At 37.5% G+C, this 72,089-nt stretch overlaps 3 protein-coding genes across 3 annotated transcripts; all 3 read left to right on the top strand.

Moving 5' to 3' along the window:
- Positions 1 to 9,026: 9,026 nt before the first annotated feature.
- LOC142163959 (uncharacterized) lies at positions 9,027 to 9,816 on the top strand. The gene is made up of 2 exons (XM_075221116.1): positions 9,027 to 9,580; positions 9,687 to 9,816. Exons 1-2 carry the CDS (start codon positions 9,027 to 9,029, stop codon positions 9,814 to 9,816), a joined length of 684 nt encoding a protein of 227 aa, XP_075077217.1.
- Positions 9,817 to 52,933: 43,117 nt separating this feature from the next.
- LOC107775393 (pectin acetylesterase 12) lies at positions 52,934 to 57,884 on the top strand. Its single transcript, XM_016595117.2, has 12 exons — positions 52,934 to 53,487; positions 54,094 to 54,176; positions 54,706 to 54,835; positions 54,921 to 54,994; positions 55,784 to 55,870; positions 55,946 to 56,070; positions 56,190 to 56,250; positions 56,843 to 56,896; positions 56,981 to 57,058; positions 57,162 to 57,267; positions 57,355 to 57,500; positions 57,625 to 57,884. Exons 1-12 carry the CDS (start codon positions 53,256 to 53,258, stop codon positions 57,730 to 57,732), a joined length of 1,284 nt encoding a protein of 427 aa, XP_016450603.1. The 5' UTR covers positions 52,934 to 53,255; the 3' UTR covers positions 57,733 to 57,884.
- An 8,439-nt stretch (positions 57,885 to 66,323) lies between these two features.
- On the top strand, positions 66,324 to 66,875 carry LOC142163958 (secreted RxLR effector protein 161-like). The gene has a single exon (XM_075221115.1). The coding sequence runs from the start codon at positions 66,324 to 66,326 to the stop codon at positions 66,873 to 66,875; it is 552 nt and encodes a 183-aa protein (XP_075077216.1).
- The last annotated feature ends 5,214 nt before the right edge of the window (positions 66,876 to 72,089 follow it).

Genomic DNA, 72,089 nt, shown 5'->3' with positions numbered 1-72,089 from the left:
GCCTTCTTCGCTTTCGCGAAGGGCCTGTCGCATTTGCGATGAGTAGCAGCCCGTGGCTTTCGCATTCGCGAGTCCTCCTTCGCGTTCGCGAAGGTTTCCCCCTGGCCTTCGCGTTCGCAAGGCATTGCTCGCGTTCGCGATGAAGGAATGATCGACCCTCCCCCAGGTGTGCCTAACACTACGCGTTCGCGAGGAGCTCGTCGCGTTCGCGAGAGTACCTTCGCGAACGCGAAGAAGAACATGCTAGAACACCTGCTGCAGTAAAATACCAGATTTTTCAAAGTCCAAAACATCCCGTAACCTATCCGAAACCCACCCGAGTCCTTGGGGCTCCAAACAAAACATGCACACAAGTCCTAATCACTTTAAAACTTATATTTTTTTTTACAACCGGACGTCCGAATCACGTCAAATCAACTTCGATTCTCACCAAATTTGGCAGATACGTCATAAATGTTATAGTGGATCTATACCGGGTTCCGGAACCAAAATACGGACCCGAAGTCAATAAATCCAACATCAGTTATTTCTTAGAAATTATTAAGCTTTCAAGCTTTTAATTTTTCATCAAAATTCCATAACTTGGGCTAGGGACCTCGGAATTCGATTTCGGGTATATGCCCAAGTCCCAAATCACAATACGGACCTACCGGAATTTTCAAAACACTGATCCGAGTCCGTTTGTTCAAAATGTTGACCAAAGACAACTTAGTTGAGTTTTAAAGCTCTATTTCCTATTTTAATCTATTTTTCACATAAAAACTTTCCGAAAAATTGTACGAACTGTGCACGCAAGTCGAGGAATGATAAATGGTGCTTTTTGAGGTCTTAGAACACAGAATTACTTATTAAATTAAAAGATGATATTTTGGGTCATCACATTCTCCACCTCTAAAACAAACGTTCGTCCTCGAACGGAGTTAGAAAAAGTACCTGAGCTGGAGAAAAGGTGTGGATATTTACTCCGCATGTCCGGCTTGGACTCCCATGTAGATGCCTCTACTGCTGACCTCTCTATTACACCCAAACTGAAGGATAATTCTTAGACCTCAACTGTCGGACCTGCAGGGCTAGAATAGCCATCGGCTCTTCCTCGTAAGTAAAATCTTTGTCCAATTGGACTGAGCTGAAATCTAACACATGGGACGGATCACCATGATATTTCCGGAGCATAGACACATGGAACACCGGATGAACCGCTGATAAACTAGGTGGTAATGCAAGCCTGTAGGCTACTTCACCCACCCTTTCAAGAATTTCAAAAGGTCTGATATACCTAGGGCTCAACTTGCCCTTCTTTCCAAAACTCATTACACCTTTCATAGGTGAAAACCAGGGCAATATTCGTTCTCCAACCATGAATGCAATATCACGAACTTTACGGTCGGCATAACTCTTTTGCCTAGATTGAGCTGTGCGAAGTCGATCCTGAATAATATTGATCTTATCCAAGGCATCCTATACCAAATCGGTACCCAACAATCGAGCCTTTCCCAGTTCAAACCAACCAACTGGCGATCGGCATCGCCTTCCGTATAATGCCTCATATGGAGCCATCTGAATGCTCGATTGGTAGCTATTATTATAAGCAAACTCTGCAAGTGGTAAGAAATGATCCCAAGAACCTCCAAAGTCTATAACACAAGCGCGAAGCATATCTTCCAATATCTGAATAGTGCGCTCTGACTGTTCGTCTGTCTGTGGATGAAATGCTGTACTCAAGTCCACCCGCGTGCCTAACTCACTCTGTACAGCCCTCCAGAAATGTGAGATATACTGCGTACCTCGATCTGAAATAATAGACACGGGCACACCGTGAAGGCGGACAATCTCATGAATGTAAATTTCAGCTAACCACTCTGAAGAATAGGTAACTGCCACTGGAATGAAATGGGCTGACTTGGTCAACCCATCCACAATGACCCAAACTGCGTCAAATTTTCTCTGTGTATGTGGGAGCCCAACAACAAAATCCATAGTGATACGCTCCCACTTCCACTCAGGAATTTCTAACTTCTGAAGCAAACCACCAGGTCTTTGATGCTCGTACTTAACTTGCTGACAATTCAGACACCGAGCTACATGTATAACTATATCCTTTTTCATTCTCCTCCACCAATAATATTGCCGCAAATCTTGATACATTTTAGCGGTACCTGGATGAATAGAATACCTGGAACTGTGTGCTTCTTCAAGAATTAATTCACGAAGCCCATCCACATTAGGCACACAAATAAGGCCCTGCATTCGCAGAACTCCATCTTCCCCCACAGCAACCTGTTTGGCATCACTGTGCCGCACCGTGTCCTTAAGGACAAGTAAATGAGGATCATCATACTGCCTCTCTCTGATGCGCTCATATAAAGAAGACCGAGCGACTGTACAAGCTAGAACCCGACTAGGTTCTGAAATATCTAACCTCACGAACTGATTATCCAAAGTCTAAACATCTACAGCTAATGGCCTCTCACCAACCAGAATATACGCAAGACTGCCCATACTCACAGTCTTTCTACTCAAAGCATCGGCCACCACATTGGCCTTTTCGGGGTGATACAAAATGTTGATATTATAGTCTTTCAACAACTCCAACCATCTTCTCTGCCTCAAATTAAGATCCTTTTGTTTGAACAGATACTGGAGGCTACGATGATCAGTAAATACCTCACACGAGACACCGTAGAGGTAATGCCTCCAAATCTTCAGCGCATGAACAATGGCTGCCAATTCTAAGTCATGAACAGGATAATTCTTCTCGTGAACTTTCAACTGCCGCGATGCATATGCAATTACCTTGCCATCTTGCATTAATACTGCACCAAGCCCAATGTAAGATGCATCATAATATACCGTATATGATCCTGAACCTGTGGGTAATACCAATACTGGCGCCGTAGTCAAAGTGGTCTTGAGCTTCTGAAAGCTCAACTCACACTCATCTAACCATCTGAATGGAACACACTTCTGAGTTAGTCTGATCAATATTCTTGCTATAGATGAAAACCCTTCCACGAACCGACGATAATAACCTGCCAAACCCAGAAAACTCTGGATCTCTATAACCGAAGTAGGTCTAGGCCAATTCTGAACAGCCTCAATCTTCTTAGCATCCACCTTTATGCCTTCTTCCTATACAACATGTCCCCAAAAGGCAACTGAGTCTAACCAAAACTCATATTTTGAAAATTTGGCATATAACTAATTATTCTTCAAGGTGTGAGGCACACTTCGAAGATGCTGCTCATGCTCCTCTCGACTGCTGGAGTAAATCAAGATATCATCAATGAATACAACCACAAAATAATCCAAATAAGGCTTGAACGCTCAATTCATCAAATCCATAAATGTTGGTGGAGCATTTGTCAACCCAAATAACATCACTAGGAACTCGTAATGCCCATACCGAGTCCGAAAAGCTGTCTTAGGGACATCAGATGCCCTAATCTTCAACTGATGGTAATCAGATCTCAAATAAATTTTTGAAAATACCTTGGCACCCTGAAGCTGATCAAATAAGTTATCAATTCTTGGCAACAGATATTTGTTTTTGATAGTGGAGCAGGATTATTTCTTATATGAAAGCTCGGCGTATGGTAGAGAAAGGGTGTCTAGCCTATTTGGCTTATATTCGCGATCCCAGTGCGGATGTCCCTTCTATGGACTCAGTACTAGTTGTTCGTGAATTTTCGAAAGTATTTCCTGTAGATCTACCGAGGGATGCCACCCGACAGAGATATTGACTTCTGTATTGATTTGGTTCCGGGAACTCAGCCCATTTCTATTCCATCATACCGTATGGCCCTGCCAGAGTTGAAAGAATTGAAAGAGCAGTTACAAGACTTGCTTGATCAGGGATTCATTAGACCCAGTATCTCACCCTGGGGTGCACCAGTATTATTTGTAAAGAAGAAAGATGGCTCAATGCGGATGTGTATAGACTATCGGCAGTGAATGGCCAGGAGTTCCTTTCCACTCTAACCGAGGTTACCCCGGCATAGCTAGGGTCACTATCTTGGCATGGCATTCCAATATAGCATGATAAGGAGACAGCTAATCTATACCCAAGATGACATCAAAATCTACCATATCAAGAAGTAGAAGATCCACACTAGTTTCAAGATTACCAATAGTAACCACACACGAACGGTAGACATGATCTACTATAACAGAGTCTCCCACCGGTGTAGATACACACACAGAAGCACTTAGAGAATCACAAGGCACAACCAAATATGAAGCAAAATAGGAGGACACATAGGAATAAGTAGATCCTGGATCAAATAGAACTGAAGCATCTCTATGGCAAACTGGAATAATACCTGTGATCACAGCATCAGATGACTCGGCCTCAGGCCTAGCTGGAAAAGCATAAAATCGGGGCTGGGCCCTACCACTCTGAACTGCATCTCTGGGATGTCCTCTAACTGGCTGGCCTCCACCTCTAATGGTCTGACCTCCACCTCTAATGGCCTGACCTCCACCTCTAGCTGCCTGACCCCTACCTCTAGCTGGTTGAATAGCCGGTGAAGCAACCAGTGCCGGTATGATGGCACGAGAATCTTGCCGAGATCTGTTACTCGCCAATCTAGGGCAATACCTCCTGATGTGACCAATGTTCCCACACTCATAACACCCATCCTGATGTCATGGCTGCTGGAGCTGAAGCTGACCCAGATGGGCCGGATAACCACTGTAGTAACTCTGGAGTGGTGGTACACTGAGAGGAGCTAAATGTGCACTGAATAATGGCTGCCAAGAGTAAGGCATAATAGGACCGTGACTCCCTGAAGCACCGGGAGATACATGAAGTGCTGAATGAAACAGTCTGGGAGGATGACCCCTACCAAAATTACCCCTGCCTCCAGACGAGGCACCACTGTAACCCCCGAACTGACGAGGCCTCTTATTGGACCTCTGCCTTCTTTCCTGTGCAAGAACCATCTCGATCCTCTTTTCGACATTAGCAGCCGCCTGAAAAGAAATCTCACTTCCGATCTCCTTGGCCATCTGAAGTTTGATAGGGTGAGTGAGTCCCTCAATGAACCTCCTCACTCTCTCTCCCTCCGTAGGTAGTAAAAGGAGAGCATGACGGGCCAAATCCACAAAACGGGACTCATACTGAGTAACAGTCATACTGCCCTGCTGTAAATGCTCAAATTGCTTGCGGAATTCCTCTCTCAGTGTGTTAGGGAGGAACTTTTCCAGAACTAGCTGAGAGAACTGCTCTCATGTAAGTGCAGGCAATCCGACTGGTCTGGTCAATGTGTAATCTCTCCACCACCTCTTGGCGGAACCCGTCATCTGGAATACAGCAAAATCAACCCCATTGGTCTCAACTATACCCATGTTCCGCAGCACCTCATGGCAGCGTTCAAGATAATCATGTGGGTCCTCAGAAAGTATACCACTGAAGTGAACTAGAAAGAGCTTAGTGAACTTATCCAATCTCAATAAGGCCTCAAAAGACATGGCGGGCCTATCACCGGTCTGTGCCGCAACAACTGGCTAAACTACCCCAATTGGCGGGGCTGCTGGAGCCTGATTCTGGGGAGCCATCTGCTCCGAAGCGGGAGTAGTGGGAGTTTGTGCTCCTCCCCCAGCCTGTGAGACGGTTGGTGCCACTGAAAATGTACCATTCTGGGCCACACCCTCCATAAGACTCACCAATCGGACTAGAGCATTCTGAAGCACTAGAGTGGCTATGAATCCTTTCGGGACCTGAACTGGTCCAACTGGTACATTTTAAACCGGAACCTCCTCCTGAAGGTCCACCTGAGGTTCTACAACAGGTGCAGCTGCTCGAGCTCTGGACTGAGCTTACCTCGGCCTCTGCCTCGGCCTCTAGCACGACCTCGGCCTCGACCTCTACCTCTGGCTATAGTTGCCACCGGGGGTTCTGGTCCATGTCCATCGGTAGAGGTATTACGTATTCTTACCATCTGCAAGAGAATAAGAGTAGAATGGTTCAATCATCGATGATAGAATAGAATCGCACGACAGAATAAGAAAGAAGTGATATTGTTCCTAAACTTCATAGCCTCTGAGAGATAAGTACAGACGTCTCCGTACCGATCCTTCAGACTCTACTAAGTTTGCTCGTGACTCGTGAGACCTATGTAACCTAGTGCTCTGATACCAACTATCACGATCCGAACTTCCCACCTTTGGACCGTGATGGCGCCTAACATTTCACTTGCTAGGCAAGCCAATGTTAGAATAACATTATCCATTTTTAAAATAATTTTTAAATTTATTAATAACAAGGAAGCAAATGCGGAAGCAATTTTGAAATAATCCATAATAATAACGGTGTCTAAATACCATCACAGAATTGTTGTCATAAGTGCACAAGCTTCTAGAATAAATACAAATACAGGTCTGAATAAAATAAAGCTGTCTGAAAATAAACACACAGCTAAAGTACAATAGACGGGGACTTCAGAACTGCGGACGCCATGCAGTTATACCTCAAGTCTCCTCTGAAAGCTGAAATCCGAGCAAGTCTACGGTACGCTGCTGGGACCAACTCCAAAATCTTCACAAGAAGTGCAGAGTGTAGTATCAGTATAACTGACCCCATGTACTGTAAGTGTTGAGCCTAACCTCGACAAAGTAGTGACGAGGCTAAGGCGGTTCACTTACATTATCATGTACGCAGTATTAGTAACAACAACAATAATAAAAATAAATAAGGTAATTCATTTATAATAATTGAAGGCAACTCAGCAGTCATAACCAATTATCATTTCCATTAATTCTATTGCAGCGTGCAACCCGCTCTCACAATATATTCACATTCAATTCTATTGCATCGTGCAATCCGCTCTCACAATATATTCACATTCAGTTCTGATCTATTATATATTTATTTCAATCAAGTATATATATAGACTTTTAAATAAGTCTGTTGCGGCGTACAACCCGATCCTCCAATATTGACTTTTTAACAAGTCTGTTGCGGCGTGCAACCCGATCCTCCAATATTTTTATTTCAATCAATTCTTATAGAAGAAATTCCCCAATAAACTCAACAATTAATATAAAATTATAAGACAACAAGCATACAACAATTATAATTAAATTATGAAACAAACAACGACAATTAACAATTTATTATAAAAATCAGGGAGAAAATAGGCAGTTTAATATTTGATATGCTAAATGTCAAATAACAATTAAAACACATAATTCAAATAGCATGTAACAATTAATGCAGGAATTCAAGAATTAATATTTTGACAAAGAATAAGAGAGAAACAATTATTATAGTAATTAATTTATGACTAAAGACAATTTATGATTTTTCAAGTCAGCAGACAAATAATTAATTTGACGACGTATAGACACTCGTCACCTCACCTATACGTCATTTACATGCAATTCACATAACAAACAATTTAAGGGTTCTATTCCCTCAAGTTAAGGTTAACCTCGACACTTACCTCGCTTTGCAAATTTTAATCAATTATTCAACCACAACTTTTCCTTTTAAATTTGCCTCCGAAAGCTTCAAATCTATTCACAAACAATTCAATATATTAAATACTAATCATAGGAATTAATTCCATATGAATTTACAAATTTTCCGGATAAAATCCAAAATTTATTAAAATATTCGGCAGTGGGACCCACATCTCAAATCCCAGAAAAACATGCGAAATCCGAACACCCGTTCCGATACGAGTTCAACCATACCAAATTTGCGGATTTTCGATATCGAATGGACCTTCAAATCTTAATTTTTTATTTTTGGAAAGTTTTACAAAAATCCCAATTTCTTCCATCTAAATTAGAAATAAATGATGAATATAGACATGGATTTGTGAAATACAATCATTATATGATAAAGAACACTTACCCAGTTCGAAATCGTGAAAAATACCTTTGAAATCGCCCCTTAGCCGAGTTATAATTGAGGGTTTGTGAAAAATGGGAAAAAACCCTTTTTTGTTCTGTTTTAATTCACAGGAGTCAGGCCTTCTTCGCGATGGAAAAAATCCCGTTTTTGGTTCTGATTTAAGTCACAGGGGTCAGGCCTTCTTCGCGTTCGCGAAGGTTTCCCCCCCGGCCTTCGCGTTCGCGAGGCATAGCTCGCGTTTGCGCTGAAGGAATGATCGACCCTCCCCAGGTGTGCCTAACACTACGCGTTCGCGAAGGGTAATGCCCCTATCGCTTCGCGTTCGCGACCAAGCCTTCGTGTTCGCAAAGAAGAAAACTTCAGCTGCTCAGTTTATGCTTCGCGTTCGCAAGAGTACCTTCGCGAACGCGAAGAAGAACATGCCAGAACACCTGCTGCAGCAAAATACCAGATTTTTCAAAGTCCAAAACATCCCGTAGCCTATCCGAAACCCACCCGAGCCTTCGGGGCTCCAAACCAAACATGCACACAAGTCCTAAAATATCATACGAACTTGCTCGCGCGATCAAATTGCCAAAATAACACTTAGAACTACGAATGAGATATTAAATCAAAGGAAGTTTTCAAGAAACTTTAAAACTTATATTTGTTTTTACAACTGGACATCTGAATCACGTCAAATCAACTCCGATTCTCACCAAATTCGGCAGACACATCATAAATGTTACAGTGGACCTATATCGGGTTCCAAAACCAAAATACAGACCCGAGGTCAATAAATCCAACATCAGTAATTTTTTAGAAATTATTAAGCTTTCAAGCTTTTATTTTTTCATCAAAATTCCATAACTCGGGTTAGGGACCTCGGAATTCAATGTCGGACATATGCCCAAGTCCCAAATCACGATACGGACCTAACAAAATTTTCAAAATACTGATCTGGGTTCATTTGCTAAGAATGTTGACCAAAGTCAACTTAGGTGAGTTTTAAAGCTCTATTTCCCATTTTAATCCATTTTTCACATAAAAGCTTTTCGAAAAATTGTACGGACTACGCACGCAAGTCAAGAAATGATAAATGGTACTTTTGGAGGTCTTAGAATATAGAATTACTTATTAAATTAAAAGATGATATTTTGCGTCACAATTTCATGCATTGAATGGATCTATGGGGTTCAAATGCTTGAGGGTTACTGCCTATAATGCCAAGAAACCTCTACACATTCTCATAGATACTAGGAGTACTCACAACTTCATCAATTCAGAATTGGTGCAACAACTAAGGTGTCCTGTGACAACTACCTGCTCTCAGGTAGTGGCTGCTGCAAATGGTACTGGCATAAAGATGGATAGGGCTTGCAGATTGTCTTGGCTATTGCAGGGTGCTGAGTTTGAAGCCAATTTTATATTATTACCTATGGCAAACTATGATGTGGTATTAGGTGTGAAATGGCTAGTTACTCTTGGAGATATCAAGATAAATTTCAAGAAGCTTACTATGGAATTCTTCTACAAGGGAAGAAAGCATGTGCTCAGAGGTGCTGGAAATCAAATCAAATCTGCCAATGCTGGGAAGATAGCTAAGTTGTCAGGTAATCAATCTCAACTTACAATGATTCAGGTTATTCCATGTGTTGAAGATAGGAGTATGCAGTGGTATTCTTTAGAGACTAATAGTGAAAATAGTAGCAGTAATCCTGATCTGACAGTATTGTTAGAAAAGTATAAGAATTTATTTGATGAACCTACTGCATTCACCAAATTATCCTTCAAAATGGAACAGAAGCGGTTGGCTGAGATTTACATCTGAGAGATCGTTCCCTTACAGATATCCTGCAGTAAAAAAGGATATTATTGAAGGTCTGGTGAAACAAATGTTGGACCAAGGCATAATTCAGCCTAGTAGCAGTCCATTTGCTTCTCCTGTAGTTTTGGTAGGCAAGAAGGATGATACTTGAAGGTTGTGTGTAGACTACATAGATCTCAACAAGCAGACTATCAAGAATAAATTTTCAATTCCTATTGTGGAAGATTTGTTGGATGAATTGGGAGGTTCAATCGTTTTTTCTAAAATAGATCTCAGATCAGGTTATCATCAGCTAAGAATGGCTATTGATGACATTCCTAAAATAGCTTTTAGGACTCATTCATGGCATTATGAGTACCTTGTTATGCCCTTTAGCTTGTCTAATGCACCAGCTACCTTCCAAGGTCTTATGAACTCTGTATTCCATCAGTTCTTGAGGAAGTTTGTTCTGGTTTTATTTGATGATATCTTGATATACAACAAGTGTATACAAGATCATCTACAACATTTACAGTTGGTATTTGAAGAAATGAGGAAGCATCAGTTATTTGCTAAGAGAAGCAAGTGTTCTTTTGGAGTTCAAAGGATTGAATACCTGGGGCATTTCATTACTGCTGAGGGTATCTCTACAGACCCTTAAAAGATCATAGCTATACAGAATTGGCCCATTCCAACTACCCTTAAACATTTGAGAGGGTTCTTGGGATTAGCAGGCTATTACAAAAGGTTCATTAAGAGTTTTTGCATTATCAACCGACCATTGACTGATCTCTTAAAGAAAGAAGGCTTCAAATGGTCACCAGAAGCTACTGAATCTTTTAATGAGCTTAAAAAAGCATTAACTCAAGATCCTATTTTAGCTCTACCTGACTTCACTAAAACTTTTGTGGTTGAGATTGATGCTAGTGGGTATGGCATTGGGGCAGTACTGATGCAGTAGGGTCATCCCATTGCTTCCATTAGCAAGGCTTTATCTCACAAGAAAACTCTTATGTCTGTCTATGACAGAGAACTCCTTGCCATTGGGCATGTAGTAATGAAGTGGTCTCAATACTTATTGGGCCAAAGATTCATTATTAGGACTGATCAAAGAGCCTTGAAGTTTCTGATGGAGCAGAAAATTCACACTAATACTCAATTAAGGTGGCTAACTAAACTCATGCCTTTTGATTACATCATAGAATACAAGAAAGGAGCTGAAAACAAGGTGACTGGTGCACTTTCCAGAATCACTAGTGTTGAATTATTAGCCATGGTAGTCTTTTCTCATACTTCCAAAATGCTGTAGTCCAATATTGATAGCTGGAATCAGGACCTAAAGGTGAAGAAGCTAATTAAGGAATTGCAGGCAAACTCCAACAAACACCCTTAGTACACTTGGTCTCATTTGCAACTGAGAGGGAAAGGTAAACTTGTGGTAGGTAAATGATCCATTAGGTAGACCATCATTTCTTACTGGCACAACACCTTACATGGAGGTCACTCAGGAGTGGAAGCCACTCTCAAAAGACTGCAGACACTATTTTATTGGAAGGACCTCAGAAAGGATGTCAAAATTTATGTACTAGGTTGTGATGTGTGTCAGAAGAACATGGCTGATCTAACAGCTTCTCCTGGTCTATTATCACCATTACCTATAACTGACACTGTTTGGTCTCAATTAGCATGGATTTTATTGATGGATTACCAAAGGTTAAAGGGTATGAAGATATCATAGTGGTGGTAGACAGATTGAGCAAGTATTCCCATTTCCTTGCTCTTAAAAACCCTTATACTGCACAAACAGTGGTCTAGGATTTCTTAGACAACATTGTGAAGTTACATGGTTTCCCTGAGGCCATAACCAGTGATAGAGATACAATATTCTTGAGCAATTTTTGGCAGGAGATCTTTGCTCTACAAGGAGTGCAACTCAATGTGTCCTCAGCTTACCATCCACAATCTGATGGCCAAACAGAAGTGGTGAACAAATGTCTTGAAACTTATCTGAGATGCTTTTGTGTAGAAGATCTTACTGGTTAGTTAGCTTGTCTTCCTATGACTGAATATTGGTACAATACCAATTATCATTCAGCCATACATACCACTCCATTTGAAGCTTTATATGGCAGGCCTCCTCCTATTCACCTACCATACATTCCTGGTGAATCACCTGCAAGTGAAGTGGACAACATTCTCACTACTAGAGAATTCAAACTTTAACTTCTCAAGCATCATTTGTCTAGAGCCCAGCTAAGGATGAAGAATCAGGCTGACAAATACAGGAGTGACAGATCCTTCCAAGTTGGAGATTTGGTGTATTTGAAAGTGCAGCCTTATAAACAGATAATCATATCTTCTCAGCCATATCACAAGCTAGCTTCTAAGTTCTATGGACCTTTTCAAGTGACCAAGAGGATAGGTTTTGTAGCCTACAACTCTTGCTTCCAGCATCAGTCAAAATTCACCCAATAGTCCATGTCTCCTTATTGAAAAAGTGTCATGTTATTCCTGATCATATTTCTTGTCCACCAGTAGTCGACATTGCTGACCCCCAATGCCCAGAACCAGAGTTGATCTTGCAAAGAGGAAAGGTGAAAAAAGAGAAATAAGGCAATGGCTCAAGTGCTTGTTAAATGGCAAGGAATACCAGCTGATGATGCTATGTGGGAATATTACAATGAGCTTAAAATTCGATTTTCTCACTTTGATCATTGAGGACAAGTATCTCTTTTGGGGGATGTACTGTTATACAAATTGTAATTAGTGATACAATTAGTATAAGTGGACTGATTTTAATAAAGAATGTGATAGTTAGGGTGGTTAGGGGTTATTTTCGGAAGTTAGTTAGTAGGAGCCAAAAGTTAGTTAGAAGTTAGTTGAGAAGTTGTTAAGAGAATATCATTACATCTCAACTATTACTTATAAGGATTGTATCACATTCTTTGTATGAATAACAATTACAGTTCTTTCAATAACAATCTTTTTCTTCCTCTCTCCTCTCTTCTCTCTTTCTCTATTCTTCTTCACCATAGTCGACCTTCGAGCTGTCTCTGTTTCAGCTCCCAGAGACTATATTCGAACCTCAAATTTCTCTAATCCCTGCATTAGAATATCAGATTCTAATATATTATTTTATTTATAATTGGTAAATTGTATATCAACTTGAAATTAAGTTTAAACTTCAATATTGAGGGTAAATAAGGCCTCATTTGTTTTTTTAAGATTAAGACGTCTGAATCTGAATACACATCTAAATATCAAGATGTGTATCAAGATTAAGACATATGAATCTGAATACACATATTAATATTAAGATGTGTATTAAGATCTGAATACAAAATGATTAATACTGTTTGATTTTTAACATCTGAATGTATAAAATTTATCTTTATTTGAAAATTAATAAACATAAAATTCAAATGAAGTACTAATTAATCTAATATTCTATGGTACTTGTTGATGGTGATGGCTAACAATGGTGCTTGTGAATGCCAACTAAAGACGGCGGTCGGTGGTAGTTTTGGTTGATGGTGGTGATTCAGGGTAGTAGCTAGTGGTAATTGGTAGTGGTGGTTATTATGATTGAGGATGTTGGTGGTGGGTTGGTGATAGTTAGTAATGGCGGGTGGTGGTGGTAGTTTATAATGATGAGCAGTGCCGCAATAATTGTTAATGGTGATGGGGTGGTTAGTTGTGGTAGTTGAGGTGGATGAGTGTTGGTTGTGGTTGAAAATGATGGTGGTGGGGATAGTGGGTACTGGTAGTCGATAATGGCGGCTATGATTGAGGATGATAATGGTGGTGGTGGTGGTTCAGTATGGTTGTGGTGGGTGGCAATGTGGTAGTTGATAATAATGAATGTGGATGATAGCATCTTAATGAAATTAAATCTCTATTATAGATCTTAATCATACAGACCCATTAAGTGGTTGTGAAGTAAAAAAAATAAACAAACTTAATGATTAAGATCTGAGTAATTATGATTTAGACTTTAAAAATAAACACACATAATGTCTGAAATCTGAATGATTAAGATTAAGACCTCCATTAAGAAAATCTCTTTTAAAAAAGAGCATACTACTCAATTTAGTCTTTTAGAGCAAAAATACTACCAATATTAGTCAATTCATAAAATACAATTAATATTAGCCATTACTCATAAAATACTATCATCAAATTTGGCCTTAAATCTTATTTTTATTACAACGTGGCTAAAGAGCATCCCTGCTCCTTGTGAGCTTTGTTCTCTGCTTCTCTATGCCTCTTGATGCCTTTTAATACGATCAAATTGACAGAATTTGTAAGTATATCAATAGAGCTTATTTATTCTTTCATTTGAATTAATTAAATCTAGCTTTGGAGACTGACCGGTCTAGATAATAAGCAAATTAAAGTGCTTTCATGTCGATCGAAGTTATAACACCAAAGTAAATTTACTTTTTTTAGTTTGAATTGCTTCTTTCTCACGCTAAGACGTTGCTGACTTTTTTTATTCTATTAACTTCATAGCCGCCTAGATCCTAAAGCAAGTAAAACACTTGCTTTAGGCCTCAAGAATTTAAAAGCCTCAAAATTATTACTATTATTTTTCTAATATATAGTATATAATTCATATAATTATTTCTTGTCATTGATAAAATTAATTTTCTTATTTGTATATTTTAATGTTTAATAACTTATTTTCTTCTTCTCACATATTAGTATAACCTAATTATTAATTTTCTGCTAATCTTATTTTAGCTTTTTACTGAATTCCTTTTCTCCATTTATTAGTTAGTCACTTATGTATATCTAATAATCCAACTTATCATTTGTTTTCGCTCTAAAGTTAAATAATTTTTGAGTTCTCTCATTTCAGTTGTGATGTAATGAATCACAAAAGTATTGCGACAAATAAAGTTTGCAACGTTTAATTCATTTAATTTTTTATACTTTATAAAACCAAGTTCTCATTTTTTTCATTCCTCATACTCAATTGCCTATTTTGACAAACAAAAATGCTCATTAAATATTTTATATATATAAGGGCTTAGCCTAATTAAGGTTTTACTTTAAGCCTTCGATGTTATTGAGCCGCCTCTGCTACAACTCCATTAAAAGCATTTGTAGAAACTTGGAGCTAGGGTTAAAAAAATTGAATTTATTTAATTGTGCTTTATTTTGATTGGTGTTATTGGATTGTGTTGGATACATCTTAAGGAGTTTGAATCTCAAATTTGTGACGATTTGATAGAAATTTGAATTGAAAATTCGAATTAGAAAAAAAACATGTGTTGAGTTATGTGTTTTGGTGATTAACAAGTGTGTGCAAGAAAATTTCTGAATGCATGATGTATTAAGTACATTTTATGGATATATAGAAATCTTGGAATGGTTTAGGTTTGTTATTCGTGATGGATGTAATGTGCTAAGAAAAGGGAGTCACTCGGTTGCGTTAAGGTGGGGTTACTTCTTTGGGTGTTGGTGTGCTAATGGGGCACAAGTCGTTCGGCTTGTTTGGGCAATGCATTTGAGATTAGGATAGGGTGGATGACTCTTGAGAAAGTTCTAGTGAGTTCTAGATTTATATGTGGTATTTGAGGATTTTTTCCGGATTTCTGTATATGACTAAGATCAGAGATTTGTATTGGGTGGTGTCGAAACTTGCGGTATTTCTGTATCGTTATGGATTCTAAATTTCAGTATTAAATAGGTTAAGAAAATAGCTTCAGATTCACAGAAGGTCTCTTTAGAGTCGGCATTTTGGTTGCGGTACTTTTGGGGTGCTTAAGAGGGAATGCAGTGGCTTATGGGCTTTAGGACGACGTGGTTTCATGCTAGGACCTCTTTTGGTGAGCTTTGGGTTAAAGATCGTAGTGTACTGGCAAAGAGAAGTGTTAACTTGAAGGCAATTTGGAAGGAACTCGAAGAAATAAGACAGCTTGGTAGTAGGATGGATCAACATGGTAATGGATATGATCAGTTCTTTTGGTTCTTTTGATGTGGTGAGGCCTTACATGTATTTTATGGCAATACTCTTGGGCTTGGCGACCTGTGTGACTTAGTTGAGTTTGAGGAATTCAGTTATGATGGCTTGGTTATGTGCAAATGGATTTCGAATGGTTCTCGATGATTTCTACCATGGTTTGGGATGGATGTCTTCTATAGGTATGATGAGTATGTTGCGTGTTGTGATCTTCTCCTGGATGGGGTCAAATGGAAGGCTTCAGGCTGATGGAGTGTCTATTTTAATTGTGAATTGGAGTGATAATGGGGTTCTCGTATTTTCGTATGATGGCATGATAGATGCGGTGCAACATGTAGGAATGAGATTTCTATGTACGGGTTCATGATTCGGTTTTGAAGGGAAACGTCATGAGTTCTAGACAGCATGGACGGGTTCATATGTTTAGAAGAATACCAGTACTATCTGGTATTACCTAAGAAGGGTGCGCATTTCTGTTACGACCCGAAATTTCTACCTTCTGGGCCGTGATAGCGCATAATATTTCACTTGCTAGGCAAGCCAACGTTAGAGGATCTTTAAGACAATTTTCAATCAATTCAATTAAGTAAAACCAATTAAGCCAAAAAGAAACTAAAACGGAATACAAATGACATAAAACCAATAATATCTAAGTACAACCCGGATTTGGAGTCACAAGTTCACGAGCTTCTAGAATCTCTACAAATTAGGGTTTGAAAAAAATATAGCTGTCTCGAATGAAAAGAACAGTAAATAGGAAAAATGGAAGGGGATTTTGAGGTCTGCAGACACCAACAGATCTATCTCGAGTCTCTAAATGCCAATCCGAGCTGGTACGTCTCACGGACAGCTGGGACCAGTACCAAAATTTGCACAAGAAGTGCAGAGTGTAGTATGAGTACAACCGACCCAATGTACTCCATAAGTATCGAGCCAAACCTCGACGAGGTAGTGACGAGGTTATGACATGACACCCACGTAAATAAACCTGTACAGACGGAAATATATGTACAACATAATAACAAATAAAGAATTAACAAGTACTAGTGGGAGGGGACATGCGAAAGGGGTACAGGATACGATAACTATAACAGGGAATAATAATAAGAAACAGTCAATAAATCTTCAATCAACAAAATGAACAAACATAATGAATAAAACTGCACGGCATCACCCTTCGTGCTTTTACTCTCAGTCTCACCATGAAACAGTAATAATCGCACGGCATCACCCTTCGTGCTTTTACTCTCAATCTCACCATAAGATGATAAATACGGCACGACATCACCCTTCATGATTTTACTCTCAATTTCATCATGAACAATAGATACGGCACAACATCACCCTTCATGCATTAACTCTCAAATATGGCATGACATCACCCTTTGTGCATTAACACTCAAATACGGCACGACATCACCCTTCGTGCATTAACACTCTCCCTTACCATGTAATAATGAACATATAACAACAGGGAGATAGAATAAGTAAGATCAAGCCTTATGTCAACAATGGTTCCGCAACACCAATCTCTTCTTCAGAAACAATATTCAATTATCACAGATAGCCTATAAATGAGGAAAGAATGATCAATTTAGTAATTAACTAGTCTAAACATAGATATCATGATCAAAGAAATAAATAAATGACAAGAAACAAGTCCTACCCGCATGCTTTATCCCAATAACAATGCATAAGTACTCGTCACCTCACATATACGTTATATCCAACATTTAAACAAGTAGCAAATATGGAAACAAATCCTAATCCCTCGAGTCAAGGTTAACCACGACACTTACCTGGCACCAAAAGTCAACTCAAAGCTCTACCGAAGCCTTTCCCCTAGGATTCGTCTCCAAACCCCTCGTATCTAACCACAATTGACTCAATAAAGTCAAATATTGCTAAAGGAATCAATTACAATGCATAAATTTAGAATTTTCCCACTTTTCCCCAAAAAGTCAAAAATCGACCTAGGGCTCGCTTGGTCAAAACCTGAGGTTCGGACCAAAATCCATTTTTTCATTCACCCCCGAGCCCGATTATGTAATTAATTTCGGAATCCGACCTCAATTTGAGGTTTAAATCCCTAATTTGCAAAAACCCTCAATTCTTCATAAATCCCTAGTTTTCTACCATGGAAGAACAACGATTAGGGCTAGAAATTAATGGGTGATGTTAGAAATAGAAGAAAATGAGTTAAAGTGTACAAACCTATGAATTGGTGTTGAGTTTTCCCTTCAAAATCGCCTCTAGGACGAGCTCTAATGAAGAGTTTATGAAAAATAGAAGAAATCCGTTTTGGGACTATTTTAAATCACTGGCGTCAGGTGTTCATCGCGTTCGCGTGAAACCTGATGCGTTCGCGAAGAGCATGGCCTAACTGGCTTACACGATCACGAGTAACTCCATGCGTTTGCGAAGGTCTAGCCCGCCTCACCTCCGCATTCGCAAGAGTAGGCTCGCGTTCGCGTTGAGTTACCTCAACTCCCCTGCCCAGCCTATCTAACGCTACGCGTTCGCGTGTGATTGGTCACGTTCGCGTAGAGCATGCCCCCAATGCTCCGCGTTCGTGACCAAGGTTTCGCGTTCGCGTAGAACAAAATCTCCCCCATCCCATTTTACCCTTCGCGATCACGGGAGTATATTTGCGACCGCGAAGAAGGAAACACTGAAAGCAACAGAAGTGAAAAACCAGCAAACTTTCTAAGTTCAAAAGGTCCGTAGGCTATCCAAAACTCACCCGAGCCTTCGGGGATCCAAACCAAATATGCACACAAGTCCAAAAACCTGATACGAATTCGCTCGCGCGATAGAAATACCAAAATAACGCCTAGAATTACGAATCGGGCACCAAATCAAATGAGAATTTCAATAAAATTTTAGAATTTCTATTTTAACAATCGGACGTACGAATCACGTCAAATCACTTCCGTTTTGCACCAAATTTTGCAGACAAGTCATAAATATCGTAATGGACCTATACCAAGTTCCGGAACCAAAATCTGGATCCGGTATCAACAAAGTCAAATATTAGTCCAATTTATAAGTTCTTTAAACCTTTAAACTTTAAATTTTTAATAAATTGCGATAACTCAAGCTAGGGACCTTCGAATTCGATTCCAGGCATACGCCCAAGTTTCAAATCACGATACGGACCCACTGGGACCGTCAAAACACAGATCCGGGTCTGTTTGCTCAAAATGATGATTGAAATCAACTCCAATGGATTTCTAAGGTAAAATTTCATATTTTATCAATTTTTAACATAAAAGCCTTTCGGAAAATCACCCGGACTGTGCACGCAAATTGAGAAATGCTTAATGGAGCTATCAGAGGCTTTGAAACATAGATTTAAGGTTTAAAACTCTAGATGGCCTATCGGTCATCACAATTTCAGAAGGCGCACCATGTTTTGACTTGCGAATGCTTGACTGGTATTACGGTAATCACCTGGTTGGTCGACTGTTGATGTTCAAATTTTGCTATGTAGCACGGAATAATTAAGGAAGTATTTCTCGTGAGATGATTGTGCTTAGGAGATGTGTCGGTTATTTGGGTGGTCGAGTCGGGATCGGATATGGATATTTTTGTATTCTTGTGATATGGAGACTAGGTGTCACGACCCAAAATTCTCACCTTAGGATGTCGTGATGGAACCTAGTCTCTAAGACTAGGTAAGCCTAACACACATTGAGAATTTGGCAGAAATAACAACTAAGATATTAAATTAAACTAATAAAATGTCATAATAATCCAAAATGGAACAACAATCAAATAATTTCCAAAATCGGTAGAATTGAGTCATAAGCTCTGCTGAAATATACTAAGAATCTCTAATACAATATTATTCGAAAACAAAAGATACAGTAGCATAAAATCTCTAGAAGGTGGCTCTGAGGCTTGCGAGCGTCAAACAGGAATACCTTGAAGTCTCCACAAAATCTAAGTCAACTAATTGACATCCGACACGAGTAGAAATACCTAGATCTGCACAACAATGTGCAGAAGCATAGCATAACTATACCACAACGGTATCCAGTAAGTATCAAGCCTAGCCTCGGTAGAGCAGTGACGAGGGAAGGTCAAGACACCTACTAGATATAGAAATCTGTGCAGATTATTAATATAATCTAGCAACGAAAAAGTAAAGGCAATAAATGATAATAAGGCAACAACGAAAATAAAAGCAACAAATGTCAACAAAGAGAGTACATGTGATAAATACAACAAGTAACCAGTTACAATCAAAATATGAATGGAATGAGGTAAGGAAAACAAACCAATAACCCTTCAAATCAACAAGCCTTTCCAACATATAATGTACAACAAGAATCACACCGAGGTACCACACCTCATATCCATGTTTCACAAGTCATAATCACAATCTTCCTTATATCGTCCCGTGAGCCTTGCATTTATTTATAAAAATATTTTTCCCGAAATAGCTTCACGCGCTTTAGCTCCCTTATCTCACCGCATGGTTTCGAGTAATTCCCTTACTAGCAACACACATATAAATCCCACCTTATCACGCCGCATGCGTATCAATACCCAGATCTTATACCACCAAATGTGTATCAATATCACAACACAATAATTAATTCGCACCACATGTGCTTATATGCCACAACATTACCAAATATCAATATCACCAATGTCACCACAACACATAGCCCACGGCTCAACCACAATATGTACAAGAATCTCAATAATAACAAATGAACGAGAAATAACTCAACAAGAAAAGGTATTCCAATAACCAACAATTTCAACCACAAACGTGTTAATAGCTCTCAACAACTACAACTTCAATAACTCAACAATGAAGGTATTTCCATGAAATGAAAACTTCTAATTTTTAATGCATAGCATAAGCTTAACAATGAAAGAGATAACATGAAATAGATACTATGACTAAAACAATGAAAGAGATAACATGAAATAGCTACTATGACTAAATGCATGAGAATAACTCAACAATGGAAAGAATAGCATATAAAAAAAAACTACTAATAAATACATAATAGAGTGATCTCGACAATGAAAATTAGATCATGTAATAACAACTTCAATTAAAGCTTGTAAGAATAAACTTGACAAGGAAAGATAGGACAATTAATAACAACTTCAATGAAATGCTTATAAGTAACCTAAGAGTCTAAACCGATCAATTTTTATATATAAGCCCGTATACACACTTGTCACCTCATGTACATGTCTTCCACATAGTTCGAATACTAGAATCAACCCAAATCATAAGGGATAGTTCCCCCTCCCCCCCCATAAAGTTAGGCAAGATACTTACCTCAAACAAATCAATTAACTAATAAGCCCTTCCTAGGAAAATCCAACTTCGAACGGTTCGAATCTAGCCAAAATAACTTAATATCATAAATAAAATCATAAGAAGCAATTTCGGATAATAAAGATTCAATCTTTAATGAAAATCAAAAAGTCAACTCAAAAAGTCAACCCTGGGTTCGTACCTCGGAACCCAACAAAACTCATAAATTCCGAACACCCATTCCGATACAAGTCCAACCATACCAAAATCATCCAATCTCGACCTCAAATCGACATTCAAATCCAATATTTATGTTTTAAAATGTTTTTATAAAAATCCCCAATTTCTCCAATTCAAATCACCAATTAAATAATAAAAACAAGATGGAATCATGAATAATGGATAAATCCGAGTCAAAAGCACTTACCCCGATCCAAATCATGAAAATTCCCTCCTAAATTGCCCAAAACTAAGCTCTCTTACTCAAAACGTGATATAATAACTCAAACTCTCGAAACAGAGTACTATATAGTCTTCCCATATGTTGTACATTGAGATCGCAGAAATAGAATTGCGATCGCGAAGAACAAAATGCCCAGCTGCCAACTGATCAACTGATCAAAGCTACGAAATCGCAGTCCAGCCCTCGCGATTGCGATGAACAAATGCGTCCCAGCCCTCAGCCTTAACTTCCTTCTACGCGAACGCAACTCCCCGCTCGCGTTCGCGATGCACAACCTCCCTAAATCTTGGCCAACTCATCCCTCTATTTGCGAACACTATGAACAAATCCCACCTGCCACCAAATTGCGATCGCGGCTTCCTCTTCATGATCGCGAAGAAGGAAAATAGACATCAGCTGACAACAATCCAAAACTTAGAGAAATGGTCTAAAACCCATCCGAAACACACCCGAGGCCCCCGGGACCCCGTCCAATTACACCAACAAATCTCAAAACATAACACGAACCTACTCGAGGCCTTAAATCAAATTAACAATATCAAAACTATGAATTACACCCCAATTCAAGCATAATAAACTAATGAACATTTTCAAATTCAAAACTTGCACCGAACAAGCCTAAACAACTCTGAATGACCTCAAATTTAGAATGCAAATTCCAAATGATACACTGGACCTATACCAACTTCTGGAATCACAATCGGATCCCGATATCAATAAAGTCAACTCTTGGTCAAACTTTTCAACCTTCCAAATCTTCAACTTTTCAACTTTTGCCAAAAAGCACCAAATCAACGTACGGACCTCCGAATCAACATCCAGACATATGCCTTAGTCCAAAATTACTATACGAAGCTATTGGAACCATCAAACCTCTATTCCAGAGTCATCTACACATAATTCAAACTCCAATCAACTTTTTCAACTTAAGCTTCCAACCTTGGGACTAAGTATCCCAATTCAATCTGAAACCTTGACGACACTAATACAACCGCCCCAGGAAGTGACATAACTATAAATGAACATAGAAAATGCAATAAATAGGGGAAGTGGGCTGCAATATACAAAATGGCCGGATGGGTTATTACACTAGGAGTCTCAAAGGTGGACTATGAAGATATGGTTAGAGTTAGGAAGTTGAAGGTATGTGTTATGGATAAGTTTCAATGGATCTATGGGAAGGTTATCTACCTATTTCAGAAGGATCAGAATTGATTTGGAGGCCATTGGTAGGCCTAATGAGAATGTGTATTCTACATCGGGTTGGATTTGTTTACTCAGCATAACTATTATTGAGGTGTGTGTCATCGGTTAGAGTTGATCTTATTCATGTCTATTATGTTCAGTGTGTTATTCTTCTATGCTATGATGGGTTGGGATACTATTGACTGTTTACGCACATGGTGCACATTTGTTTTGGCCTAGTGATAGAATTCGAGCAAGATGGCTCTTGGGGTGTTGAATAGTTGGTGGCGCTTTGGTTATGGTCTTCCTGTTGGTAGTATATTATGCTATCTGTTTCTCCATGGTTATGGTCATACCCTTCTCGTGTTTGTTTTTGATATGCATATGGTTGTTGATTAAGGTATGTTTAGAAGAATAACATTTCTAGTCAGCTTAGAATTTGGCTATGGTTTTTGTCGGATTAGAGAGCTCTACGACTTGTTGATCTGACGAATGGTTATGAGTTTATGCGTGTTTCTTTCATCTTTGGCAAAATATTAAGGGTTAGAACAATGTTTTATTCGATGTGAGGTTTATTACTAGTACCAAATTTGTTATTGAGCAACTATTATAGTCGGAGGCTATTGCCAAGAGTATTTGAGTTATGTGGTATATCATGTGATTATGTTTTTGAATGTGGTTATGTATTGTTACATTTTGTTTAGATTTATACAGAGTCTAGATACGAGATTCGAGCCTTGTAATGAATTCTGGATGATGGAAATCGGGTTCTAAGGTTTATAGACTAAGTTTGAAGTAAGGATCTTCTGTTATGTTGTGTTGTCAGGCTTTTGTAGTTTGGGGTGACGCGGTATCACCCATGGGTAAGTACATGGTGAGTTTATACAATGATTTGACGGCTTTAGAACGACTCTTGGTACGTTTTTAAGTGGGGGAGAATGTAACAACCCGATCGATCATTTTGAGAATTTGCATTCCATTCGATTGTTCAAGGGCATGAGTAATTTTGTATGATGTATTATGACTTGTGTATATCATCGGTTTTGATTTTCGGGTGATTCGGGATTGATTTGGAAGAGTGATACTCAACTAGAAAACTTTAAGTTGGAAGAAATGACAAAGTATGACTTTTGTGTATTTGATCTTGGATCAGAGTTTTGATGATTACGTTAAGTCCGGATGGTGATTTTAGACTTGGACGTATGCCCGAATTCGCATTTGGATATTTCCAGAAGGTTTTTGCTCTAACTAGGAAAAATTAGCAATTTAAAGGTTTAAAAAATTCATAGGTTTGATCGGGAGTTGACGTCGATGTTATCGGGTTCACATTATTGTTTCGAAAGTTAAAATAGGTAAGTGGCCCTCTGAGAGTGTTGAAAGAAGAAGATCAACTGGTGTTTACCAAGTTGATGCTAACACATATGTACGGGTACAACTCGATACTATAGCTAAAGAAATACAAAATCTCACCTTAGCCTCGATACAAAATGAGCCTCATGCAGCTTGTAGAATATGCGGAAGAGGACACCCTACTCATGAGTGTCAAATCTCAACTGAGGAAGTGAATGATGTGGAAATTATAATTTTAATGCAATGGGTCACAAGTACCCCGATATTTCATGGAGTTCACCTGGGGGTACCGCTAATGCATGGCAACAAACCAACCCCAAATTTCAGGGACAATGAGGTCATGGTTTTATGAATCAACCGAGCCAGCAGTTTCAACCTCAATAGTTCAATCAACCTGGTCTAGAAGATCTCACGAAGGCCTTCATTGTAAAAACTGATGAAAGATTTGAAGTAGAAGCGGCATCAATTTGAAATTTAGAGAAGCAAGTGGGATAGATTGCACCAATATTATCTGAGAGGGTTCCAGGCACTTTCCCTGCTGATACCGAAAGAAATTCCAAAGAAACAGTGAATGTTGTAACCTTGAGAAATGGGAAAGTGTTGAAAGATCCCACCCCGATCCAAAAAGATGCGATACTTAAAAAAAAAATTGGGGAGCAGCTGAAAAGTGATGATGACTAGAAGAAGAAAGGCCAGATGAAAGCTGAGAAAAAGAAGAAGGAAGAAAAATCGAGAAAGTAGGAACATGAGGAGAGCAAGCATATGCCTGCGCTACCTTTCCCTCAAAGGCTATGTAGATAAAAGATGGACAAGCAATTTGAGAGATTTCTGGATGTTCTGAAACAGGTTCATGCAAACTTACCATTCATAGAAGTACTCTCAGAAATGCCTTCTTATGCTAAATTCTTGAAAGAGATCCTTACGAATAAGAGAAAAGCAAAGGAGACCTCAGTGGTCAAGCTCACAGAGCATTGCAGTGCGATATTGCAAAATAAAATCCCACAAAAGTGTGGAGATCCAAGGAGTTTTACTATACCTTGCTCATTAGGAACTATCAATTTTTATAAGTCTTTATGTGATTCTAGTGCCTCAATTAATTTAATGCCTCTATCTATTTATAGAAAACTGGCGGAAGAGATTGGAGAGATAAGATATGCACCAATATCTTTGTAGCTGGCAGACCAAATGACTTTAATACCCAAGGGGATAGTGGAAGATGTATTAGTTTGGGTGGATAAGTTCGTATTTCCTGTGGATATTATAGTGTTGAATATGGAGGAAAACAAGGAGGTCCCCCCATCTTAGGAAGACCATTATTAGCGATGGGCAGAGCGATATTAGATATACATGAGAGAAAACTCATGCTTAGAGTGGGTGAGTAGACTGTGACTTTCAAAATGAATGTAGAAAAGGGGGTTGAAAAAGAAGAAAAACCAGCTGCGAGTGTTAAGTGGAAAGTGAAGGGGTCAAAAGAGAAAGTTGCAGTGAGCAAGAAAGATAAGCGTGGGGTGTATCCTAAAAAGGCTGAGAAGAAGTTGTCTGCATGGATGTGTGCATTAGTTCGGGCGCGAGGAATAGAACCCGACTTCGACTCAGACCCCAACTAGATATTCAGGGAAGTTTCCTTTGCCTTATACTTTTTAATTATGTGTCATGGGGACATGCCATAACTTAAAGTGTGGGGTGGGGAATATTTGTATGTATGTATATTAGTTTTCTTTTTGTTAGTTGTAGTAGTTGGAGATAGAAAAAATTGAAAAAAACATAAAGTTTTTAAAATATTCGATTTTCCCAATGATTGATATCATCGACAAGTTTCTTGAGGGATTAAAGTCGAAAGGAAAAGAACAAAAAGATTTTCATTTGTAGGTAGTGTTATAATTCTCCCTTGGTTTTCCTTTGTGCCGCGGTTCTTTTCCGAGGGTTTTGTTTGAACCGTGTGTAGTAAGTAGTAGTTTTTATTTTTTTAAGAGTACGAAACCTTGTGCTGTGATTTGAAATGGAAGCAATATCGCTTAACTTTATTATGCCTTGAGAATAGTGATTACTTTAGTTGTGACGTTTAGGTTCAGTTTTTGACTCTTGTATAAGTATCTTAAAGTGTATGATCTTAACTTTATTTAACTACTTTGACTAGAATGTCTTGATGAGTCTGATCCGGAGTGAGTTAGGGGCCATGTGCGTGTGAGTTTTTGTGTTATTCTATGCATTGCATTTGATGTATATAACTTGCCCCGTGTATTTGCAAAGCGAAATAGTAGTTTTATTCAGTCTTGGAAGTGATATAGGCATTTATTTGTTGAGCCAGATATGCGCTATTACCCACCTAGTTGTTATGTATCTTAGTTAACCCCTTTGAGCCTGTAGTCCTATTTCTTTGGCAACTACATTACAAGCCTTACCCATTTGGTTGAATTAACCATCTATTTTACCTCTCGTGAGCACTTGAATTTGTTATAAACTTTGTAAAAGTTAAAGTGTGGGGTGTTGGTTTGTCTTTTGAGTGGAACTTTTGAAATAAGGAGAAAGGTGCATTGTTTTGAAAATGTAAGAGCTACTTAAAGTGAAAAAGAAAATAAAAGAAAAAAATAGTTGTATGATCGTGAAAAACATTCCTTGATAGTGGTAACTCTTGATGTAATTGTGCGTAAAGAAGTAGGGAGTTGACGTATATTGATGTGAAGGTGGAGTTATGGTTTGACATAAGCGTGGGGTTTTAAAATGGTTAATTGTATGTATTAAAAATGCTTAGGGAGGTGTAGTCACTCTTATATCCAAATGTATCCTACCCATCCAGCAACCTACATTACAACCAATTAAAGTCCTACTTGATCCTTGACTGAATGAGCTCAATTAGTAAAGTAGTACACTATGGGCAAGACTATGGTACGTCTTTTGTGGCATATGAATGTTACTTTTGAGAGTGAGTGAATTCTTTCTATCTTGAGTTCCTGATTGTTCTTAAATTTCATTGTGTGTGGAACTACTCTCTATTGTTATGTAAGGGCACTTGATTCATGAAGGAAAGGTAATGTCATCGACCTCTATGTTAGAGTAAGTGAGCGGATTGTGAAAAATGTGTGGTGCTTTTGAGTCAAATCTTGAGGCGAGGATGTTACGGTATTGTGCTTAATCCTTTTTAATTATTCTTGGTGTGATGAGTTAGTAGAGTTGTTTAAAAAGGTCGTGTCTATATGAAGTGTAGTTTGATTGCTTGAGGACAAGTAATGGTTTAAGTGTGGATGGTAGGTTATAATCTCGTGTTTTAGTTTCTTATTGCACTCTAATTCACTGCACTTCGCTTGTGTTAAGCTTTAATTGGTAGTGTTTTGCACTTATTATGTGTTTTATACCTTGTAGGAGTGATTCCGACTTATGTATATGTTGTGGAGCTAATTCGAGTTGTTTGGAGCTTTGAAGTCTGAGTAAAAGCCCAAGGGATTAAGCCGGGATCATGTTCGGGGGTCGAGGACCAAGTCTGGATATCAAAAATCAAGTTTGAAGCCGTACTCTGAGAAAACTACCTTGCCGCGGCGTGTGGGGGCCCACGGCTGTGCAAAAGCTTGCTGACTGCAAATTGTTAGCTCTCTGTATTTACGCACTAATGCCTCGCATGGCGCGTCATCCCATGCAGTGCCTGTGTATTTTTTACATAGTGAATATCCTACTTCGGCTAGGAAAGGGTGATTTCATCTGGGCTCGACCCTACTTGGTATAAATACATGGAAAAATGTTATTTTCAGAACTTTTGACATACTTTCGGCCTAAGGAGGCTAAGGAGGACTTGGAAGAACACAAACATAAGGATTTCATCGTTCCTTCCTCACTCAAGACTCGAGTTTGGATCGAATCTATATTTTTCTATACTTTAATTTTAATTGTGATGAATTTCTCCATATCTATGGAGTACTTCCATTTAGGGTTTGATAGATTTTGTGTATTGATGATTTTTTGTGGATTATAACTCTAGTTTTATGTATTGAATAGTTTTGGATGATTTAATGGTTGCATCTATATTCACTCATTCATATAATTGAGATAGGCATAACTTGTGATATCTTTGCATTATATTGTTGGTTGAGTTCATTAATTCTTCTTAGTAATCGAAAGAGGCTAGTTGAATCATTGATTAAACCTAGTTAGGAGAATAATCGAAAGAGGTTTTCCTAAAGACCAATCCACTACGCATTCTGGCATATCTTCACGTGTTGAAATTGGTTCATCTGGTGAGGTTAAGACTTAATCGAGAGAGAAATTTTTACTGAAAATATGAACTAATAATTAAGTGAATTCTAGAGACTCACTTGAACATTAGAAGTGAAGATCTAGAGTTATATCCCGAACAATTATCTTGCACTTATCCTATCAAAACCCTATCTTCTCCTAGTGATAACCTTATTTGCTTATTCCTTGTCTCGATAGTCACTAGTCAATAGCTTTAGATTCTGAGTTAATTTTAAGTAGTAATCATATAAATCTCAACTGTTGATCCTCCCAGATAACAATCAAGCTAGAAACTATAAGAATACTGTTTAAATCCAATCGATGTGGATATGAAATTATACTATACTATCTTTGATTAGCGAGCATAATTTAAGTGTGTGTTTTATGCTAGTCAGGATTGCACGCCACAACGGTTATATTGATATTGAGGTGGCGCATATGTCTGGCCCCACATTGGGCTAAGTGTTACTAATTTTGAGGCTACGCGTGCACCATGCCCCACTATTGGGCTATGTGATTATGATTAGCATTTGAGCAGGATCTGCCCCTCCGGAGTTTGACATACCAGTAGTGGGCATATGAGCAATGTTTTATATACGTGCTTTAGTAATGGGCATTTATGCTAGACACCCGTAAAGTGCTAAGTGTTACTGTGTGTGATGGTGAGGGCCTTGTGCCAGGCACCATGAGCGTGCTAAGTGTGGTTATTTTTTATGGTTTCAGTGTGATGATATTGAGTTGGCATGAATATTTGGCATGTAGGCATAGAGATACACTTTTTCACATGCTAGACGGCAATATGACATTTGAATATTTGAAATGTATATTCCTCATGCTAGACAGTATATGGTAATTGATGACTTGACATATATATTGACATGTAGGCATACAAATGTACTTTCCTCATGCTAATTGGTAAACGGAAATTCTTATTTGGTATTGTGAATTAGATAATACAGTTATATTGATAAACTCATATTTAGTTGATTTCGGTGGTGAGATTTAGACTTTTATTATCATACTTGAAACGCAGTCTATTTTCCCATAACTATGATCAAGCTGAGCATAATATTTTCTTGAGTTAATTACTATTTCCGATGTTGTCATATCATATGTTACTATCGATTATTGATATTGGACTTCGACTATCTTCCGAGCTCATCACTGCTTTCAACCTGAGATTAGGTTTGTTACTTATTGAGTACATAGGGTCGGTAGTACTCCTACTACACTTCTGCATCTTACGTGCAGATCTTGGAGCTGACGTTGCTCTGTATAGTGGGAACTGGCATTGAAGATGTAACTACTTTTCAGATATAGCTTCCTCTTGTCTTTGGTAGCTTTAGATTTGAAAATCTGTTTATGTATATTTCGAACAGATGATGTATTTATTTCGTACAAACTTTATAAATTCTAAGTCTTAGAAGCTCGTGATTTGTACTACTAATCCTTGGTATTTTGTATAGAAGTTCGGTTATTTTATTCATTGACTCCTATATTTCTTATTTGTGTTGTGTTGACTGTTATTTGGCTTACCTAACGGGTTGGATTAGGTGCCATCACGACTAGCCGCATTTTGGGTCGTGACAACTTCCAAACTATTGAGGACTATGAACTATGGACAATAGTAAATCGAGTACCATTGACTCCCACCAAGAAAAATGGACAAAATGAGACTGTTCCCAAGGTACCCTCAAAATTTGTAGCAACCGATTTCAGGATGATAGAAAAGAATGCCAAGGCTAAGAAAATTCCCATTTGTGGACTTGGTCTTGATGAATACAACAAGATATCTGCTTGCTCAAATGCGAAAGAAATTTGGGATGCTATTCAAACTGCTCATGAAGGGACAAATCAGGTAAAGAGATCAAGAATTGAAATGCTAATGAGAAACTATGAGCTCTTCTTAATGAAGGACTCTGAACCTATTCAGGAGATGATTATCAGTTTACTATTATAACTAATGAACTAAAGTTACTAGGCAAGGTGTTCACTTCTGACGAACTGGTTAGGAAAGTCTTGAGAATTCTTCGTGCCTCATAGGAAACAAAAGTCGCAACCGTTCAGGAAGCGAAGGAGCTGGACAAAATCTCACTAGACGAGTTGATTGGGTATCTAAACACTCATGAAATGAGAAAGTTGAAACTATGCAAGGAAGAACTAAAAAGGGATAAGGCATTCGTTCTCAAGGCTACATATGAAGATGAGTATAATGATGATGATCTAGATATCGCACTATTTGCTAAATTCAAAAAATTCATGAAGAATTCCACAAATGGACCAAAGAGAGAAAACAATGGCAAACCTAAGCATGCTGACAAATCCTCACACGATGGATGCTACAAGTGTAATAAGTTGGATCACATGGTCAAAGATTGTCCAATGTAAGAAGTTAAATGGAAGAAAAAAAGAGATGAGAAAGTGAAAAGGGATAAGTTAAATGAACGTGGTCCAAACAAAAATAAAGTTATAGGCAAAGAATTCACTGAGGCCATGAAACAATCCTTCCTAGCAGCGTATGAATATAGGGGATGTTAAAATAAGGAGGGAAATGAGAATGAGACTATAAGCATGCACGTTGTGATTGAATCTGAAGATTTCGATAAGCCTAAACATGATGTACATGCATTAGGAGACCCCTTATTTTTCATGGACATCACAATGATGAATGGATGATGCGTTTGGAAGTGTTCCTTCAAGCAACTGATTATGACTTGTGAGAAATTGTTAATCATTGTCCGATATACCTATGAAAGTGAACAGTAATGAAGACAAGAGCATCAAAAAAAAGAGAGGAGGAATATGATGTTGAAGATCGCCAGATCATTCAAAAAAATGCCAAAGAAAAGGACATCCTCTAAAGGAGCCTTCCAAGGAATGTTCTCTACATGGTATCCTCCTGCACCTCTGCCAAAGATATATGGAGGACCTTGGAAGCTGAATATGGAAATAAAAATATTGACCTAGCACTGATGGCAATTGAAGAAAATAACTCAGAAGAGGAAGTGATTGGGATGATGGCCATGAGTTCAGAGGCTAAATATGATCCAAGTCAGGTAAGTATCTCTAGTCTGAAAGAGAACATTCATACTATGTCTAAGAAATAATTAATGTCCGTAATAGTAACTATGATGAGTGAAATGACCAGTTAGTAAGTAATCTTTCTTGTGTCAAACTTGATTTCAAAAATCTTGAAGAAAATAAAATTGACCTTAAAAAATAGATTAAGAGTCTTAAGGACCAAGCTTTTGAACTCACAACACTGAACCAACAACAAGCTTTTAAAAATGGAAAGGCAATAATCAGTGATTTACAAATTAACCTTGAAAAGGAACTAAGAAAACTTAAGGATAGGTTATACGATGCTGATAGCAGGAATATGACTCTTCAAGAGAATGTTGAAAAGACAAAGTATGAGCTATCTAGGATAAGTAAGTGGCATAGATCATTTGATGCATTGAAATGGCTGAATGAAAATTGCAGCAGAAATAAGTTGTATCTGCTAAGCTTGTTATTGAATTGAATGTTGATGAGGAAAGTGCCTCTTCCCATAAGGGCAAGAAATCATTAGTTAAAAGAGCTGCTGCCAAGTCTGTCAAAGCAACATCCTCTTCATCTCAGAAGAAGATCAGAGGGAAAAAGAAAACTGCTGAGTTAGAACTAGTACAGGGTGGCTGAGTTCAAGTTATTGTTTTCATAAATTATTATTTTACGTTGTGAATTTCTGTATTCTGCAAAGGTTTGAGATGAGGCATGAGGCCACTTTTCTTGACATGGCTGTGATGGAACTACTGGATATTGGAAAGGCCATAAATCTTCCTAGCTTGATGATTCAACACATGGTCAAGGTTGCTGACACTTCAAAACCTAGGCATGTTATGCCCTGTGGTTTCATGCTGATTGAGTTGTTTGACAAGCTCAATATTTCCTTGCCTGAGTTAAAGTTTGGAAATCACAATGATGTACTGAATGCAGTCACACTCAAAACAGTATGGTTATGGTGAGATCAAGCTAGTGGTCCAACTGATACTACTATTTTGCCTGGAAGCAGCAGGGGTGCTGAACTCTCTAAGAGGGTAGAGTTAGCCTGGGAGGAGAATGCAAAACTCAAGGAAGATAATGATGAGCTCATGAAGGAATCCAAGCAGCTCAAGGAGGAGTTAAGGAAGAACAGATAAGCTCATTCTTAAAAAATTATAACTCTTGTGAAGGCCTTGACCCCTTCCACCTCTCACCCCTTAACTTGGTCCTTATCCCCCTATCAGTCGTTTAAGTCTAGTGTTCCTAGTGGTGTCTTTTTTTTCTTTTTTTGTGTCTGGTTTCTGATTAGTATGCAGGAATGTCTGAACTATTTGGTTTTAATACGTTTTTTTTATCAAGGCCTTATTGACACTATCTAATGCATATTCTTGTGTTATTATCCCGCTTCTCACATGGCTAATATTATTAGATTAATTCATTTTTGTCATGGTTTCTCTTGTGGTTGTTATGTAGCCCAGTGGCTATGAATCTTGTATTATTTTTGGATTACTCAGTTTATCTCATAGCTATCTAGTTTTTCGATGATGCTAATAGAGGGAAGATAGAGTGGGAGAGGTTCATCTGTTTGTTCACCTGTTCTTACTAATGATTGATGATTGATATTGATACTTGATAATAAAGTCCTCTCATGGTTCATAAGTATAGTGTATAACATCATCAAAAAGAGAGAATTTGATGATTTATGTATCTTGATGATTAACAAGTGTGTGCAATGAACATGTGCTAAGAACCAGGTTCTCACAATGTTTGCAGAAGGCTCCTTACAAAGCAGTAACTTTTTTCTACAAAAATTACTGCAGTCTAATATTTGTGGAAGCTATCTTTGATGAAAGATATCTGCATATAGGAGTTACGAATCTTGAGGAGTCCTTATAGGTTTAGGATTGTATATGGATTAGAGTTTGATTGTGCCTAGGACTCCCAAGGTCTCAGAGTTGTGACGACTTAAGTACTTTTCCCACGGACTATTCAAGGCCATCCTTTTACACATCTATTGAGTATAAGAAGTATAGCATTTTTTAGTTCACAATACACTTGAAGTTGCTGACCAAGACTGTTCGTAGAGTCAGTTCGTTTTCTGCTTGAGTTAGTCTAGTTCATGTGTATTAGGGAATTGAGTTGTATTCATGTTTTATTCAAACAATATTAGTTGAATTATTGTTTGAGTTTGTAAGTTAGTGTAACTTGTAGTTTTCATACAATAAGCAGAAGTAGTTGAAGTGTGAGGGTGTATTAAGTTAAGGGAGTTGTAATCTGCATATTTGACTCATTTGTTTTAGTGACATTTGACTCATTTATTTTAGTGAAATTGAAGTTAAAATCCTATGCGGTAGGTCGTGATTTTTATATCTTTAAGTTGACTGATTTTTCACGTTAAATTGCTTGTTCTTTATTTTTCTGTCGGTTCTGTTTGAGCATAAGTAGTGGGGTAATGAACCAATATCTTTGGTAATTTAGGAGGGCATCACTCAAATTAACACAGTGGAAGAAGATTGGAACAAATAAATCACATGCGTGGACTGAATAATCCATATAATAACGAATGCCAAAAGCACTTTAGATGTAGAGTATCAAATTATTCCACTTTTTCATCCAACTCCAACAATATTTTGGCCATTGCTCGTCCCTAACACTAAAGAAAAGTGCCTAAACAAGGTACTATGAATGTGAAACATGCATGCTAGTCAAACTCAAATTCTACCTCTATTTCAGTTTACGTAAACCTATTTTTTTTGGTCCGTTAAAAAAAGAATGATTCCTTTCTAAATTTGAAAATAATTTTGCTTAAACTTACAATTCTATTCTTAATGAGAAGCTTTTATAACCATACAAATACTCTGATCCCCTTTTTGAATTGTTTAGGACCACAAATTTCAAAAATCTTCAATTATTTTTAAATTCCGTGCTCAGTCAAACATGTTCAGATAAATTAAAACGGAGGATGTATATATATGGAATCTCTATCTCTTGGGCTGCAGGTGGACATGTGAGCTATGTGGGACCCTAATTAATCCCCTCACGTATAGTTCCTGTCCTATCAAGATTTAGGAGCAGATCTACGAGTTTGAACTTTGAAGCTCTCTGCTTTTAAATCCTATCACAAATCTCTCGTGACCACCACGTACCACCGCATTATGGGTGACCTAAACATGTTCCTTAATTTGTTGTTTTCAGATAAATGGTATTTTTTCGTTCATTTAGGGTGTGTTTGGTATAACGGAAAATATTTTCTGTGGAAAATATTTTTCAAGAAAATATTTTTTGTGAAAAATATTTTTCAAGAAAATGTTTTCTTGAAAAACAAGTAGTAATCTTATTCTTTTTTCGGTGTTTGGTACGCAAATTAAGGAAAATAATTTTTAAGAGTATTCATAAATAATTTAGATACAATAAACATGAAACCCTAAACTTTCGAACCAACAACCTTTTTGAACCCATAAATTTCATAAACTTTCGAACAGCTAAACTTTCGAAACCGCAAAATTTCGAACTCCTAAACTTTATAATTTCTAAATCCGTAAACTTCCAAACACATAAATCTCCGAACTCATAACTTTGGAGAGAGGGGGTGGGGTTAGGTGGGTGGATGTGAGGGTGTGGGGTGGGTGAGTGAGGGTGGGGAAGGTTGAGAAGGAGTTTTGGAAAATATTTTCCCTGTTGATAAGGAAAACATTTTTCTTATCATTGGAGGAAAATGAGTTCATAAAGAAAATATTTTTCAAAATATTTAAGCCAACCAAACATAGAAAAATTGAAAAACATTTTCCAAAAAATATTTTTTTTCGTACCAAACACACCCTTAGTTCTCAATCGTTTTGTGGCACTGAATATGATTAAATCATCTATGATAGAGGACTAATGCACAGGGAAGAAAAGCTCAAGCAACAAATTTATTGTTTTCATGGTTGATGATAAAAAGCTAAATGGAACAACTGCACAATTTATATTATCAGTGTCGGCTGCTCAACCAGTTAAATGAGTAGACATCATTAATTTAATTTGAGAACTTACAAATTAGATCACAAAATAAGAGGTAAATGACTATCATCACAAAAAACTATCATACGAGTGGAAATTACATGCAACATTTATGGTTGTACAACATGGGGAGCCAAGCGAAGAGAAAAATAAAAAAAATAAAAAAAGATGTCCCAACTAAAGTCTTGATATAGGAGTAGTTGATTAAATAGCAGCAGGAGTAAGAGTGGAGTCACTAGAAAATATAAATAGCTAGTTGATGAAATAAAGGTGTGGGGCACAGCTCAAAAGCTAATATTAGGCATTTAGGAAAGTGAAAGTTTTTGGAGTAAAAATTATTGTTCTGTCCAACTTTTCTCATAAAGGAGTAGTCCCCTCAGTTCTCTCGACTGATGCCTTTCCTCTTCTACTGAAGTCATATGTTTTGCATTTGTCGGCAATTTCATATTCAAAGTTAGCTGATTAGAATTCAGCGTTTACTTGAAAAATTTACCAACTGAAATTAAGGTTTATAAAATGTAATTGTTTTTTTATAATTAAAGCGATTTTTATATTTTCTTTTGCAAAACATGGGTTATCAAAATCTTCACGGTGGAAGTTTTCTTTTCTTTTTCTTTTTCGTTTTAATTTGCTGATGTAGAACGACAGATTACAAAGTGCTCATGCTGTCAGTGGGTGATGTTTTATAACCCGACACCGGAATTTCCCATTCATGTTATTTTTATTTTCAGATAAATTCATATATAGTTCAATTAGTTTAGCGTGTCAAAATATTTTTGTAATTTTACTACTCCCTCCGGCTGTCCCACTCTATGTGTGACGATTTTGGAGTACGAGAGTCAAGCTATCTAATTTTTCGTGTGAATTCATACGTATAATCTTCAAGATTTTTAAAATAAAATTTATATATTTCGAGATTGCATAAAAAGTACTAAAGTAAGTTACAATAATTAACTATCCAAAATATTTAAAATGCATATGTAATAAAGAGTGAAAAGTGCATGTTTTGACTGTGTTTATGTATTATTTCTTGTGTGAGTTACGGGAGTTCACACTGCTTTTGAAGTGAAAATATGCTCATGACGTGTGTCTTATGTGTAGGAACGAACTTGCACGAAAAATGATCAAATAGGAGAAAAAATGATTAAAAAAAAGCTGAACAGAAAAGTCCCTGACAGCAAAGCGAGGTTCACTTCGCCAGATCAGGACCGGAGCAGAAGAAACCAACTTCTCCAATCCGAAATAGAAGAAGAAATATTCACCCCATACAAACCCTAGAAATAGAAATTCCGATTGAATGGACAGATGTCTTCTTTTAGAAAGTAAGGCGCTAGCACGACTAGCAGACCACGTCGTACTCAATCAAATAATGGACACTAACTACGATTTGGACCACGGTTCCCAGGGTTAGAGTATTCCTTATTATGAGCCTACTCAGATCACCATCATTCGCAAGGCTTGCTTTACATTGGACCCGATGTTGAGCCTCTCATAGCCTAGTACCGGTGAACTAGGCAAGCGACCCTGCAAGGAAGCCAACTTTTCTGCAAAATCAATGTCCGCCTTGCCGCTGCTTTCGAGCACAACTTTCGTGTCACCAGAAGTCCTTTTTCGTTAATTGGGAGACTGAATGAAAAAGGCATTGAAAATATTTCCAATACCGGCAACAGCTCCCGTTGAAGCAATTGTAGTAGCTCCTGCGCCGGTTAATTTTTAACCTTATCATCTTACATAATAATAATAAAGAAAGTTTAAGAAAGAGTGGGAGGGGGGGGAAGTAAAGGCCAAAGTCGCTATAAATACATCATAAAACGTGCTTTTGAAGGAGAGACACTACTTTGGAGGGGGAGAAGACTTTGGGGAGGCAAGAACACGCTAGGAGCAAGGAGAAGGATTCAACTTCATATTTTTTTCTCTTTCTTCCTATTTTTCATTGTTAAAAATTCTAGTGTTGTATTTTTACATACTAGCATGAATAGCTAATTTCTTATCTAGGGTTTTGATGGAACCTTTTGGAGGATGAATTCTTGTTACATTTTTATATAATTGAGCCTTTAAATTTCTCCACTTGTTTAATTACGCGTTTATTTCAATTAAAAAGCTCTCAATTTACTGTACCTATTTATTATGTATTGCTTGAGAAAGAGTACATATTTAGGTTGTTGTCGAACAACATCACTCCCAAGGTATATGAGAGACCAATACGGTGGGTTTAAAAGCGAGATTAGAGATAACGAAGCTTTGACGTGATCATAGTGAGCGATGCAAAAGTGTGAGCTAGCGTTATTTGAGAGAATATGACTAGTACATTATTATAGTTGCTCGAGAAAAAATTATGATAAGTCGAGCTCATGATCATCAGTAGAAAATACTCAGGCAAAATTATATGAGATGTAGCGGGAAGGATTCTGACATTTGGAAAAATCATAACTCTAGGCTTCCTTAATCTTGTCTCCAACTCTTAGTCTTGTTAGTTGATAATTTTACTGATTTTAGAATTTTTTCATTAATTAGTTTAAAATAAAAATTACAATCTCTATAACTAGAAAATTATTTGAACTTGTATTTCTAAGCAATACTGAATAATTGTAGCTAAGCCTTAGTTCTCTGTGGGATTCGACTCATGACTTTTAGACCGGATTATATTTGCAGCGATCGCTTATCCTTTTTAGGACTAGAGTTAGGCATGATCAATATAAAAAAATCACGATCAAATAAAAATACATTTGACTCTCCAAATAATAACAGATAGAGAGAGTATTATTATTGAATATTTCAATATCCATATGTGAAATTGACTCTTTTTTTTGGTACTGTTGGACCAAGTAAAGTTTATTTTGATGATTGACAAATGAACTCAAGCATGAACCAGGTCCATACACAGTGTACACAGACACGAAAAATTCAAGCACAAGGCATGCACGTGAATGAGATAAGCTTAAGTTGTTATATCTGATATCTCCTGATCGAAAAGGTTGCATAAATGACAAGGAGAAGGACTTCTTACTCGAAGAGAACTTTATCCAAGATAAGGGAGGAGTTAGAGGTTGAAGATAACTAGAACTCTTCCACCATGGAAGAGTATATCATTAGAACTCTAGTTATTTCTTATTCTACTAACTCTATATATTGCAGAATGTTCTCATTCTATAGAGAAGCACAAACGTTGAAGTTAAACGTGAGTTGAGAGAAAAATAGCAAGGCATTTTGCAAACAATTCTTGTGTGATTCAAGTGTGCTAACCTGAATCTACATGAACCAGATAGAGGAACCAGTTCCTAGTGTCTGTCTTTTATTCTAGTTCAATTGTAGTAGGTGTTTTCAAGTTGTACCTTTCAGCTTTATCTAAAGGAAATTGTATTAGGTACTTTGAGTATTCCAGTTAGAGTTAATGTGAAGTTATTGCTACAGTTAGAGATTGGTTGCCACAACGGGATTAGAGGTAATCCTTAGGTTTACAAAGAGTTTTGTAAATGCTATTTTGGCTCAATGATTTAGTGAAGTGTTGGGGAAAATCCTATTGAGTAGTAGGTCATGGTTTTTTCACCTTTTGAGCAGGGTATTTTCCACGTAAAAATACTTGTGTTCTTTACTTTCCGCATTTACTATTTTCGCAATAGTAGTATAAGGAACACTTAGAAGAACCATGTTCTTCTATAATCAGTGCATGAGAAAATTGGACACCACATAAATCACTCCCCTCTTGTGTGGCATTGAAGTATAAAATATCCTTAGCCCCACTCTCTTGTACCAAGGCTCGCACTTTGCTATTCACATGTACCGTTTTGGATGAACCGGGTTCTTTGGGAGTGGTGTGGACTTCATAGTCACAAGCAGTCAAAGTGTTTGCCCCAAAGTGATAATTGCTTGTACCAACCTCCCATTTCTTGATGGGTACCTTAAAGTGTATGAGTACAGCCGTGAGAATAAAACCATAGGGTATGGCATGCGTTTTGGTGCCAATCAGAACCCTATCGAGAAGCTGCATGATAAATCCAGGCCAATTGATTTGCCTCCCACTGTCCAGACATTCCATAAGGACCAGGTTTATAAATGTGGCAATGTGCCTCCTTTCCTGCCTAGGCAGCACAACTTTGTTAAAAAATTCGAACAACACTTTATGAGGTGGCTTCATCTCACTTTTGTATATAGCCTTGCGCTCAAGCTCTTCTTCATTGTCACCAAATTTTCTTGTAATGGCAAGGGTAGTAGGGAGATTCTCTAAACTTGGCCATTTGAATTTCTTGTAGTCATTGTACCCTGCAACAGGTACACCTAAGATCTCTCCTAGTTCCATGTCATCAAAACTCATTGTCACCCCCTTCACTACACTGGTGACTCTACCATTCTTGATCTCACAATTTGCCATGAACTCCACAATCTCAGTCCTGGCAAGCTTTCCATCCATCTGAAGGACCATGTCCTTCCAACCTTGCAATTGTAATTTTTCCAGCAGCATCGCCATGCCTTCCTCCTCCAAGTTCCTATGAAGTCTACCTTTCAAGATAGATCTTTTCCCAAACTTAACCATTTTGTTCTTGTCTGCATCAGATTCTTCTTCGTATTCTTCTTTTTCTCTACTCCATTCTTCTTCTTCCATTATTTTCACTTTGCTGGACTTCAAGGCAGACCTGGTTCTTTTGACCAAGGTAGATGGCCCTGCAGACTTTGTCTTTGAAACAAACTTCTTTATAGAAGTCTTGATGCTCTTTGCCTTTGGAGTCACAACCTCCATTTCTTCTGCCTCCTCTTCATCCTGAAGAACCGGGCCCATCTCATCAATTTCAACTGCCTCAACAAGCTCAACCACCTTCTTATTTCCCTTAGCAGTAGGTTTTCTCTTACTTTCTTCTAAGGCCTTTCCTAGTTCAGCCCCACTTTGTTTCTTATGATTTATTGTAGGAGGAGTCTCTATAGGGATAGACGAGGCAACCTTTCTTTTCTTGTTTGCCCTAGTAGTACTAGGGACTCTAACTCCTGAACTCCTTTTCTTTTTAGGATTATAACTGTTAGACACCTTTTTCAGTAAGTCTTCAAGGGGTTCCTGCTCAGATGAAATAGGTTCTTGAACCTTCTTCCCCAATCTATCAACCCCTCAGCAGCTTCTCCAGACCCACTTCCCTTTTTTTCTTTTCCACCCGATTCCTCACTCCCTCCTTCCATAACTCCAATTTATTCAATCAAACCAACAAGGGTGGGTGAAGATTCAGCCACTCATTGTCCCATTCCCCTCACATCACCTTGAGCGCCCTCACTCTCCTTTTATTTTTACCACTCATTTTCTCAAACTCAGCAGTCTATATCCCAATCACTTTTCCTACCAAAACAAATCTAGTTTCCAGATTTGCTGTAACTTCAGAGGTTACTTCAGATGTAACATTAGGACTAGATTTTACCTGCTCTGTTTTAGCTGAAACTGTTTCTTCCCCCTCAGTTGTAAATTTGAAAGATTCTTCAGATTTTTGGGGTTCAACTCCCTTACTTGCCCTCAATTGCTTATTGATTTTCTTGATTTATTCTTTTCCATCAACAACCTTGCGAGCCAGCATCTTGAACCTTCCTTTCTTAAAGGTGGGTGTGGTTGAAGGTGTGATGGATAGTTTGGGTATTGTTTCTTGTGTGGTAATGAAGGATTCTCAGAAGGGTTTGCCATCGCTGTGTTTAGGTATGAGAGAAGATGAGTATTTGTGTGTTTGGAAGATAAGAGAAAATAGAGAGAATTTTTTACGGCTTGGAAATTAAGAATTGAAGAAACAATTAAGGCCTAATCAATTTAAAGAGGTAGAGTTTAATTGGGTAATGGCTACTTTTTTAGAAGTTCAGAAGTTCAAAGGTCTAATCAACCTGGGAGTCAGTTTGAGGAGACTTTTGTGACTCTCCCTAAAATCTAGGCACTTATTGTGTTTTTGGGGCTCTTTTGAATGAAACTGGTTCATTTCATAATGGATAAGCTCATAGAGGTTAGGATTAAATGGGACTCTCCTCTTGATCATAATCCAAATATAATTATTCCAAAATATGTAGAGTGGAGAATACGTACCAAGTAATCTTGATGAACCAAATTCTTCACTGAGAAATCTCTTGTGTAATTCTGAATTTTTTAAGAAAATAGAGATAATATCATTAGAGATTAATGAGTCATTTTAGCAAATGGCACAATAGTATACTGATGAAAGTATGAGACTGAGCAAAATCCAATCTAATTATGTACAAAAATTCACAATTTCTCTAACCAATTTTTGAGTTAGAACTGGTTCCTTTTAGGTGATCTTAATCATCCCAAATTCTAACCTATTCCTTTCAAAGTGATCTCTACTTAGAGCTTTTGTGAAGATATCATCTATTTGCTTGTTAGAAGCAAAGAATTCCACAGTGATCAAATCATTTTCATAGTTGTCCCTCAAAAAATGATGCCTAACATCTATGTGCTTAGTTCTCTTGCGATGAACCGGGTTCTTGGTCATACTAATTGCACTAGTGTTGTCACAAAAGATGGGATACAACCTATATCAATTCTAAAGTCCATTAATTGTTGTTTGATCCATAACAATTGAGCACAATATGAGGCATCAGCAACATACTCAGCTTCAGCAGTAGATAAGGCCACAGAATTTTGCTTTTTGGTGGCCCAAGACATAAGACATGAGCCAAGCAAGTGTGCCATACCTGAGGTGCTCTTTCTAACCATAAGAAACCTGCATAATCAACATCAACATATCCCACTAAGTTGAAATTACTACTTTTTGGATACCATAGACAAGGGTCAGTGGTGCCTTTTAGGTATCTCAAGATCCTCTTGACAGCAGTCAAGTGAGACTCCTTTGGACTTGCCTGAAATCTAGCATAAAGGCCTACACTGAAAACAATGTCAGGTCTGCTAGCAGTGAGATACAACAAAGATCCAATCATTCCCCTATACAACTTCTGATCAATAGATGAACCCGGTTCATCTACATCCAATTTTGTGGCAGTTGCTTTAAGAGTGTCAATTTCTTTGAAATCTTCCATTTTAAACCTTTTAAGCAACTATTTCACATACTTATGCTGATGGATCATAGTTCCATTTGAATTTTGCTTAATTTGTAAGCCTGAAAAGAAATTAAGCTCACCCATCATACTCATTTCAAATTCACTCCCCATTAGTTTAGCAAATTCTTTACTTAACTTATCAGTAGTTGCTCCAATAATTATATCATCGACATATATTTGAACTACCAAGAGATCTTTACATTTTTCTTTCAAGAATAAAGTATTGTCAATTTTAGCTCTCTTGTAGCCATGCTCAAGCAAGAATTTTGATAATCTTTCATACCATGCTCTTGGAGCCTGCTTGAGCCCATAAAGTGCCTTGTCAAGCCTGTACACATGATCAGGATATTCCTTGCTTTCAAAGCCCGGAGGTTGTTTGACAAACACTTCTTCCTTTAGATATACATTGAGGAAGGCACTCTTGACATCCATCTGATGGAGAGTGAATTCCATATAAGCAGCAAAGGCTATAAGGAGTCTAATTTCCTCCAATCTTGCAATTGGAGCAAAAGTCTCATCATAGTCTATGCCCTCCTCTTGACTATATCTTTGAACCACAAATCTTACCTTGTTCCTTATAACTGTTCCATCTTCATCAAGTTTGATTCTGAAGATCCATTTTGTGCCAATTACTGATCAGTCCTTGGGTCTTAGTACCAAATGCCAAACTTGACTTCTCTCAAATTGGTTGAGTTCATCTTGCATTGCATTCACCCAGTCTATATCTTGCAAAGCTTTAGCAACATTTTTAGGTTCAATAAGAGATAAGAAAGCATCAAAAGCACAAAGATTCTTCAACAAATATCTAGTTTTGATTCCAGAGGTTGGATCAGTAGTTATGTTCTCAATGGGACGAGAACTTTGATACTTGTAAGGTTTCACAACCAGCTAGTTTCCCCTAGATGTTCCTTCAATGTTTTGTTGTTGAGAAACAGGTTCATGGACAGGTTCCCTCGAGATTTGAGGATCACTTCCTCTTTGTTCAGTTCCCCCTGTCAATTTGCCCTGGGTGGAAGGACCTGTTCCATCTCCTGTTCCTTCCTCTGGTGCAGCTTCAGTCTGGGTTGTGGTTTGATTTGAGTTTCTTACCAGCCCAATTGCTTCATCATCATGTTCCTCCCTCTCAGAAAGAATGTTAGTTTCATCAAAAACCACATTTACACTTTCTTCTACACACATAGTTCTTTTGTTATAGATCTTATAAGCTTTACTATGTAAAGAATATCCCAGGAATACTCCCTTATTACTTCTGGGATCAAACTTACCTAGGGAGTCTTTACCATTATTATGCATAATGCAGTTGTATCCAAATTCCCTAAGATGGGATATGTTTGGCTTTCTCCCTTTAAGTAACTCATAGGGAGTCTTCTTAATAAGAGGTCTAGTCATGCACCTATTTATGATGTAACATGCAGTGTTCACAACTTCTACCCATAAACTATGGGGCAGAGTACTAGAAAGAAGCATAGTCCTAGCCATTTCTTCCAATGTCCTATTCTTTCTTTCAACTACTCCATTTTGTTGTGGAGTCCTAGGAGCAGAAAAATTATGATTTATGCCATGCTCATCACAAAATTCAGCAAATTTAGCATTCCCATGATCAGACCTAATTGATGCAAGTTGATTACCTAGTTGTTTTTGAGTTTTTCTAACAAAAGAAGTGAACATGTCAAATGCTTCATCTTTAGATGTTAAAAATAATGTCCAAGTAAACCTAGAGTAATCATCAACAAGCAACATCACATATCTCTTACCACCTCTACTCAATGCTCTCATTAGTCCACAAAGACCCATATGGACGAGTTCCATCGTCTTGGTGGTGCTTACCACTTTCTTGATTTTGAAAGAGGATCTTACCTGCTTCCCCCTTGCACAAGCCTCACAAACTTAATCTTCCTTGAACTTAATGTGAGGCAGCCCTATCACCAAGTCCTTGGAGACTAGTTTGTTGAGTTGACTTAGACTGACATGTCCAAGTCTCTTATGCCAAAGGAGTGGATCATTGTCCAACATACTTAAGCAAGTGAGTTCATTATCTGAAAGTGTGGATAGATCTACAACATATATGTTGTTCACTCTTTTTCCCTGCAAAACTATCTTGTCAGTGGTAAGATTAATCACAAAACATTTTGTAGAGGTGAATGTTGCCATGTTACCTCTATCACACAATTGTGATACACTTATTAGACTGTACTTCAGTCCATCTATTAAGTAGACGTTCTTAATGGAGTGAGAATCAGTCTTACCTACCTTTCCAAACCCAATAATATCACCTTTCTTCCCATTTCCAAAGGAGACATTACCTCATTTAAGGTCCTCAAGTGAAAGGAACTGGTTCTTGTTTCCTGTCATGTGCTTTGAGTAGCCACTATCCATGTACCATATTTTGCTGCTCCCCTTCACTTGGGCTTGCAAAAAGAAATCAGGGGTTAGTCTTAGGAACCCAAACTAGTTTGGATCCCTTTCTATAGGCAAAAGAATGAATCAAATTCTTTTTAGCCCAACTCAGTAGCCTATTCTTTCCTTGAACAAATGCTTTGTTCTTTTGACTTGCCTTTTATTTTGCAGTGCATTCACTTTTATAGTGACCTGTTTTACCATAGTGTGTGCAAATCTTGTTCTCAGGAAGTGTGAGGTAATTGTTTTTGGGATCCCACTTAGGTGCGAGGTTCCCAAAGCCAAGTCCTCTTCTACTGCTACTATGGTGTTCGTGTAGCCATGAAAGTGCATCGGAGGACCTGTTCCATTTACAAGTTCTGTCTAGCTCATTCTTGACCTTGCTTAGATCCTCCTTTAGAAATCTTATCTGCTCATCCCTTTTATACAACTCATCTTTCATTTTTCCTACATTTTCTTCTAGAGTGAGTTGTGTGTGATCAGCTGTCTTTTTATCTGTTCCTAATTTCAGTTTTAGATTTTCAGATCTAAGCTCTAGGACAGTTGAGTCAAGTGCATGAACCTGGTTCTTCAACACAGTATTTTCACTAACCCTAAGTTCTAGGTTTTTGCACTCAGCCTTCAAAATCACACATTCTTTAGACAATTATTCCTTTTCATTGTTTATATCCTCAGATTCATCAATTAGTTCTAGAAGTAACTCAAATAACCTTTCTTTAGATAACAATTTAATCTTGTCTTTGAGATGAATTACACTTATCTTAGTTTCTTCATCAGATTCTCCAATGGTCATAAGTGCTTGTTCATCATCATCATCATCTGAGCTTTCTCCCCAAGTAGCGACCATTGCCTTGGTTGATCCTTTGTTGTTACTTTTCTTGGGTTGAACCTATTCCTTCTTCCTGTTCCTTTGTTTATCTCTTTCCTTCTTCCTTTCTCATAAAGGACAGTTCTTGATGTGGTGATCAGTCTTTTCACACTTGTAGTAGCCATCATTTGTTTGCTTCTTAGGAACTTTTGAATTGCTATAGCTTCGAATTCTTGAAGAACCTTTTCCTCTCCTCAAATATTTCTTGAAGTCCTTGGTGATCATAGACATTTTATCATCTTGCAATGTGTCCCAAATTTGTTTAGCAGTAGTACAACTTTGGATTCTGATGTACTCATCTGGACCAAGTCCACAAATAAGCTATTTCTTGGCTTTAACATTCTTCTCTCATTTCTTCAAGTCCTCAGCAATGCAATCTTCTCTTGTCTTTGGCACCTCTACTCTTTTAGCATTTATCTTCAAGGTAGCCAGTGGACCATCGATGACAATGTCCCATAGCTCATAGTCCTCTCATATAATGTGATCTCTCATCTTGTTTTTCCATCAAGAGTAGTACTGTCCATTAAAGAGTGGTGGCCTAGCAGTGGATTGCCCTTCCCAGCTTCCAGGTGGTGCACTCATCTTGATCTTCTCCTAAGGTGTTAGCCTCTTCAAGGATAACCTGCTCTGATACCAAATGATATTTTATACTTCAATGCCACACAAGAGGAGGGGGGATGATTTGTGTGATGTCCAATTTTCGCGTTCATTGATTATAAAAGAACATGGTTCATCCAAAAAGGTACCTGTGAATAGCAAAGTGCGAGCCTTGGTTCAAGAGACTGGGGGCTAAGGATGTTGAAATTGAAAGGCTGAAGAAAAGGTTGGCAGAAGTAGAAGCTGAGAGAGATGCTCTCAGAGCTAAGCTTGCAAAGGAGAAGGAAAAGAATGATGGCATTCTTCAGGATATGCTGAAACTGCTTCAAGCCAAGAACCAAGAACCTGGTCCTTCCCAGCCTTAAGACCTTCCTAGCCTAGTTAGACCAACCAGTGATCCGGATGGAATTTTTTTGCTCATGATCCAATGTTTTTATTTCTCTTTATGCTTTATGGATGACTAAGTATCAATGATAATTAACTATTTTTGTGCTCTAACTGTTTGTTGATGCTTCTTAGATAGCTAATATCATTAGATTGATAAATGATGCTTGACTCCATGATTGCATTTGAAGTAGCCCCAGTGGCCATGAGTAATTTCTATTAAAATCTGGTTATCTAACATAATTTCTATGCAACTTTTCGATGATGCCAAAAGGGGAAAGATAGGTTGTGCTTTTACTTTGGACTGTGATATTTATAACTTAATGAATCTGGTTCTTGATGATTAGTTACTTTAAAATGAAAAGTGTTTTAACCTTGTATTGATGTTGAGCTGAGTTGAAAGAAGGATTATGCTTATGAAAAGCACAGAGTTTGTCATCATCAAAAATGGAGAATTTGTTGGCCCAAGTGAAGTTTGTTTTGATGATTGACAAAGGAACTCAAGCATGAACCAGGTCCATACACAGTGTACACAAACACGAGTAGATTCAAGCACAAGACATGTACGTGAAAGAGATAAGCTTAAGTTGTTATATCTGATATCTCCTGATGAAAATGTTGTGTAAATGATAAGGAGAAGGACTCCTTACTCGAAGAGAACTTTATCCAAGATAAGGGAGGAGTTAGAAGTTGAAGATAACTAGAACTCTTCCACCATAGAAGAGTATAGCATTAAAACTCTAGTTATTTCTTATTCTACTAACTCTATATATTGCAGGATGTTCTCATTCTATAGAGAAGCACAAACGCTGAAGTTAAATGTGAGTTGAGAGCAAAATAGCAAGGCATTTTGCAAACAATTCTTGTGTGATTCAAGTGTGGTAATCTGAAGCTACATGAACCATATAGAAGAACCAGTTCCAAGCTACATTAATTTGAAGTTGTCGCAACAGTTAGAGGCTGGTATTCACAACGGGATTAGAGGTAATCCTTAGGTTTACAAAGAGTTTTATAAATGCTATTTTGGCTCAATAATTTAGTGAAGTGTTGGGGAAAATCCTATTGAGTAGTAGGTCGTGGTTTTTTCACTTTTTGAGCCGGGTGTTTAATTTTCACGTAAAAATACTTATGTTCTTTACTTTTCGCATTTACTATTTTCGCAACAGTAGTATAAGGAATACTTAGAAGAACCAGGTCCTTCTATAATCAGTGCACACAAAAATTGAACACCACACAAATCACCCCTCTTGTGTGACATTGAAGTATAAATCATCAGGTACTTGTGAAATTAACTCCGCAAAAGGCAAGAAGGCACTTCTCTTTGTTCGATTTTCTTGTTTTTGGAAGTATTTTGAGAGGAAGGAGGACATAGGTAAGATGAGAATACAACTTGTTATCTTCGAGTAGAAAGAGTCGTGCAAATCTCCTCATTCTATTTTTATCAAATGCATCATCTCGATAAATACTTACAAGGTATGAAGAAAAAGAAAATCAGGAAGAAAACAACAACTTTTTTGTTCTTCCATCAGCTTCTGAATATTAAGATGGGAAGAGGACTAAATGACAGATGGAAGCCCATAAAAGAAAATGCGTTTTTCGTATTTCTTGTAACATCTTTCTACTCCTTTTTTCTTTTTCTTTTGCGAGTGCCTCTATTTCTTTATGCAAGGGCATATAGAGCTTTGAAGTATCGAGTTCATGTGCATTCAGTACTTTTGATGCAAAATATAAATTTATATGTAAAATTCACTAAATTACAATAAATAGCGCATATAAATCCATCACTTAAATATATAATATACTCAATGCTAAAAATTTTAAAAATTAAATTCATAGAGCTTAAATTATGAACCGTCCTGTTAGGATCGGGAACCCGGATAATGCGAAATTTAGCCAAACAACGGTATAATGACAATAACAAAGACAATGAAAGTTGATAATAACTGCAATTAAAGTAGATAAAGAAGACACAAATTTAACGTGGTTCGCTCAAGATGACCTACATCCACAAGCGGAGAGGGGCAATTTACTATAACAATAAGAGTACAAAAGAGAGTACAAAATTAGAGTAAATACTCTAATTAATCCCAAATACCCTAAGGGAATAACCTCACAAGATCACTCTAAAGAAAGGGTTCACACAAGTGCTTCCTATCACTAACTCTCATACAAAATACTCTTAATAAAGGAAGAAAGGAAGAAACAAGAAATGAAGACTCAAGTCTTGTTGGTGTGTTTTCAAATGAGTAGAGAGTCCTCATTATATAGGAAGAGAAGAAAGAAATGTTTGGCCAACAATTGGTCACATCCTCTCAAAATACAAGGCATTAAATAAAAGGCTCCAAATGTGCCACCAAGGCTCACAAATAAAAAGCCTAAAAATAAGGCCACCTTTTACAAATCTTCACCTTGGCCAAATTTTGGCTGATATAGTAAATTTGCTTCACCTTCTCCGCAAAAGCCCCAATGGGCATATGTCAAAATTTAATGCCATCAAAATCAGACAAGTTGTCTGATACCGAAACTGCAGTAGGGCCTATAACAGTAGAGCCCAATAAAGTATAAAACGAACCAGATCTGTGTGCTTTCATGATTACAAGAGCATCTTGAAAAACTTTTAAAACTCCACCTTCACTAGTGAATTTGCACCCAAGTGATTCTAAAGTGCCCAAAGATATGAGATTTTTCTTCAACTCAGGAACATATCTAAAATCAGTGAGAGTTCTCACCACATCATCGTGCATTCTGAACCGAATTGTACCTTTGCCAATAACGTTGCAAGTAACATTGTTACCCAGTTGGACAACTCCACCTGCAACTGAATCATATGTAGAAAACAAGTCCCTGCTAGGACACATATGATATGAACAACCGGAATCTAAAATTCACTCATTGTCTAATCTGAAACTAGTTTTAGTTACTAAAAATATAGTTCCCTCAATCTCATCAGTTGCTACACTAGCTTCGGCGGTGTCAGTATTTTTGTGCTCATTTTTTTCTTTCTTTATGCTTTTCTTTATTTTTCAGTTTATAGCATTCAGAGATATTGTGACCTTTCTTATGACAATAGCAACACTGTAAATTATTGTATCTGGATATGGAGTCGGATTTGCCCCTAACAAACAAGCCAACTTCCGCTTGAGTTCCACTAGCTTCCCCAGTAATATCACTATCTATATGTTCTTTTGATTTTAAGATAGATTTAATATCCTTATAAGAGATATTATCCTTTGCATAAAGCATAGTATCTCTTATATGCTTAAAAGATGGGGGTAGAGAACAAAGCAGTAACACGACTTGATCCTCATATTTAATTTCAGCATCTATATTACTCAAATCCATAAGAATGGAATCAAAGGTGCCAAGATGAGAGAGAATAGAGGTACCTTCACCCATACGAATTGTATAAAGCTTCTGCTTCAGGTAAAGTCTATTTTCCACCGTCCTCTTCATATATAAGGTTTTCAATTTTTCTACATGCTTTTGGCTGTGGTTTCTACAGAAACTTCACGTAAAACCTCATTTGAGAGATTTAAAATATTACCTGCTTTTGCCCTTTTGTCTATGACTGCAAACTCCCCATCCGTCATTTTATCCGGCTTCTTCTCCTTTCCTTGTGACGCCAAGTCTAAGCCATCCTGAATTAGGATAGCTTCCATCTTTAATTGCCACATTTCGAAGTTTGCACTTCGATCAAATTTCTCAACATAGGTCTTTGTTAGAGTCATTTTGGCTATTGAAACTAATCCGGTTAGATCCGGCTCTGATACCAATTTGTTAGGATCGGGAACCCGGGTAGTGCGGAATTTAGCTAAACAACGGTATAATGACAATAACAAAGACAATGGAAGTTGATAATAACGGCAATTAAAGTAGATAAAGAAGACACAAATTTAACGTGGTTCGGTCAAGATGACCTACGTTCACAAGCGGAGAGGGGCAATTTACTACAACAATAAGAGTATAAAAGAGAGTACAAAATTAGAGTAAATACTCTAATTAATCCCAAATACCCTAAGGGAATAACCTCATAAGATCACTCCAAAGAAAGGGTTCACACAAGTGCTTCCTAACACTAACTCTCATACAAAACACTCTTAATAAAGGAAGAAAGGAAGAAACAAGAAATGAAGACTCAAGTCTTGTTGGTGTGTTTCCAAATGAGTAGAGAGTCCTCATTATTTAGGAAGAGAAGAAAGAAATGTTTGGCCAACAATTGGCCACATCCTCTCAAAATACAAAGCCATTTATTTGGCCAACAAAGTCTTAAATAAAAGGCTCCAAATGTGTCAACAAGACTCACAAATAAAAAGCCTAAAAATAAGGCCACCATTAACACGCCCCTTTGTCTTTATGTTCTTGGGACAATTGGCAACAAAGTAGATGAAATTTGTATCCGTGTATTGGAAAAACACCTCCTTATATATAAGCTATGCCGAAACTTGAACGTCAAATAGCATCTGCGGATTGCCGTCTGTGTTTTGACAAACTTGGGAGGGGTCTCTGGTGTGACGGTAAAAATTTATTTACGCTCAATCATACTAATTAATTTACCATAGTTAAGTACTAAATTAACGGGAGAATCTGTATTAATTAACTATGGTTAGTGATAATCATATATGTAAAGAAATATCTTATTTATTCATTGGGTATATGTAAACACTTGATGCGAGTAATTATTTACTCTCGTGTAACTAATGTTTAGTTTATATCTTTATGTTTTCAACTTTTTCCACTTATGCACTGCTTTCAAAATTCATATATCTTCCTCAGTTCCTCAAAATGCATTTTGCTATCCTCATTTGCTCGGTTATACTGAATAGACAAGTTATAGTAGATTCAACGATTACTATATACATTGAAGCAAGAATTCTTTCTTCTAATTTTTGAATTCTTTGACGCCTTGAATGGCAGTACTCGGAAATTAAAAATTAACTAACACCTCGTTAAGGATAATTTGTTCAATCTCTTTAATTTTTATTGTATCTAATACAAAATTCTAAAATATTACGTGTGTGTATATATATATATACTATAAAAGAAAATGGGAAGAACTTATCCGCATAATATATTTGCATCAATTTATACTGTGAATGTTAATGGTTCTTTACCCTTCTCTTGTGCAATTGTATTAGTTTTCGAACAAATTGCAAAACTATTTGAATTAACACAAGGGGAAAAAAACTTGATCAGGTGTCCTCTGACAAAAATATTATAAGTCCCTACCTCATTTTGTGGATCTTGATGATTTATTCAGATATAGTTGCATCCCATATTAGTAATATTCAATTTTCAGAAACAGTTAAAGTGCATTTAGTTTTACTTCACTTCTTATTTGTTAATTCAGGTTCTGATCAAAACAAAACAAACCTAACCAGGGAAGGAAGAAATCAAAAGATATTACTAAGTGGTTCTCTATTATTGTTATGGTGTTGTTCTTTGGGAATGATAACATACTTTTTCAACGTGAGAATGATAATAATTATATTGGCCAATACTTGCCTGCTTTTGACTCATGCCGTGCACCAAGTCCTAAAGAAAATCTTACTCCCTACCTACGTGAAATTCCAGAAGCAGAGTCCAGGATATAGTATATATACAGATCTTACTTTTATGTTTGAAGGTAAACAAATATTTTCGATAGACTTTCGGATAGAAAATAGGTAAAAAATCTTACTCTTTTTGCACTACAAATATTTTTATGCATGCGCATATTACTACTCCTATTTTTCAGTTTAAATATTTGTTGTAGTTGTAAACTAAATATGATTCAAAATATATTAATTTCTTAGAAAGCGAATTAAAAAGTTACTTATTACATTCTTTTTTGCATATATACTCCTACTATTTCCAGGAGTAAATTTAAGACAAAATAAGTAATATTGTAGGCGAATACTCATGTAAGTAAAATTATTAAATATCTTCTAAGTGCTGTGCAAAAATGTTACTAATATTTAACATGTATCGTAAATACTTCATATATGTGATTTTTTTATTTATCACTTTAGCCAACAAAATTTGGTTCAGAATATTGTCACTTTATAAATCAAGAAGACATTGATATCTTTCTTTTTTCAGTTCCACATTTATTACTCTTCAAAAAAGGCATGTAATAAATAAATAAATTAATTAATTACCCATTTAAAGAAACAATAAGAGTAATTTAATGGAATACCCTTTAAGGCCAATGGTATTAAAATATTTTTATTAATAGCTGTGTCAAAATTTGTGAAATGGGAGAAAAACACGGTACTCGGCTCTTAAACAGACAAAATATTTTTCCAAACCACACAAAGTGCAAAAGCATTAAGCACCTGCCAACCTTTCTTACCACCAGCTAGTTACTGTCAATTCTTGCATTTCATACACTTGTGTTGAGATTCTAAGCGTGCGCTCGGGAAAACACATTTCCTTTAATATTCGTAACTTAATGTAGTAAATACATATAAATACACGATCTAATTCATGTTTAAATATAGTACGTAATAAATAATGGTCTTTATATACTATTCCCTGCGGAGCAACTTTCACTCTTCAGTCTTTTTACACACCCCATCTCATTACACAGACACAACACCCCTCCCCCTCCCCCCCCACTTTACCCCATTCCCTAGGTTCTTTGTCTTGTAAACAAATCTGTGTCGGAGATCTAACTTTGTTACATTTGTTACTTCTAAATCTCTGCAAGTAAAACATTGGCGTCCCATTTATAAACACAAAAAAAGATTCCTATTTATAATACTCACTAGTCCACAACTAGTGCCCTTCTTTATTTCCTTTTGCCTCGTCTCTATCTAATAATAGCTGGGTAGTGACAGAGAGGCTTAGGGAGTTCAGCTATGTCGAAGCTTTTCATGGGGTTCTGGGGTGTGTTTTTTGCTGGGTTTTTCTTGTCTAGCAAATTGGTGTATTCTTATGAAGTTGAAGAAGAATTCTTTTTCAATAAAACAGAGGGCCCATTCTTTGAGTCTGTTTATGAAACCTCTGCTGCTGCTGCTGCTGCTGGCATTAATCCCACTCCTCTTATGATTGGTCTTACGCTCATCCCTGATGCTGCTGCTAGAGGAGCTGGTAAAAACACAAGCACACACATACTGATTTGCTGTCTGTGTTCTTGTATTAATATACTTCTATTGTGTTCACTAATTTTCTCAAGTGTTTTGCTCACCTGGGACATTTTTACTTTTTGATTTTCCTTTATTCCTGTCTTGCTATGGAACAAAAGGGTTACTTTTTAGTTCTCATTCCATGATTCTGTAACTACAAGGTTTAGATCTTGCACTAGATTTTAGTTTTTCAGTGATTTGACGACAACTTTAATTAATTATTCTTTACTTATGGATTCATTGTTAAAATCTTTTTTTAATCATTTTCTAGGAGGGGAAGATTCGACATAGTTGTCAGTTGTTTATTTTTTTTAATTTTATTACTGGTGCTCCTTTTATTAATAATTGTCTCTCTGACTCCTTGTCAAGTTTTCTTGTTTTGATCTTCTATGAGCTCATTGAAAACGATTAGTCCAATTAGTAGATTAAGGGAATTTTTTTTCTCCCTCACATTTTGATTAGCTTTGGTCAATTGTAATTATTGGTGGGCCTTAAAAAAGGTTGTGTAATTAAGACTGTCTTGAAACTGATTGTGGTTCCTTTTTGACTTGGTTCTTTTGCATTTTTACAGTGTGTTTAGATGGAACTCTACCAGGTTATCACATACATCCAGGTTCTGGGTCAGGGGCAAACAGTTGGCTCATTCAATTGGAGGTATGCTAATGGCAGCTCTGTCATTAATTACATTTAATGCTAAGTTAATTAGTTGTCTTAGCTGTCACCATTTATGAGAGTTGGTTTCTTGTTAGATATTGTTGCCTTGCATATTTTTGTTTGAGATTGAGGCTTATTTGGATTGCTTGATTAATTGATTGTGGGGTGGGAGCACTTGGTTAAAATTGATGTCACGGATAAGTGTGTAATATTATGGTGTCGGATTGAGATAAGCTTGAATGGAGTGACATGGACTATGATGATTCATACAGCTGATCCCAACTCGCTTGGGATTGAGGCGTAGTTATCTTGTTGTTGGACAAGATGGTTTTTAACGTAGAAGTTTGGCACCTAATATACTCTCTTTTTATGATTATGGAATTGTACCCCATTTTAGCATCCCATTTTCCTGCTTCCCTAAATTGGGGAATTAAGTATATGTTACATCCAGCATTTTACAAAAATTTCCAGCTCCATAATTGCATTTACTGATTCAGAACCTAAACTGAGTGATGCCTCTTGTGGACAGGGTGGAGGATGGTGTAACAGTGTTAGAAATTGTGTTTATCGCAAAACGACTAGACGCGGCTCATCAAAGTTCATGGAAAAGCAGATTCCATTTACTGGGATTTTAAGTAACAAGGCTGAAGAAAATCCAGGTTCGCTGATAATAATAATTTACACTAAGACTTTTATAGATTCTGCATTTGGGGCTTTTCTTTATTGTCTCTTCTCTGGTTGCAGATTTTTTTAACTGGAATAGAGTAAAAGTTCGTTACTGCGACGGCGCCTCCTTTGCAGGGGACAGTGAGAATAAGGTGTGTAACAGCATGCGCCATTTTCTTCTTTTAGTATCCATTTATCATGTAGAGGTGCGGTTTGTCTGCAATAGTAATTAGACGGAGAAGAAAATGACAGCTGAAACTTGTCATACTAACGCATGATGAATCCAAATAATATACTACGTTTTAACCATTTTGCCTTCTTTACGTTCTTTGTCGTCTGGTCTTTTTTGTTTCTTTCTCTTTTGGCATTTTGAGTGGTAGTTGGAGGGAAATGACGTTTACGAAATCGATACTCTTCCTGTGTGAGGTTGGGAAAAAGACAGTGATCTTTTGACTCCCTTTTCTTTTTCTGTTAGCTCAATGACATCTATTGAAACAGAGTGTCTTTGAACTTTTGGCATTTCTGAGCTGCTCTTCCCACATTTCATGCTTCCTGTGAGACTGAGGATGTGTAGAAGTTTAAATTTTCAAGGTTCCACATATCTGTTGCATCTGCTATTCGATATTCTCATTCTTAGGCTTTGAATAATGGTTGAACAACTAATACTAGCATATGCTAAATTTTTATGGTTAGCATGTGCCCCTTTCTTAAAATCTCACAATTTTGACCTCTAACCATGATACAAGCTTTATTCATCTCCACTGATTAAATCACCTGAAGTTCACGCATATATGTGTGATGACATTAAAGCTTGATAAAGTACAAGAAACATTTGATTTTACTATATAATTTGATTGCATGAGATTTACTTTATAAAAGATTTTGTTAACTTGTTTTTTGTGTAAACTAGTTGTATTGAATTATATTGCATTTCTCTCCAGGCTGCGCAGCTGCAATTTAGAGGTCAGCGTATATGGGAAGCGGCAATGGCCGAGTTAATGTCAAAAGGAATGCGTAATGCCCAGCAGGTCAAAATCACTTCTTGCCTTATCATTTGGGTTGTTCTTGTCAGTCATATTCTGATATAGATAATCGTGTTTCAGGCTCTTCTCTCTGGATGTTCTGCTGGTGGTCTAGCTTCAATATTGCATTGTGACGAGTTCCGAACTTTGTTCCCAAGTAGTACCAAAGTGAAGTGCCTAAGTGATGCAGGATTATTTATGGATGCGTACTTTCCTAATCTTGATACACCTAATATACTTCAATTCTATAAATAAAGGTTTTACGTGCCCTTCAATTCCTTTAGTAACAAGATGATGTAATGGTCGTTTTTTGGACAATATGCAGAACGGATGTATCCGGGGGGCACGCCCTCAGAAATTTATTTCAAGGCGTAGTTAGTGTGCAGGTACCAGACACCTCTAACTCTATATTGGTCAATTTCATTAAACTACTACTTTTGCATGTTGATTGCCAAATACTGTTAACAACTAAAGTGTTTATCTAAGTTTAAGGATTAATTGTTGTCAAGTTTCTATTATAGTTACAGAGATGCTGCAGTCCTCTTACCAAGTCAGCACCCTTGGAGAAATAAAAAGAGTCAAAACTTATGAAGCAATTTCATAGCTACTTATTCTCCCTACATTAATGTCTTTCTTGACCAGCTTAATCAATCCCAAATTACGGGTCGGCCATATGAATTTTCTATACTCATTCCTACTCTAATAAGGTTCATTTTGCTCCTATACTAAATAATAACGTGAACACCGGACCTAATGCAAATGTAACAGAACAACTAAGTCTTACTTATCATTTACTTTGATTGCATTATGTTCTTAACTAAATGTGCATTGATTTACGGGAGGTCATAGGTCTTTTTGAGACAATTTTCCTTTATTAGAGAGAATCGCAAAATAAAAGAACTGTTAGGGGAGTCTTTTTTGCATTTTTTGATAACTATCTCCAAGCATTGCTAAGCAGAATATTCATAATTTTAACAGGGTCTTCAGAAGACACTACCAAGTACTTGTACCAGCAAACTTGATCCAACCTCGGTAACTTTTTTGGTATAATTGCCCTTTCAATATCTGATATCAGTTCATATTACTAATACAATTCCTATATTCCTCCCTTTCCAGTGCTTCTTTCCTCAGAATTTGATCAGCAATATCAAGACCCCTCTATTTCTACTAAATGCTGCCTATGATTCCTGGCAGGTACATTATCATCTCCATAGTTCTTACTTTTCTCCTATTTGGTGATTGCATATTATAATATTTGGGAAATAATAATAAAATTTCCTTGTGCAACTTCCAATAGGTTCAATCCAGTTTGGCTCCTCCAGTAGCTGATCCTAAGGGCTTGTGGCATGATTGTAAACTCAACAATGAACAGTGTTCTGCATCACAAATTCAATTTCTGCAAGGTATGCTCCACTAAGCTGTTAATTTCTTGCCTTTTCAGTATTCTTAGATGCTGGACTTACATGTCGATGAAATACATTTTGGAGCAGGTTTCAGGAATGACATGCTAAATGCTGTTAAAGGCTTCGCTGCCTCAACACAAAATGGTCTCTTCATAAACTCATGCTTCGCGCACTGCCAATCGGAGAGGCAGGATACGTGGTTTGCTGATGATTCTCCCCTTATCGATAACAAGGTACGGTTTGTAAATCCTTTTCTTTCTTCTCTCTATGCTATTTCATTTTCTTTGTGCAAAAGATAATTTGAATTTACAAGTGAATCTGACAAATAATATCAACAAACATTGGAACGATATGCAGCCGGTTGCACTTGCAGTTGGAGATTGGTATTTTGATAGAGCAGGCGTGAAGTCAATTGACTGTGCTTATCCATGCGATAAAACATGTCACAACCTGGTCTTCAAATAAAAGCTACAATCAAATTCTTTTCTCCCAACTTAGCAGAAATATGTTATTATCTTCATATAATCAATTCCCCTCCATTAATTTAGCATTTACAAGTGTAACAAAGTTTTACTGTAGACCATGAATTTAGCAATTTAGTCAGAATTGCAGTTAAACTAGTAGTGCTCGAAGGGTACTCCTGGGCCAGCCAGTGTATCAACACTGTTGATAGTCCTGCTATGAATCTGGCCCAAAGTTTAGCCAAATCAGACCTAAACCGACCCAGTAAAGTCTTGCTGCTCTCTTTGTTACACTTGCATATTGTTGTGTACATCGAAAATTTGCTGGATACTCCAAATATATTTGGGCTACACCATTAAGTTGGTAAAAATTTCACGGGGAGCCCTATTTGGTTGCCCTCATTTAACTTGTACTTCTTACAAGAGTATTTGGATTAATTTACTCTAATAGAATAAGTCACTATATTTTAAATCACAGAAAAACACATTACGTTAAATATGGACAAATATTTAAATAAAATTTAAGAAGAAAATACTTAGATCATACTGAGGGAACATCAGAAAGCGTAGGGAATTTTGTGGATGTAAGGGCATATAACCCAAGACATAAGATGCACACTAGACAATCAGGGCCGGCTCCAAATTTGTGCCTTAGCTCCCAAATTTGGGGCCCCCATTTCTTAAAAATACTCTAGGTTCATCAAGTATTTAAAAATAATAATATTTAGTACTTGTAATATAAAAGTAGAGTTTTTAATATAAAAGAACAAAATATATTTTGATATATAGATAAAGTAATAATATTTGACTTACTTAAAAATGGACAGATGAATAGTTTTCCCCAGTTTTTCGCTTTTTACTCCTTCATTAAACATTTTGCTCTCTTCCTTACTTTTGTCCAAGCCATTCCTTTTTTTTTTCTTTCAAATATCTTCATATTTCAGAAAACCTTACATATTTGTTGTGTTTCTTCTCGATATTTTTACTCACCTTTCTCCAAGATTTCATTACTCACCTTCTTTCTTCAAGATTTCACGAGTTCAAGTGTCCATCAATACTTTTAAGTTTTTAATAGTTCTATAACAATATTGTTTTTTATCTAAGATTAACAATATCTCAAGAAAAATTAAATAGGTTGGTTGTATTTTCAATCGGGCAAGAATTATTAGAGAAAATCGATTATAAAAAAAAATATTAATAACTTTATATATCAAATAGTAAGAAAAATAAACTTTAAATAAAAATATATCTTATAATTTTTTTTAAAAATTTAGACCTCATATTAAACTTAGGCTTTAGACCTGCTTAGCCCCACTAAGACAGTTTAGCTCTTTCCGTCGACAGTTTAGCTCTTTGATTGCATCGAATTTAGAGCTATATCAATATCAGGGTAAATCTCGACCTGTCTCTTAAATAATTAGTGACCAATTATTCATGGAAATACTTTTCTATAATTAGTTACAATTTGAATACCAGAAATTAATTTTATAAATATCTCTATGCTTCTTCCCCGATATATTCTTCCTAGTGATCTAACATGAAAAAGATCATATAACTATAATAAAATTTACTATAAATGACCATGTCATATCTCCAAATCGGGGAAAGCAGGGGAAGGCTACCTCTTTGTCCAAGTCTTTTTATTAAATAATATGCTCTCTTAGCTGGAAATTATTGATTCGCTTTGATTATTAACATCTGATATTTGATCATTAGACAAATAAGTTTTTCGTTGAACTAAATTGTTTTTCCATGTTTGCTAATAATGATAGCTGTTTATTATTTCATTGCTAATCATGCACCTTAATTTCTTTTCTTTAAACTTGTGGCCCCTAGTGAAGTTTTCTCCGACACACATGACTTCAATTGGAATCTCCATATGTATTGATTAAAAATTAGATCAATGGTTTGCTTTTTTCTTGCTAATTAATTATATTAGCTATTCTCTTCGTTCACTTTTACTTGTCCATTATTGATTTTGCACATCCCTTAAGAAATAATATATAAAGTGCATAATTTATCATGATACCCATATTAATTGGTGTATTGTCTTAATGGATTTGGAATGAGTAATTAATGCTAAAGAAAAAACAGGAAAAAAAATTATTTTTCTCTTGATATGCGAAAAGTGACAAGACAAGTAAAAATAAAAATTTATTTTTAGAATACTTGACAACTAAAAGAGAACGGAGGGAGTATTTTGTTCTAATTTTATTGAAGTGGAAATTGTTTTGGTCCGGAAAAATGACTATTAAGCAAATAAAATAACGGTACGATATTTTCGTGTAGGCTTTATGGGATGAAGAAGTCCATATCAGAATCGTGCTATTTTATATGTAGTGTTGAGCCCAAGAGTACTACGTAGTCATTCAACAAAGTTATCATAAATTCTTTTTGACATTTTTTTTTTAAAGTTGTGATCTCTCAAGTCTCAACTCAAACATCAAGCAATTATGTATCTGAACAACCACGTACGTTCATATATAAAATCTTACGTATGAATTCGAATTAGTCGGGATGACAATACCAATATTAAAATACAAAGTGAAAAATGACCACATGTCCACGTTCATGTACGACTATGCTGTCATTGGTTTCATAATGAGATTCTTGCCTTTCTTTCGAGTTATTTGATGACAGAACAGTTTTGAACTTCTGCTCCTCTTAACTAAAATGTAAATAAATCGAGTCGATATGAGGAAGAAACAAGGTGATATATGAACTAACTACTATGATAGCAAGAAGCAATATGCTACTAACATAGTACAATATGCAGTTCCTCCTTTGATTGCCTTAAATGTTCTGGAGACAAACAAATAAGTAACTATATATTACAGAAGCACTGTGTTATGTGACAAAAAAGGGACACATTGTCTTGTAAAAATGCGGGATTGCAAGGTTGGGTAAAATTTGAACTAACATCATTGATGAAAGAAATTCAATTTTAGTAATTTTTACATTCTCGATTGCACATTTCTTAGTTAAATAGGATTAAAATGAAAAGTTTCCTTATCAATAATCTAGTAAATACAGTTGATAAGTTACGTGCATTTGTATTTTGATGATCTAACAAACATCATATGAGAACCAGATAGGAAACCTAATACAAAACCTCTCAGTGCTCAGAACAACAAGTCACATGTCTGACACAAGTTCTAATGATATCAGTCAAGGGAACAACAGAGGGAGCAAATGGCTATCAGTTCCTCCGGTCACAGTACAAGTCAACTCTTTACAGTTGTTAATGCTGCTGCACTGCAGACGCAACAGTCACTGTTGAAACATGCTGTGCACCGGATACTTGCTTGCATCATCCTAGTGACCTCACTTATATATTATCAACATGAGGCAAGGGATACACGCACTTGCAAACCCTAAAACATTATTCACTCTCAAGTGTGCAGCCGCCTTCATTTATTCCCAGGCTTGAAGAACAAAGGAGCAACATAACAAAGGACCAGATCCCAACATTGAGTACATCATGTGTCTTTAGTATTGTTGTATCTTTGTTAATGTTATTCACTTGTTCTTCCTACTCAGCTTAGTTAGAAGCATCTCGTAGGATATCTTTATAAACCATAAACCTTGTGTTTGTGTTTGACTAGAGTTAGTCAAAGTGGTGAGCTTTGTAATAGAGTTATTACCAAGAGGCTTATAATATAGTTATTGTAAGTAAGTGAGGGATTAAGAGTTTAATTCAAGGTTATAATAGGTTGTAATCTAAAGTTGCTTCGTTAGTGAAGTTAAAATTGTATGAGTGTAGGTCGTGGTTTTGAATCCCGTAAGCTAGGAGCTTTCCATGTAAAAATATCGTTTTGTACTTTACTTACCATTGTGTGTGTGTGTGTGTGTGTGTTTTGTAGGAACTGATATACATTTTGGTGGACTATTAGTTTACATCAATTGGTATCAGAGTAGGTTTGTTCTATAAGGCTAATACCTAGAAAGGATCTACATGGCTGCTCCACCAAACTTTGAAGAAGGTCAATCAACCTACAAACCACCAAGATTCAATGGATAATACTATGGCTGATGGAAGACAAGAATGCATGATTTTATCATGGCTGAAGATTCGGAGCTTTGTGGTGTCATCTATGATGGGCCCTTTGTCCCTATGAAGACCATTGGCGAGACAGCAGTCACAGTCCCAATGACAAGGAAGGAGTACAATGATGTCGATCGCAAAGCTATCGAGAAAAACTTCTGATCAAAGAAGATCCTCGTATGTGGTATTGGACCAGACGAGTATAATAGAATCTCAGCTTGTCATTCTGCCAAGGAGATTTGGGAGGCTCTCCAAACCACACATGAAGGTACAACTCAAGTCAAGCAGTCAAAAATTGACATGCTCACTACTGAGTATGAACTTTTCAAGATGAAGGATGATGAGTCCATTTAGGACATGCATACTCGCTTCACTTCCATCATCAATGAGCTCCATTCTCTAGGAGAGATTATTCCACGAAACAAACTGGTCAGAAAAATACTCAGTGTGTTACATGGTTCTTGGGAGAACAAAGTCAATACTATCACGGAGGAAAAATATCTGCAAAAGCTGACGACTAACGAACTCATTGGAAATCTGAAGACCTGCGAAATGAAGAAGAAGAAGGATCATGAATGAAGAGAATCCAAAAAGGATAAGAACCTGGTTCTCAAAGAAGACAACAATGACTCAAATGGTGATGATGCTGACATGGCCTATTTGACATGGAGGATTCAGAAAATGGTTCGTAGAAATGGAGGTATTCCAAAAAAGGGCAGCTCTAGCAGAACAAAAGGCTATGATTGCTGTCACAAATGCGGGAAGCCAGGATATTTCATCAAAGATTGTCCTCTCCACAAGTAGGACCATTACAAGCACAACACAGACAAGACGACCAAGAGGAACCTGGTTCTTTACAGGAAATTCAAGAGAAAAGATGCCGCTTATAATATTGTAAAACAAGCTCTTGTTGCATGGGGAGATTCCTCTAGTGAATCTGAGGGTGATGATATACAAGGCGACACCTCTATGATGGCTGTTGAAAGCGTACCAGCAGAATATGACTCTATTTTTGCCCTGATGGAAAAATCTAATGAGGATGACGATGAGGTAAACTTTCTAGACATTCAAAGAAATTTGAAGTCTTACTCTCGAAAGAAGTTTGTATCTTTAGCTAATATCTTGATTGATGCTTACCATAACCTTATCAATGATAAAAATAATTTAACTGAGGAATTAGGAGATGTAGAGCATGAGAGAGATGATTTACTGGTCGTAGTTGTTGACTTAAAAGAAATCATTGAGGATTTAAAGAAACAAAAGGATGTTCTAACTGAAAAAATTGAAAAGGTAGAACATGAGAGAGATAACTTGTTGGTAGTAGTTGTGGATCTGAAGGAAACAGTAGAGGAATTAAAAAGGGACAATATTTCTGTAAAAGCTTCAATAGAAAATTGCATGAACTCTTCAAAAGGTAAGGAAGTGGCGAGTGAGGCACACCTTAAACTTGAAAATAAACTCAAAACGGTAAAATCGAGTTTGTGTGCTGAACTTGAAAGAAATAGACAACTTCAAGAAGATCTAAGCAGGGTTAAAAATGGCCTAGATTAATCTCTGAAGTGGACCCGGTCCTCTGATACAATCACTACTTCCATGTATAAAAGTAATGGGGGGAACAAGTTGGGAATTGGGTTCCAAAAGGAAAAGGCTCCTTACAACCCACATAACAAGTATGTTACTGTTCCTTATAATTGGCTTTGCACTCATTGTGGTAACACTGGTCATTTCAAAGATTCCTGTAAGGCTAGATTTCAGTCCCAACAGAAAAATAAAGTTTTTATTGAAAAAATATCCACTACTAGGGAACCTGGTCCCTACAATAAAAAACACGTGATGCCTTCTTGGACAAAAAGAAGTTTAATTTTCCCTTTTCCTCATTACAAGAGACCCAAATTTGTTTGGGTTCCTAAGTCTAATCTCTGATTTTTCTGTGCAGCGAGCAGTAAAAGAAAGCAGCCAAAAATGGTACATGGATAGCGGCTGCTCTAAATACATGACTGGAAGTACTGAAGATTTTCTTTCACTCAAAGCCCTGCAAGGTGGGAGTGTGTCCTTTGGTAATGGAAAAAAGGGATACATTCTGGGAGTTGAAAAAAATGGGAAGACACTCACTCATTCAATTGAGAATGTGTATTATGTGAATGGCCTGAAATACAGCTTGCTGAGTGTCTCTCAAATCTACGACATAGGAAACAAAATGGAGTTCTTATATAAGTCTTTCATAGCCACCAATCTTGTAACTGGTAAAGTGGTTCTGGTGGCGAAAAGATTCAAAAATATCTATGTTGCTGACTTTGAGTCTCTGATCAATGGGGACCTTACATGTTTAAGTGATGTTGATGATGATGCTGAACTGTGGCACAGAAGATTGGGACATGCAAGCTTCTCCTTGTTGAACAAGCTAGTCAAGAAGGACTTAGTTCGTGGGCTGCCAAAGTCAAAGTTCAAGGATCACAAGGTGTGTGATGCATGTGTGAAAGGGAAGCAAGTCAGGTCCTCCTTCAAGCCAAAGAAGGAAGTAAGCACCTCAAGGTCACTAGATCTTCTCCATATGGATCTATGTGAACCTATGAGGATGCCCAGCAGAGGAGGAAAGAAGTACATCTTTATTATTGTAGATGACTACTCTAGATTCACATGGACCTTGTTCCTCGGAACCAAGGATAAAATCTTTCCAGTCTTTCCTGCCTTTGTGAAGCAGATTCAAGTGAAGATGAGCCATAATGTTGTAAGCATAAGATCTGATCATGGTACCGAGTTTGACTTTGCAAAATTTGATGAATTCTGTGCTGAAAATGGTATAAGTCATAAATTTTCAGCTCACAGAACACCCTAACAAAATGGTGTTGTAGAGAGGAAAAATGGACTCTTGAAGATATAGCAAGGACGATGCTAATTGAAAGTGGTGTACCAAAGAGCTTTTGGGATGAGGCAATGAACACTGCATGCTATCTGATAAGCAGGTTCATGATCAGGTCCCTCCTAAACAAGACCCCGTATGAATTGCTAAACGGGAGAAAACCAAAGCTGACTTACCTGCGAACATTTGGTTGCAAATGTTTTATTCTCAATAATGGTAAGGAAGCGCTGGAAAAATTTGATGCCAAGAGTGATGAAGGGATTTTTATTGGATATTCTTCATAAAGCAAAGCATACAAGGTCTAAAACAAAAGAACTCAATGTGTAAAAGAAAGCGTACATGTAATATTTGATGAATCACACCACTCAAGTGGGAAAGATTCACATGATAAGAATGATTAAAACAGAGAGCATTCAAAGATTCATGAAGAAGTCATTGATGTGGAAAATGGGAAAACAGATTTAATGAGTCAGGTCAAGGAGTCTAGTGAAGAAGATGCAGTAGAACCTCCAGATGATTCAGAGGTACCTGGTCCCTCCATTACAAAAACTGAAGCAGAAAACAGAGTTGCTGATGTTGTGCAAGACACCCCTGATGCTGAGCAGAGAATGGCACTCACACTTCCATGGATTTTAATGATGGATCCCACACGACGGAATCTGGTTCTTCTCACCATGAGACTCAGGTGTCTAACTGGAAGCACAAAAGCTCATATCCTTTCCAGAATGTAATCACCCCTCTGGATTTAGGAATTCAGACTAGATCAAAGACAAGAAGCATGTTTGCTTTTTCTAAGCTTTCCTGTCTCAAATTGAGCCTGAAAATATCAAGGAAGTATTGAAAGATGCTGTCTGGATTGCTTCTATGCAAGAAGAACTCCATCAATTTGAGAGGAACAGTGTGTGGCACCTCGTTCCCCGACCTTCAGATAGAATTGTTATTGGAACCAGGTGGGTGTTCAGAAACAAGCTTGATGAGTTTGGAAATACAACAAGAAACAAGGTGGTTCAAGTCTATAATCAATAAGAAGGAATTGATTATGATGAAACTTTTTCTCTAGTTGCAAGGATGGAAGCCATCAGAATTCTCATTGCGTTTGCATCTCATATGGAATTCAAATTATTCCAAATGGATGTCAAGAGTGTATTTCTAAATAGATATTTGAAGGAAGAAGTCTTCGTCAAACAACCATCTGGTTTTGAATGCCATGAGCACCCTGAATATGTATTCAAGCTCGACTATGCACTATATAGATTAAAGCAGGCCCCTCGTGCATGGTATGAAAGATTGTCCAGGTTCCTTCTGAAAAATGGTTTTACTAGAGGGAAAATTGACAACACTCTTGTTCTGAAGAAAAGAGGGAAGAAGAACCTGCTAATTGTGCAGGTCTATGTTGACGACATCATCTTTGGTGCAACAAATGATTCCTTGTGTGAGGAGTTTTCCAAGCTTATGGGAAGTGAGATTGAAACGAGCATGATTGGGGAACTGAAATTCTTCCTAGGTCTGCAAGTTAAGAAAACCTCTAAGCGAACGATGATAAGTCAGCATAAATATATTAAGGAGCTTCTGAAGAGATTTGAGATGGAAAGTTCAAAGACCATTGATACTCCTATTGCCAAGTCTAGACATGGACAAACCTGGTTCCCTTGTGAATAAAACCATATATCGGGCCATCATTGGTTCACTTATGTATCTTACAGCCAACAGACCTGACATTATGTTTAGTGTGGGGTTATGTGCTAGATTCCAATCAAGTCCAAAAGAATCTCATCTGAAAGCTTTTAAGAGAATCCTAAGATATCTAAAAAGAACACAGGACCTGGTCCTCTATTATCTCCCAGGAGATAATTTTGACTTAAGTAGGTATACTGATATTGATTATGCTGGTTGTCTGGTGGATAGAAAGGGTACATCTGGCAAGGCACATTTTCTAGGGTCATGCTTGATTTCATGTGGTATAAAGAAACAAAACTCAGCAGCTCTCTCTACTGCAGAAGCTGAATATGTGGCAGTTGCTTCCTGTTGTGCCCAACTGCTATGGATCAAGCAACAATTAGAAGATTTTGGTGTGTTTTCTGACTGTGTGCCATTGCTGTGTGACAATACAAATACCCTCAACATGGCAAAGAACCCGGTTGTGTATAGGAGGACAAAGCACATTCATGTGCGACATCATTTCCTTAGGGACAATGTTAAAAAGGGTCTCATCTGTATGAAGTTTTGCAAAACAGAGGACTAGGTAGCTGATATCTTCACCAAAGCTTTAAGCAGAGAACATTTTTAAAAGAATCAACTGGAGCTGGGACTGATCAAATTGAACTGATCGCTCAATGACTGGCTATGAAGGAATGGTAAGGTAAACTGCTAAAAAGTGTTTTCTGGCACTTTCTAACTCAATTCTATACCGTTACAAGTAAACACGCATGGAAATTACAGGGCAAACAAGCAGCTAATGACATTGCAATTTGGTAGGAGGATGATGCTCATATTTACAAAATCAGTCAGGGAACCTGGTTCCCTTGACTCGGGTTAGTCGTTCCTCTTACACTCATACACATTTTGAACTGCTAAATGTGTCATGTCATTAAATATGTTTACCCTTTTTCCCATACCTTTTAAGCCCAAATGTTACACCCGTTACAAACCGACCTGACTACCCAGTCCGTCGCGTCAAACTCTCTTCTTCTCTCCCAAAACCCTCTTTCGTGTCTTTGCTCTAAAAAAAATCACCATGTCTTCTCCAAAATCAGAGTCTCCTAAAGCCACCACTTACATCCCTACTGTGTCTTCATCTCACAAAGCATAGTAGCCCGAATCAGAGTATCAACCTTCACCCATTAAAACCCCATCTCCAACCAACCACCACCCACTATCTCTTCCCCGACTCTATCAAGTTATAGTTCCCATCATAGCCAGAAAAATCAAACACCCAAGAAGTTTGTCACTTCAACCTCTCCATCTGCTACGCCGAAAAAAATGGAAGAAGAAGGACAGGTGGAAGGGAAGAAGGAACAAAGATATCGAGTCAGCGGGTTGAGGAAGAAACTGTAGATAAAGAGGATGTTGCTAGTCTTGGTGAAGAATCCGGTGCATCTAATACCCCCTCTGCTCCAACTTTTGATCTAAATAGTCTATCACCATAAGGTAATGCTTCTCTAGCTTCTATTAATTCTGCATTGTTGGAAGATTTGGGTAAAAAATAAGCCATAGAAAATATATTGCTTATTGCTGCTGAAGGAAGTCTGGTTGGGGAGTGCTGGGCCTCAGGGGGGAGAAAAAGGGAATGTGGATGGAAATGAGGACCTGGTACCTCTAGGTGACTTGGTACCTGTTAGTACTACAAGGGAGCCAACAATGCAGAATTGTGGTGCCTTAATTGTGGCCGAGAGGAGACTAACAGAGGAGAGATTCCAAGTTGATGAACAAGCCGAAGCAGAAGTTCAACAATCGCCGAGCATAGCTCATCTTGGATACATGATACTGGGCGCGGTAGTAGCCAGAAAGCCTGCTTTGAATCAAGCTGCCCAAGGGAAGCATGACATTGCTAAACTGGTTCACTCGTTAGGCGACGCCAGGATCCCTGTTCGTGGATACAAAATTGAACGGATAATCTGTCCGTATCATGGTAGACACCGGTGTGACACACAACTTTGTGTCCGAAGCAAAGGCTAAGTCACTTGGCCTTGCGTTTGGTCCTAGCAGTTCCGTGCTGAAGACCATAAACGCCTAACCCACCAACGTGAAAGGAGTTGCCCGTAACGTGCAACTCAACTTAGGAGCTTGACAGGGAAATGTGAGTTTCTTTGTTGCTTCCCTGGGTGTGTTTGATTTGGCATTGGGGCTGGACTATTGGGATGAAGTGAATGCCTTCATCTGCCCATATCTCAACCAGATCTACATTTATGACCCGAAGGGTCCATATGTGGTACCGACAGTTCGGGTGCCGCAAGTTATTAGTCAGTTATCCGCGATTCAAATCGTGAAAGGCTTCAAGGAAGAGGGAGCACCGATTTTGGCAATCAGGACAGAGACTAAGGAGGTCAAGGTGGACGAAGCCTTGACTCTATGTGATCAGCAAGTCCTTAAGGAGAATAAGGATTTCATACCGTGGGTGAAGCTGCCTGCCATGGGTCCGTACATGGCACCTCCAGAGTTGGAGGATTCAAGGAAGCAACCTGAAGAGTTGCTTGGGTCGGGGCATTTCAGTCTGTCAGAGGCACCTTATGGAGATAAGGGTTATATGGAGCCGAGGCAATCGAGTCGACCAAATATTTTCGTAACCCCTCCGGTCGTCGACAAGGAAGCCGAGGCCATTATCAACCATCGGGTGATACAAGGAATAGGTTGGGGCAATTCAAGCGCCCAATTTCTTGTCCGTTGGAAGGGGCAACCGCTAGATGAGGCGTCGTGGGAAAAATATGAGGCGCTATGGCCGTTCAAAGATCAAGTTCACGATTACTTGAACCGTTGTGGCGTCACAATCGTCTTCATTTCAAGTGGGGGAGTGTGTACCGCCCCGCATATTTTCCGACCAAATTTGCCGCCTAAAGGGCTGCAAACCGGGCCAAACTTGGCTGCCAAAGATCATAAGGTCTTTGCACATGGAGGCAATAATCCGACAGGCTGTTCGGACCCTCATGGAGACCACACTCTACCAACAAAGTCATATGCAGCACATCTGGACAGGACCACAGCCTGCCAGGACAATCATGGAAGCAACTCACTGCCAGCAAAGGCATGTGTTGCACAACTGGGTAGGACAACAGCCTGTCTGGGCGAACATGGAGGCAACTATCTGCCAGCAAGAATTGGGGCACAACAGCTGGACAAGACCATTGGCACATGGGCTGCCAACACATTCATGGAGATCACATGATGCCAGCACAAAGCAGTGCACCACAGTTGGACGGGTCCACAGCCAGCCTAGCTGCCTGTGGACATTCATTGTATATATAGACATGTATATGCCTTGTTAGAGGGCAGATCTCTTTACTTGTATTTCCTTCTTTGTATATGAAGTAAACCCGAAAATTGGCCTTGGCCTCCAGTCTTTGTCTGTCTTTCATTTCATTATCTTCCAACCTTTGAGTTTGTGTGATTGCCTTGGTTCAAGCATGACATTGTGCTTATTTATTGGTTAGGACTGAAGCAAGAGTAGTAGTCAGGCTATCTTGGTGTCCTCACGGAACCCCAGAAAACGGTTCCGTGACACATAGCTTCTTTCGAGCCAATATTTTTGGTTAGCTACCACTTTTACATACTTACATATCTAGTTTTCTCTTTGATATATAAATCTTGAAGGAGAAGTTCTATGAGTTCAATACTTCTTTCCATTTTAACTTTTATAAAATTGTTGTGAATAGAGAAGTAAAATTAAAAAGAGCTTATTGACACATTAATCTAACAGTACGAAGTTCAAGCTATATATCTTTTGACACAATGAATCATGTAAAGACTGAGGCAGTAAAAGTATTAGTCATTTTATAATGATCGCAAACGGGATATGAAGCCAATAAGTCAAAATCGAGGAACTTCCAAATGAAAAAAGTGCAACATGAAAAGTGAAATTCATAAATGTGTTACTCATGATATTTTCTACAGTTAATTAGAAGGAAAAGAAAAGGAAGTCGGCAGTTTGAACTTTGAACATGTTGAACGTTTTCAGACCCTATAATTATACGAAAGACTATATTGGTGGAATTTCTTAATTACTCTCACTATGGTTGGCGGTAGTTAATATTATATCTGGGAACTTAATTGATATCCTGTTTGCTGCCGACGATGTTGCAGGTGACATCACTAAAGTAGTTGAAAACTTAGTTCCGCTTTATATTTCTTGTTCGGAATTCAAAAGAAATAAAAGGATACGCACTATCTTTCCTTTTTCTTTCTGCAAGTGACGTGCACGTACAATCCTTTCTTTGAGAGTCAAACCAATTATATGTTGACCGTAGCTTTTTCATATGCTTTTTAAAATATTTTAAATTATTAATTATTGTAAATTATAATTATTTTCTCATAAAATAATACAGTTGAATTTGTAATATTATTTATAAACACGTGAATTAATTTGATCCAAAGATATGAAATAAAATTAAAGAAAATATAAGTCTAGCTATGAACTCAGCCTCTCCGGTGACAAAAGCGAGAACAATATTCAAGAATACAAGAAAGTAAGTAATTCTATAATTTGATAGTAGAATGTAGCTTTTGTGTATAGATGTTTCGTGTCTACAATGAATGCTAATACTCCTATGTATAGCTCTATTTAGGGAGACAAGATCCTCAAATCTTGAATGAGAATAAAACCGTCATTGATGGATGCATAGCAGTTGGCTATAAATGCAGATATTCTCTATAACGGCTGCTCATTGAATGCTACCCGATGTCAATATTTTGAATCTTTGTCATCAGCTACTCTGTCTTCGGGATTCATTCAGCACCGGTCATATGTTTGCAACCGGTATCGATTTCAGTTATTCACATCCTACCTATCTTCATCTCCACGTATCACCTCTTCATTCGTCTAACTGTCACTAACCAATTTTACCGCATACAAATAGTCCCCCTACTTTTCGGTGACAATACTTTAGTATCACCGGAAAGTAGAGAAAACCTCTTTCCTTAGCGGGCAAATTTCTGAACAGTTGCTGACATTTGAAATGACACACGTCTTTCCGCATTTAATGATCCGAACACGTGTTATCCCACAATTTGGAAAATATTTTCGTTAGTTTTTTAGGTAATCATGACCACGATTGTTGCCGCCTATAACTTCACCATTACTCATAATTTTTACTCTTTACCTTTACAATTCCCTCTTCTTCTTCGATTTACCTTAGAACCTTACTTGCAAATTTCATCTTTCTCAGTAAAAGTTTTCTTCACAGATTTCTTACCATCATGCCTTCTAAACTGCTGTCCTCGGAAACTCTGGCCTTTTCTTCGGGGGAGACCCAAAGAAGAACAAAACAAATGAGACTGATATGGAGTCGGACCCTCTTCATCTTAGCATGAAACCTGACCTTCAAGAACAAAAAGAACCCGCAAATCCCAAAAGTAACAGACACTGGCCTGTTTGTAGGTATCCCTTTTCCATTCGTCCTCCTAGAATCCCTATCGTGAAGGAGGATTGCAATTAGAACAACATTGAAATCCTCTCCCCTAATGAGGTGGAAAGGTCACCTTCTCCAAACCAGGCTTCATATATATATATATATATATATATATATATATATATATATATATATATATATATACACATACACACACACACATACCCTTTCATTTTGGGAGTGGGCAAAGGAATCGACCCAATAATCTTAGAATTTTATCACCGGTACCAAATCTGTTTGGCACAAGTAGGCCCATCCGTATGGCGTACAGTGGCTTGCCTCCGTTAATTGTGCTTTGAGACCGGAGAAACTCTAACTATTGTACACATGATGAACCT

The sequence above is a fragment of the Nicotiana tabacum genome, chromosome 9, assembly GCF_000715075.1.
Source record: "Nicotiana tabacum cultivar K326 chromosome 9, ASM71507v2, whole genome shotgun sequence".
In the NCBI taxonomy this organism is placed as follows: Eukaryota; Viridiplantae; Streptophyta; class Magnoliopsida; order Solanales; family Solanaceae; genus Nicotiana; species Nicotiana tabacum.
The sequence above is the reverse complement of the archived record's forward strand: the minus strand, read 5'-3'. Positions and strand labels throughout refer to the sequence as shown.

Excerpts from the sequence above, each read along its gene's own strand:
- LOC142163958 (XM_075221115.1), top strand. The coding sequence starts at position 66,324 with ATGTATCTTACAGCCAACAGACCTGACATTATGTTTAGTGTGGGGTTA.
- LOC142163959 (XM_075221116.1), top strand. The coding sequence starts at position 9,027 with ATGGGGTTCAAATGCTTGAGGGTTACTGCCTATAATGCCAAGAAACCT. Across the intron at positions 9,581-9,686 it reads CTGACAGTATTGTTAGAAAA|ATATCCTGCAGTAAAAAAGG; the intron begins GTATAAGAATTT and ends GTTCCCTTACAG.
- LOC107775393 (XM_016595117.2), top strand. The coding sequence starts at position 53,256 with ATGTCGAAGCTTTTCATGGGGTTCTGGGGTGTGTTTTTTGCTGGGTTT. Across the intron at positions 57,059-57,161 it reads CTGCCTATGATTCCTGGCAG|GTTCAATCCAGTTTGGCTCC; the intron begins GTACATTATCAT and ends AACTTCCAATAG. Across the intron at positions 57,268-57,354 it reads ACAAATTCAATTTCTGCAAG|GTTTCAGGAATGACATGCTA; the intron begins GTATGCTCCACT and ends ATTTTGGAGCAG.